The 68,979-nt window shown below is 60.0% G+C and overlaps 2 protein-coding genes across 4 annotated transcripts in view; one reads left to right on the top strand and one right to left on the bottom strand.

Moving 5' to 3' along the window:
• Positions 1 to 21,534: 21,534 nt before the first annotated feature.
• On the bottom strand, positions 21,535 to 57,913 carry FGR (FGR proto-oncogene, Src family tyrosine kinase). 3 transcript variants are annotated; one of them, XM_024203350.3, is made up of 13 exons: positions 57,457 to 57,913; positions 35,061 to 35,121; positions 31,989 to 32,241; positions 31,588 to 31,690; positions 31,012 to 31,110; positions 29,698 to 29,801; positions 29,229 to 29,378; positions 27,750 to 27,914; positions 25,758 to 25,937; positions 25,526 to 25,602; positions 25,121 to 25,274; positions 24,712 to 24,843; positions 21,535 to 24,141 (listed from the first exon to the last, which is right to left on the bottom strand). In XM_024203350.3, exons 3-13 carry the CDS (start codon positions 32,227 to 32,229, stop codon positions 23,933 to 23,935), a joined length of 1,614 nt encoding a protein of 537 aa, XP_024059118.2. In that variant the 5' UTR covers positions 32,230 to 32,241; positions 35,061 to 35,121; positions 57,457 to 57,913; the 3' UTR covers positions 21,535 to 23,932. The 3 variants fall into 3 exon arrangements, with proteins under 3 accessions (XP_024059118.2, XP_024059120.2, XP_024059119.2); XM_024203352.3 differs by lacking the exon at positions 27,750 to 27,914 and adding an exon at positions 26,566 to 26,721; XM_024203351.3 differs by lacking the exon at positions 57,457 to 57,913 and adding an exon at positions 42,549 to 42,610.
• A 10,141-nt stretch (positions 57,914 to 68,054) lies between these two features.
• The window catches only part of LOC112108980 (digestive cysteine proteinase 2-like), a 16,177-nt gene continuing 15,252 nt past the window's right edge, over positions 68,055 to 68,979 (top strand). The window contains exon 1 of the mRNA XM_024203315.2: positions 68,055 to 68,144. Within this exon, the coding sequence (XP_024059083.2) occupies positions 68,093 to 68,144 (52 nt within the window). The 5' untranslated portion in view covers positions 68,055 to 68,092. The remainder of the gene's footprint in view (positions 68,145 to 68,979) is intronic.

Below are 68,979 nucleotides of genomic sequence, written 5' to 3'. Positions count from 1 at the left end.
GGGCAAGTCACGTCACCTCTTGGTGGCCCAGTTTCCCTGTGCAAAACGGGGATAATCACGTTGAGCCACCAGACACAGGTTAATTCGTTACTCCGTGTGAAGGGCGCCGCGCTCATGGGGTGAAAGGTGCTAGAGAAGAACAGACCCTCTCTCCTACCACCACGGGGCTACGGGTGCCATCGCTGCTTTCAGCTCCCTGCTGGCAAACAACAACCCAAAGGGTCTGAGCTGCCCAAATCCCCACTCAAGCCTCAGTCCTGAGTGGGTGCCTGTCCTGATCATCCACATTGCCTTTGAGCCAACCCTCCCACTTACACCCAGGGACTGCATCGCCCGAGGGCACCCACACGGGCTGCGGTCCTGAGCCCGGCTCCACCCCGTAGCCTCCTCCATTCCCATTAGACAGAGGTCGCAGCCCTGTGTCTTGGACGTAGAGACAAACGTCTCCAGGGCCCGACTTGCTCTGCTCTAGAGAGAAGGGGGAGCTGGGCGAGATCCAGCGTCGGCCAGAGCCAGGCCCCGGTTCAGATAGGTCTAGGCGGACCCGGCCCGGATGGTTCCATTCCCTGCCAGGGGGAAATCTAGCGACGCACAGTCCCCGGGGCCCGTGTGCGTCGAATCACTTGGGTCTCAGGCAGGCGGAGCTCGCGAACCAGGGTCAGTTCTCACGCGCGAGGCCTTGAGCGCTTCCGTCGACGGCAGGGCACACCACCACGCGCGTGAGTGCATGCCAAAAACGCCACCGCCTGCAAAGAGGGGCACGCCCACCGGCACCTGCCTCCCATCAGTCACTGTTCACATGGGGGCCCGACTTCCTGCAGCCCCCTCCCGCTGATCTTCCCGGAGCAGAGACGCACCAGGGGCTAACGGGAACTCAACTCGCCCAGGGCCCTGGTTTCTCTCTCCCAGCAGCCTGAGTGCGGGGTTACGCTGCCACCTTGTGGCTGGCTTGGCTGGCCGGCCCTCCTCTGCGCCTGGGTTTGAGCACAGGTCTGTCGCCCGCTGAACTTTTGCATAGGATCCAGGCTTTTCGTTTCATCTTTACTGGCACTGTAGGGACTCTTCCATCTGTAAACCTGAAAGGAAACCCTAGAAAACCAGGCTGGAACAGCGGGCTATCCTACGGCCTAGCCGTATAGCCCGGCTATGCCACGCACATGGTGAACATGCAAGAACGTGCACATCCCGATGCACTGTATTCCTCTTACATTTAAAGACAGGCTTGCTGGACTGGCCTCTTGAGACGCGCACTTCCTTTGCAGCGATGTGTCTGTAAACCTATTTTGTTCCTACTTGCATCGAATCACGAGCGGGGTCAGAGCAGGGGCCAGAAGCTAGGTTTCTATGGTCTGGGGCACAGGAAGGGTTTTAGAGCAAAAATCATCCTCAGAGGAGGCTGGATCTTAACTGAGTTGTTGCAGACCTTTGTGGCAGCCTACAAGTCTGAAAAGCAGGAAATCGCTGTGGTCGGTTTGATTCAATTCCCGGGAGGGCCGTGGCAACGCAATCCCTGTACCGTTCAGAGCTGGACATCTGGCAGCATCGCTGGGCTCCGGGTGTCACAGAGGGGCGTGGGTTCGCCCAGCGTGTGCCTGTGAGTGTGAGAGAAATCCGAGTGCCTCTGTGAGAGCGTATGCGCAGCCGGCATCAGGAGTAACACCACGGCATGTGACAGAGTGGGCATCAGCTCTGAATCAGGCCCGCTGGTGTGTTATCCTTTCTGCATGGGGACGGCCCAGCTTTGCGCCTTCCTCCCGGTGCTGTCTGGATCAGTGCAGAGGGAAACAGCTTCTCCTGGTGCCCCCAGAAGTCGGCAGTGGCGGCTTAGCCAGCACTTGTGCCTGGGCTAGGAGTCAAATTGGGAAATTCCGTCTGGTGTCAGCAGAATAAAAGGGTGTTAGAACATTACTAACCAGACGTTTCTGGTGGTTTCAGCGGGAGGAGGGGACTGGTAGAGGAGACCATATGAGGTTATATTTGTTAAATGATAGGAACACAGGAATTGGCCTCCCAGCTGAGACCAATGGTTCATCAAGCCTGGTATGCCATCCCTCCCGGCCCCCATGACTGATCCCAGCTACTTCAGAGGGACCCCCACTTAGTATAGAACAATTTGCTCCTGGAGGAAGTTCCTTCCTGATCTCAGGCCCATGGTGATCAGCTTACGCCCTGAAGCATGAGGGTTTGTGCCTTACATATTTTACCCTAGCTAATGTAACTGCAGCTATTCTCAGCCGGAGAAATGGGTTAAAAATTCCGTGCTCACCGTTATCATGTGGTTGGGAGTTCCAGAAGCTAATCAGGTAAAAACAAACAATTTCCTTTTATCAGATGAAAAGGCAACAAATGTGTCATTGGGCGTCCCCTTGTTCCCACAGTCTGAGAGGGTAAATAGGAGTGCCCGAGTTACCTCGTTATCCCTCCTCATTCGTCTCCTCTCGAAAGCAAATGGCCCAGCTCTTTCACTGGGGATCCTTCCTGTGGCTCTAATCACGGTCACTGGCTGCTTTCTCGAATGCTGCATTGTATAACACACAGGGCACCTGAAAACGACAGGCTGGTACCAGCTGACACTTCCCAGGGGGGAGTTGCAAAGGGTGACAATACAGAGGTGATCCCACGCCAAGGGGTGGGTTGGCAGAGCGACTGTCAACCGTGTCAGGAGGGCAAACCCCCATCCCCCGCCCCCCAGCCCAGCTCTACACCTCCACCAGAGCGCTGCCCGGAGTCCTCCCGCAGTGGGGTGGCGCTGGGGGAAGGAAGGCCGTGCTCCTCCCTCCCACCCCCTTGCCCGTATGCGTTGTGACTGTGCCCACCCGCACTAATGGGGTTTGGAGGAGCGAGGCATCACGGGGGCTTTTCAATAATTCATCAAGCTCCTTAACATGCAAATCCCTTCACCGAGCCCACAGGAGCAGCGGGTGCACTTGGGCCCATGAGAAAGAGGATGGCCTAGTGGTTAAGGCTGGCATGGGTTGGGGTTGGGGTGGGGGAAATGACTCAGGAGATCCGGGCTCAAACCCCAGCGGTGGCAAGTCACGGACTCCCTCCGGGGCTCCGTTTCCCCTTCTCCTGACTCCTTAGACAGCGAGCAGGGACCGTCCCTCCCAGCCTCCAGCATACCGGCGCCCTGACCCTCCCAGCACGGCTGTGACACAGACAAGGAGTGGGGGCTTGTTCTTGCAGGCTCATCCGTAGGCGAGTCTGGCTGTACGGGAGGGAAGGTGTCCAGGGCCCGCACTGCAGTACAACCTCCCCAGACCTGCCGCTTTCCCAGAAGAGCAGGTAATTGATCAAACGCAGCACGGCACACAGAGCTGCAGAGGTAATGCATTTTAAACCTGCCATTGGGGGGCTCTGCCTTCCTGGCCGAGACCCAAGTCTGTATGTTCCACCCGCACCAGGCAGCCTGCGAGGTTCTGCCAAGCTCTCCGGCGTGGCCGGATCAAAATCTGCAGACTCCTCAATTAACTGACCCTCCCGGCCTGCTCCCCGGGGAGCAGGTTATTTCTGCCCTCTGACACAGGTTGCATTGTTGCCGGCATATGTCAGAGCAGAATGCGTTCCACCACAGCTCACTCCCAGCTGTCCCGGGGAGCGTAGCGCGAACCGCCGCATACGGCTTGCCTGCAAGTCTCTGAGCGCGTGGGGGTGTGGGAGCCCATTATCGGAGGGGTGCAGCGTGTACCCACGCAGATGGGTGGATCTGCAGGCTGGCCCTGCAGAAGGGAGGGTGGCAGGTCATTCGTGCTGGTAAAATGCCGTGGATCTTCTTTGGTCAGGGTCAGCAGAGCTCCCCGCCCTGTGCCAGCACAGGCTGGTGCTAACGGCTGTTTTAGTTGGATTCCTGCTCCCTTTGCCCCCATCCATCCACCCCCGCACAGGGGAGGCATTGCGACTGCCGGATCTACCTCTGACACGCTCGGCCCCGGGAAAAATTCTCCCTTCCTGCCTGTACCCTTTGCCAGCCCGGCTCAGACTGATGCCCATTGAGAAATGGTAGAACAGGGCCTTTCAACAACCCCCTCCCGCTGTCACTCCTCAGCACCCCACCTGTGAGCAACCTGAGCAGGGGGTTAACCTCGAGAGTGCTGGTGATCAGGCAGGGCCTCTGTCCCCCCCGACCCCCCAGCTAGCCCAGAGTCCTGCCTCTGGCTGCAGCCAGGAAGACATGAAGGGAAGGCAAAACAGCCTCTCGCAGCTGACGAGGTGCGCCGAGCTGTAGCTGGGGGAGGCGGTGTTCCTTCCTGACCCAGGGAGCAGGAGCTGGATGCCCTGAAGCCTGAGAGTGGCTCCCTCCCTGCTCATAGAATTACCCAGGCCTTCCCCACAGTTCCCTCTGCATGCACCTCTGAACCCTTCATCCCACAGATTCGCTCCTGCCCACGGAGCTCCCCAGAAGCAGCCGGCCTGGCTGCATCAGGTCGGCCTACCCCCATAGCCCAGCACAGGCCAAACCCAAGCTCCCAGCAGCCACAGGGCCTCCTCTCAGGTGGCTGCTGCCTGCTGGGGGTAGGGCCCGGCAGAGGGGATCGGGAACACTCAGTCACACACCTCGCCGAGGAGTCTCCCTCTGCCGCAGCAACTGTGTTACCCACGCTGGTGGGGCTTTCAGCCAGGGCCACGCGCCCTCCCAGAGCCCAGCAGAAGCCACCCTTGTCTGCAGCGGCTCCTCGCTTCGCTCCCTATTAGCGTTAGTGAGGCAGGCAAGCCCCTCCGGCGCCGCCGAGTGACGAATCCCCAGCGTGACGCGGTGACAGCCTCGCAGACACAGGATGAGCCGCACACACGGAGCCAGACCTGGGGACTCGGCTTCCGAGCCTCATTACCGGGCCTCCCTTCCCTTCCCTTCCCAAGCGCGGCCCGGCTGCTCCGTTGCAGATTAGACTTTAATGAAAGCAGAAGGGAAATCAAGAGCCTAAGTGTGAGGTTTGCAGCATGTTGTTCCAGTCCGCGCTGCTCTCCCTCACTCCCCCCCACCAGGCCCTCTGCTCCATAGCCGTGGTTGAGGCAGGAGACCGGACACTCCTCTGCCGGGTGACCTTGGGCAAGTCTATGTCTCAGTTTCCTCTTTGGCTTTTGCATTGTAAGCTCGGTGGGGCAGGTTTGTCCAGCACCTTGTAAATAGTAACGATGGAGCTGGTACCCCTCTGCCACCCTACTATGCAACCGGCTGCTATCCTCCCTGGAGGGCCGCGCCCCCTGAGAGCTCAGGCTGCAGCACCTGGGGCTGTATCCATAAATGGGGAGCAGAGCTGGTGAGCCACTGCTCCTTGCCAAGCCCTGGGGGACATGCCTGGCGCTTCCTGGTGTCCCCTGTTCATTAGGTCCTGGCTCCTGGTGCCAAGTTTGGCTCTGCCCGGTCTCTGTGCCATGCAGCAGCAGCTGGAGCTGGGGAACTTAGAGGGCAGAGAGGCGCTGAGGGATTCTTTAATCAATACAGAGTCCTGGGGCTGGGCCTGTAACTGGGACAAGAGATTTTTCAGGCCTTAGCAGAAGTCTCCCGTGATGTGAGCTGCCTGGGCCGACGATAGCACAGAGTGCAGCCAATCGCGGCACCGCCTGCCTGGCACAGACCCAGCAGGGCCCGTCCCCCATTTCCTCCAGGACAGCAGCGATACCCTGGGCATCCGTGGCAACGTCCACCAGGACCCCAAAGCACTTTGCACATTTCGCTGCAGCTAGTTTCCCTGCCCCCGGGGAGGTGGGCATCACCCCCTTTACAGATGGGGAACCCAGGCCCAGAGGAATGGCTAAGGCACAGCGCCTCAAAGAGATTTAGGCACCTAACTCTCTGATTTCAGTAGGATTTAGGCACTATATCTTTCAAAATCTGGCCCTAAGTGGCTGGCCCCCGGTCACCGCGTGAGTCCGGGGAAGAACTGGGAAGAGAACCATAAATCAGAGCCATGGAGATTGGGGGCCAGGGTACCAGGAAGAGGGGGAGAGGCCTTTCTGTAACAGGGATCCCCATGTGTCCTAGTGAGAGACACAGCAGGGCCAGGGACAGGTTGCAGGGGGGCCGTGCACACTGGGATTCCCAGGGCTCCTCCATCCCAAGCACCAGGGCGTTGCTCGGCAGCCCCTCCCCTGAGCGCGGCGTCCACACCAGCACTTCGGACGATCCCACCGGGGGACACCAGGCAGCGCAGCCTGTTCGTCTGGGAGCCAGAGAGAACCACAGGGTCCGTCTGTGTCCGGCAGCCTCAGCTCAGCATCCCTCGCATGCTCCTTCCAGCCCAGCCTTGTCTCTCGTCTCTGCATCTCCTGGACAGGCCAGGAGCTGGGCCATCAGCCGATCACCCCGGCGGGGGACACCCAAGTTGGCAGAGTGTGGGGAGGAGCACTCAGCGCCTGGGACGGCCCCTCCAACATTTGTCCTGGGCCCTGACACACAGTTTGAGGAAGCAAGAGACACCAGCCTGCTCCCTGGGAGCGGGGCAGCAGGCTGTCAAGGGGAAGGACCGCAGGCTCGGCCCGGCATCACCACTTCCCTCCCTCCAAGTCGTTTGCCCCGACCCGGGTAGCCATCATCTCCTGCGGCGTCAGCGCGGCTGGTTAGAGACGCTGCCTTCCCCAGAGCTGTCGCTGACAAAACAAACCCCACTGGGGCCTTGAACCTGGGACGCTTCAGATCTAAAGGCAGAAGCTGCTACCATGGGAGCTACTAAAACAACCCCCCTAGCTAGCAGCAGTAGTAGACTCCACCCTCTTCTGTGGCCCAACATCTCGAGGGGGACGAATGCACCCTCCCAGTGCGTGCAGCCCCTGCATTAGGGAGGTATCCACATTCCCCCTGGTAACCTGGCCTGGTGGCCGAGCTCACCACCCGCCAGAGAGCACCCCACGCACTAGTCAGCCCAGGCTCTGGGGTTGGAACAAGCAGTTGGAAATACAACCGGACCCATCAGCCAACGGCGCCCTCGACAGGGGCTCAGGAAACACGCAGCACACCAGGAGCCTCCTCCAGGGAGCCCGGAGCAGACAGGGAGGCTGCATTAGCCATGCAGCCAACTCACTGACCCCGGCCCCTGGCTCAGACCCGCACCAGACTACAGATCCCAGCAAGCAACGACCAAGCCAAAAATAGCCTCCCCTTCCCGTCCCCTCCCCCTCGCTTCAGAGGCAGAGCTGGAGGGGGGCTGCATTAAGCTTTCACTAGGGGAGAAAAACAACCTGGCTCCCCCCAGCCCCCTCCACCAGCAGCACCAAAGCGCTGGATTGACCAAGTTCATTCATCTTTTCTTCCAGCAGCCCCTCTTCCTGGCTTCCCCCCTTTTCTCTCCCCTCCCCCCAGCTCGGTTCCTCCCTTTCTGCCTTCCTCCAGGAGCAAAGAAAGAGCCTTTCAATAGAAAGGTCTCTTTGAGGAATCTCTCACCGATTCCGTCTCTGGTGAGAGAGTGTGTGTGCTTGGGAGGGACCCCAGAGAGATCCTCCTGGCAAAAGTGTTTGGCAGTCAGGGGAGGGGGCCCAGGCCTGGAGGGGGGGGGGGTAGGGATCTAGGCACATGCTGCCCTCTTAGCCTGACTTTTGTCCAGGTTACTGGTAAATTCTTCTCTCAGTTACACCAGGAATTCAAGCGAGGGGTGAAAGCCCCTGTGGACTGGGGAAGTGGTGTCATGCTGATTACCCTGTGCAGAGAGGTGGGGTGGCCTCGGGGTTCAAGCAGCAAGCTAAAAACAGAGGAGCTGGAGGTTGAATATTTGACTCTGTCCCAGCCTCCCTGCGTGCCCCTGGATCACTCTGGGCCTCAATGCCCCACGGTGCACTGGGATAACAATCCTTTTCTCCCCCACCCCCCTTTGCAAGCTCAGCGAGTCACTCGCTGTACAGCCCCTAGCACAGGAGAGTCCTGCTCGGGGCGGGGCTCTAGGTGCTACTGTTATAATCACCCACAGCACAGCCAAGCAGCAGCTAAATCTCCTCTCATAGACGTGAGAGTGAACACAGAAACCTCCTCCACCTCCCCAGTCCCCTGCCCTGGGGCCAACGCAGGGCCACTCCCTTAGGTATATTTTCTAGCACTTTAGCCACTCTGGTTTCCCGTTTCCCACGGGAAGGTGCCTCCAGACAGTCCCCTGGGGTTACTGATCTCCCCGACAGGCCCGAAGAACCAGCCTTCCCCTTCGTTAATTTCATCCCTTGGAGCAGCCGAAGCAGCTCGGCTCCCTCCTGGTTTGTGACACCCCTGCTCCCTTCCCACCCACCGCAGTGCACTCTGCTGGGTGCTGCAATATCTATTCCCTCTCATCTGCCCCACAGGGCTCCCCCAGGCCGTGTGACTGATCTCCTGGAATTCCAACCCGTGTAGGGCCAAGCCACGTATGCAGCGTCCCCCGAGCTCTTTTGAAAATCCAGGGGCCGAGCACTTGGAAGTCTATCCCATCTCTCAATCTGCCTGGTAACCAGGGGCCCAGAATTAACGCTGCCTCTCTGCCCTGATTCATAGGGATTAGCCAGGTGTGAGTGAGGGCAGAGTCAGCCCCCCCCCGCCATTCACGGGCTGGCAATGGAACATGCTGTGCCCCTGGGAAAAGGGGAAGGGGAAAAGAGAGGAGGGGGCGCTACGGATCCTCACCTGCTGGGAGGCAGGGCCTGCAGCAGCCAGATGCAAAGGAACCCCCGTAGGGCGGCAGCTGGTTGGGCCCCAGCCCCCACCCCAGATTTAAAGGGCCAGCTGGCAGAAGCACTTGCTGGGAAAGGTCCCTCTAAGAGAGTGGTCCCAGAGTGGAGAATTCTTTGGTGTTCAGGCACTTGTTGCATGGAAAATGGCTGGCAGGGAAAGGGGTTTTCCGCTCCCCTTGGCGATGCAGAGGGAAGATGGCTTGAGCAGGGGCCTTGCCCCAAGCATCAGCGACAGGGGTTCGAAGTGCCAGCGGCACAGAAAAACAGCAGGGTGTCCTGGAGAAACGCTGGATTAGGTCCCTGTACGAGGCCGTTGCCGCTCAGTGGCTCCCGAGGCTGCGTCCGTACATATCCCCAAAGGCCCCCGCTAGAAAACCTTTCAGATCCTAGGACTGCGGGGCTTGCTGGACTCTTGGGCCTGGTCTACACTACGACTTTAATTCGGATTTAGCTGCGTTAATCCGAATTAACCCTTCACCCGTCCACACTACAGAGCCAGTTAATTCGAATTAAAGGGCACTTAAAATCGATTTCTGTACTCCACGTCGACGAGCGGAGTAGCGCCAAAATCGATTTTGTTAATTCGAATTAGGGTTAGTGTGGCCGCACACCACCGAATTAATATGGTTAAATTAATGGGGTAGTGTGGCCGCACACCACCGAATTAATGTGGTTAAAAACCGAATTAATGTGCTTAGTGTGGCCGCGCACAATCGAATTTATACAACCTGTTTCCCAAATTCGAATTATCTAAATTCGGATTAATCCCGTAGTGTAGACATACCCTTGCCCTCCGTCCCACTAAGGCAACTGAGACCAGCTGGATTGTCCTTGCCCACTGTCCTGAGGTTCAAAGTGCATTGGCTCAGGGCTGGGCTGGCTTCATGGGGAGCTCTCTCCCCTTGGGGACACTTGCTCAGCCCCGCTGTGTCTGGAAAGCCTTCAGACTACAGGCACATCAGCTCAATGATCCATCCAGCAGCCTGCCCCCAGCAGGGGCCGGTGCCAGCTGCTTCGAGAACGGTGCAAGAAAATTCTCCCTGCAGATCTGGGACACTCTGACCCCAAAGAAGGTTACTTGCGGACAGGCTGTGGGTACGGGTTGGCTCATGCTTCCTCTGTGGGTTGCTTATTTGTGTAACTCAGGTTCACATCCCTGCCTGAGGTCAGCAGCCGGCCCATAGGCCTCGCCTGCATGAGGGAGCCGCAAATGGCTAATTAGAGGGGTGTCCAGGGTTGCCTTTGCCAGCCAGTGCCCTTTCATGGCTGTGCATGGTGCCAGTGACCCTGCCTCAGTTTCCCCCACCAACAGTCATTTGGCCTCATGCCAGGTGGCTTTCCTCTTATGACTCCAGCCAAGTTATTTACGGTGTCTCCCCTTCCGGGGCCAGGAAGGGACCAGGAATCCAATGACCCTAGCAAAGGGTCGACAGCCCCAGCCCACCACAGAGTCCTGCCTTCTTTGCTCCAAGGGGTTTTACTACCCCCCTTTGCTAGGGATGGCAGGGGACCCCAGCCGGTCCTCTGGGTTCCAGCCATACCCTGCATTAAGCAGCTGGGCTCAAGTTCCTCACAGTCCCTGCCTGCTTCCCACCCCCCTTTCTTATAAGCCATTTTCCAGACTCACTTTCTCAGCTGTCCAACTTCCTGGACCACTTCTTACCACTCTGCTGCTTCAGGAGTCCCTCAGGCCTCCCCCTTTGATCTGCAGCCTTCTGATCCCCCTCGCGCTGGCTGGGCCAGCAATTAGCCACAGCTGCCGAGACAGCTAGCCCATCTGTTAACCCCTTAGTGGCCACGGTAGGACCGGGCTCTATACACTCCATGGCAGGCCAGGCAGCTTTACCCCATGAGCCCCATGCTCCACCCTGGCAGCCACACGGCTCCCTGGGTACCTTCCCCACAGCTCCTGGAAGCACTGGACCGTGGGAGATTTCGCCCGGCTGCCTCCGCAGTGACTGGTGCATTGTGGGAGGCCCCTTTGCCATTGCTTGGGGCTGGTAAGCCATCCCGCCCCGGCTAGCACTGACTGGCCCCCTGGCCCGTGTTTTAAAACGGACAATAAACACCATTTCAAACGTTCCATTGACGCTCACGAGAAGGGCAGTGGAAATGGCCACTTGAGAGAAAAATCCACGATACGCCACGGGAAATGGGGTTTCCCTAAAACGTCCCTTAAAATAAAGCCGTGCCCCTTATTTTCCACGCGGTTTCCCCTTATTTCCACTCAACAAAGGTGGTCGCCCTAGCCCCGGCTCAGCCTGACGCCCAGGTTTGCTTTGCTGGAAGCAAGTCCAAGCCAAACGGCGGCAGTACCCTGGAGGGGAGGGGGCTTCCGGGCCACCGCTGTGCCAGGGGCTGCTCACGGCGGTGTTAAGTCGTCGCTCAGGGATAAAAGACCCACAGCTGGCCTGGGCTCAGCTGACACAGGATCGCGGGGAATGGGCTGGGGCCCCAGCTCTGGGCCCCTCTCCCCTTGCAAGGGCCCAGAGCTCAGAATGGCTACACAGCTGTTTTTCAGCCCTGGAGCCTGCGCCAGCTGACCCAGGCCAGCCACGGGCTTTTTATCCCTGTCTAGACGTAACCTCAGCGCTTACGGACGGTGCTGCAAGAGATGGGCCCCTTTCTGCGGCCACTTCCACAGCCCAGCCCCGCCCAGACTCACTGTCTGGGACGCTCAGTCCTTAAAGGCACAGTCCCCAGTCCGATGCAGGCTTGCCCTCCCTAGTGTAGACGGGGCCTTCCTGTAAAGGGCAAGACACCCCCCCCCGGGGAAGGCTAACTCACCACTGGCCAGATCGAAGGGAGGGGAGTATTAATTGGAAGAGCAGCCATGTGGAGAGCGGTAGTGGGAGGCAGAGGGAAGATGCCATTGCAGCGAGGGGAGGGAGAGGGTCTCTCCTAGGGAACGCACAGAGCAGGGCGCTGGCCAGAAGACAGAGCTTGTGATGCCTTTGCCCTCAGCGTCCCAGCACCCCGCCCTGGGATGGCCAGAGAGGATGGCATTGCCCATGGAGCAGACAGGAGCCGTGGCACTCGGAGTCGGGCGGAGCTCCCTCCAGGGAAGGGGCTGAAGGCTTCCCACGTCCATCAGGGGCTCAGACGTACCAGGATCTCAAAGAGCTTGGTAAATATTGACAAATGAACTCTGACAGCTCCCTCTGCTAGGCAGATAAGCCTCCTTCCTCCCTCCCCCCTTGTCCCCCCAGCTTTGCAGATGGCAGAGGAAGCGGCTGGCCCAGATCACATGACGAATCCAGGAATAGCACCTGGCCCTCCTGAGTCCCAACCCTGCTGCTCTAACCGCTAGATCTCGCTCCCTTCCCCGAGAGTGGCGGGGAGCGGAGCTCAGGGGCCCCCCTGCCTGATGCAGAGGTGCCCCAAGAGAGGCTGTCTGAGAAAGCGGAGAGCGCGCGACGCTTCTGATCAGGCGCGAGGGTTGCCCCTGGGGATGTGGGGAACGGAAGCAAACAGCAGCCTGTTCCCCGCAGTGTCCTTCTGGAAAAGCAGCTAACCGCGTTCGATTTCACAGCTCCAGCCTCCAGCCCCAGCCAGCGGGCCTGTCGTTAACAGAAAATCAATCCCCCAAACAGCAGCGCTCCTGTGCAGTCTGGTCCGGGGGCAGGGGGGAGGCCAGGCCAGTTCCACGTGATTAAACCAAACCCTTTCATCCGCTCCTGCCTCTATCAGGGACCGGGAACGGGCTGGGCACAGGCCGTGCGCCAGGGATGGTGGCAGCAGGTCGGCGTTAATGCAGTGGCTGGCAGGCAGAGGGGCCTGGAGATCCTCCTGCCTCCACAGCCCGTTTGGCGTGGGCGGGATAGATGGCAGGCTGCATGCGTGGGAACCGCGGGGCAGTCACACGTTCTCAGGGGGCTGTCCGAGAGCAAGGTCAAGGCGTGTGTGTATTCCCTCGCCTGCTAACTGCTCTGCTGTGTGCTATTTTAGTGCTTGATGTGGCTCCCGTTGCTGCCTGCGTGACGGTAGCGCCTACTGGGCGACAACTGAGATCGGGGGCTCGTGCTAGGTGCGGTACAGATGTAGCCCTGCCCTGTGCAGTCTCAATAGACAAGACAGACCAAGGGAGTCTGCGGCAGACCCAGGAACCTGAATCCCAGACTTAGCCACCCAGGAGAGTTCACACGCTTGTACCCAGGGCTTGTCTGCTGGCGCTGATGAGGTGCGATTTTAAACCAGTTCCGTTCAATCGGTGCAAACCCCTGTGCGGAAGCTCAGATTTCAGGCTTGCTGGCGTTTAGATTCGGCCAACGGGAACAGGGTGAAGCTAAACGGAAACAAACTGCTCCCGCTGAAAGCAGAGCGTCCACACGGAGATTTACACTGGCTGAAGTAAGTGGGGCCCATACGAGTACAGACAGCCCAAAGCTAGCTAGCATGCCTTCTCCGAGCGAGGCCAGTCGCATGCCTTCTCCCAGCGAGGCCAGTCGCATGCCTTCTCCCAGGGAGGCTATTTTATGGATTTGCATTTTTATCCCCGTTTAAGTGAATTTCACCTGGGCAAAGGTGCCGAACTGACAGCCCCCGGAGAGCAGGGGTCAGGTTCACCTTTCTGTCGCAGCAGGGTACGACTCTGCAGTGGAGCCACGGTGAATCCAGCCTGCCGCGAGGGAGAGCAGGATCCGGCCCTGGAAGTAGAAGTGCAAAGCAAAAATGCAATTGAGTTAAGCCCGGGCGGCTGTGCCGACTGGTCCCTCTTGCCGGAATCTAAATAAGCTGTAACTAACTAGCCTTTCTGGTTCAGCTCCTTTTGGACCACCCCGGAGATCCCACAGTGCCTCAGGCTGTGACCACAAATGCCAGGGGCTGCAGGGAGATTTCAGCTACTGGCAACATCCCATCCTGCGATTTCTCCAGGGACCCCGGAAATGCCCGTTGAATTTCCTGTCTACATGGGAACCTGCATGATGGGAGCGCTCAGCCCCCAAACTGGTGAGGTACGTGTAGTCTCTCTTCTCATAGTTTGAGGGGAAGCTCTGGGGGGCAGGGGCCATCTCTGGGGGCTATGTCTGTACAGCGCCTGGCACAGCAGGGCTGGGGGCCCCTAGCCACTACTGCAATACAGAGCCATAATAATCCAGGTGTTCCCCTTTGTGCAGTGCAGTTCGCACTGAAGTGTGCTCTTACAGGCTTGCCTCCAAGGTGCTGAGTGCCCCCCCACCCCGCCCCACAACTTGGGCCTGATTCTTCACTGCCCGGCACCTTGCAAGGGGCAGAGTAGAGTTTGGTCTGTATGGCCCAGCCACCCGCGGCCTCTGTGCTAAGAAAGGCATCTAGGCAACCAAAGAGTGCTGCTGCAGGGCCGGATGGAGGCACAGACATCGTGGGGCCCCAGCTCCCGGAGTCACGTGACTGCCTCCAGATTAAGGGTTTGTCTGCCCAGGAAAAATTAATCCAGATTAATGAAAAGTGTGCATTTAAACTGGATTAGTGAAACCAGATTAAAGCCCTCTGTGGACCCGCTCATTTGGAATAAAAGTGGCCTTAAGTGGTGTAGTTACTTCCAAAGCGAGTTAGACCTGGTCCACACTTGAAATTTAGCTGAACCTAACCCCAGTGTAGACGCAGCTAGGCTGATGGAAGGATTCTTCCGCTGAACCTATCTCCTGCCTCTCGGATAGCTGGATTTACTCCAGCAAAGGAAAAGCCCCTTCCATCCCTGTAGTAAGTGCCTATACTCCAGCGCTACAACGGCCTTTGTAGTGTAGACATACCCTGACACTGAACCGAATTAAAGCCACCGGGATTCCAAATGAGAATGTCCCCACGGGGTCTGAATCCAGTTGAACTAATCTGGTATAACTACACTGGTCTAGTAGCATCAGTACGTAACGTTTCTCCTGTGTAGACAAGCTCTAAGATTTCTAGCCCTCCAGCTGGCCTGTGCCTGACCCCTGGTTAATTGACAGAGCCGCATCTAGATGAGTCAGAGGTGTGGCCTGCCTCCTACATCTCAGTGGGCATTAACCCCACACCCCGCTGCGCCGGGGGAGGGATGCTAACACCACCCCAGCTGCTTGGGTAAGTACGGGGGGAAGGCCCTACTGACACTGCCTCCCCAGGGGGAAGGAGAGACTCTCCTGATGTGAGCAGGGGACCCCATGCTGCTGCCCTGGCCTCGCTCCGTGTGGGGTCTGAGGTCACGCTGAGGGTGGAGGCTCATGACAGCCCTTCTAAGCCTATGGTGCTATAATTCTATGATTGCCCGTGGGCTGCTGACCGGACGAGCCACCAGCTGTCTGGGCCGTGGGTTTTGGTCACTGCTGACAGGGGCGAGATCTGAACAGGGACAGTCCCAACGCCCTGGGCCGCCCAGTGTCCTTGCAGCCTGCCCCTCCCACCTTGGGATCCCTAGCTGGGAGAGGCCCCTCTGCTTTGCTGGACACGGCCACGCAGCCACCGGGGACAGAGAGGCTGAACCAGGAGGAGTCAAGTCGGCAAGACCAGGGCGAGGACAGTATAACCGCCCCTACCCCACCACTAGGCTGTGCTGTTACGCCGCCCCAGGCTTTGTCTCCCCCTGATCTCTCCCGTGGCGGGGGCGGAACTAGGAGGAAGGGGCTGAAACTGACCAATGGAAATGCAGGCTGAATCTAGGGTGATGGGCCCGGCCTGAGCCCCCGTCTCCACCTCCCCCATCCCGTCTGGGCTTTGGAGGAGTTGCGACGTGGCCATCGCTGGCTGGAGCGCTCCCCTGCCCCTGAGATCTATGGGGCTGGGAAACAGTCTCCCAAGGGAGCAGCTGCCCCATAGCTGGGAACAATTCACCAGAGCCCTGCAGGCTGCACCATAGGGCAGGGTCCTGCCTGGGCTGGGCAGGCAAACCCAGCCAGGGCCTGTGATTGCAGGGCATGGTGGGCGCATGCGCAGACAGCACGCAGGCCTGGCATGCAGTCGGAGGAGCCTTCCCCCTCATCATCCGTCTGCTGCCTGAGCCCTGCTCCCTCCTTCCCATCTGCCCCCCTTTATGGGCCCTCTTTACAGGTGCCCTAAATGGCTGCCTGGCCGGGGTACAGATGGGAACGACATCAATTTCCTCTGCCCCCTACCCTGGAAGCCAACCCTGCTCTATAAATTCCTCGGTGCAACAGGAAACCGCCAGCTGCAATTAAGCATCCGAGCCTGTTTGAGACTTCAAACAGCAGGGCTGAGCCCAGAATGGCTGCATGCCCACTCCCTCCCTCCGGGGGTGATGGGGGGTGGGGAGCAGAGAGGTCAAAGGTTCTCTTTGTTCTTCCAGGGGGTGATGAGAGGCCAAGGACTTGGCTGTGCAGAATTTTGAACGGGGAAGGGGGGCAGCTGCAGTGTGGGCTGAGGAGGGGGGGGGCGCAGGCAGAGCTGGCAGGGAGAACTGGCAGTGCCCTGGACTGCATGCCCCTGGGATGGGTGACCTCACCCTCTGGAAGGGCTGCTGACGTGGGGCGCTCTGTCTGACTGGGATCCTGGGAGGGCACACGGAGATTCCCTGGGTCGGCAAGCAGGGGCTGGAGGCCAGTGCCAGCCCATGCAGTGCGTCCACTGGTGGGGATGTGTGCAAGAGACATACGTGTGAGCATGCGTGAGTGTGCGCGCACGCCTGGGCATTGTGCGCTCGTGCGCATGGTGAACATAGGCATGCACGCACATCTATGTATGGTCTCATGCACGGTGTGCGCATGTGCGAGTGTTTGCATGTACACGATATGTGCTTGTGCACCTCTTTTCTGTGCACACATGCACAGGGTATGGATATGTGGCTCTTCACCTCTACGCCGTGAGAGTGCAGCACACACCCGTGCAATGTGTCTGTGCACACGTGTAATATATGACTGCCCCTGTATACTGCATATGCCCATAACCATGTGTGTCTATGGTGACGATTACTCGGAGGCAGGCACACATCTGTATGCACAACGTGGATGAGAAGCTCTTTCCCACAGGGCCCACGTGCCCCCATGTGTATCCTAACGCTCCGAGTACACTTCTGGCCCTCAGCAAGCCAGGAACAACAACAGTGCCTCTGTGTGCTCACCTGTCGTGTACACAGGAAGGTACAGCAGTGTGGGGAGGTGCACGTCGGAACCCAGTGTGTGTGTGAGTGTGTCTTCGTGCACACTTGTGCTTACACACCTTCTGAGAGAGAGCCTGCAGACATGTACACAGGCTTGTGTCTGCATGGATGTGTGCTCGTGTGTGCGTGTGTTTGCAGCACTGCGGCCCCTCAGCAGAGCTGGCACGTTGGGCTTTGCCAGCCCGTTCCCCTCACTCCTACGGCCACGGCTGCCATGGGCCGGGGCAGTCCTTCGAGTTGCCCTTGCAAGACAAGACGGTTTCCTAGCCCAGCCCCCTTGGCTCTAGGCGGTGCCCTGGTTCCATCACCGAGGCACTGCCCTTGGGTGCTTTCGGAGGCTGCCTGGGCAGCGCTGGCCCTGGGGAGCTGGGCGGGAAGCAGGGGCTGAAGCTGGGAAGCTGCAGGGACGTCATGTCTCTCCCGGGCCGCTCCCAGTGCCTGCTGCCCCGGGCTTTCGCAGCGCAAAGCAGGCTGGTTGGCGCGCTCTCCTGCCTGCACTAACTCACGGCTGCGCTGCTGCCACCAGGCAGAAAGCAGGCGGGCTCAGGGGAAGTCTGTTTGCCAAACACAGCCCAGGGGGCCACGCCGCTCTGGGGGCGCCTGCTCACCGGAGGGGTTGGGCAGCCGTGGGGAGAGGCCGAGATCGCCTGAGAAGCTGTGCTCAGACATATCAGGCGTCTCCCCGGGCAGAGAGTCCCAGCCCAACACCACAGCGATGCCCCTAGGAACTAGGCAGCCGTGTGCCCAAGGGGCAGTGGGAAGAGCTGTCCCAGCAGGAACGTCGAGGGGCAGGCGGCCCCTCCCTACAAGAGCATTGGAGCCCATTTTGCTCAGTTACTCCTAGGAGGTCTCCCATTGGGACACTTTTCAGGGTTACCCGAGGTGTATGGGTGAATCGCTACCCCCTGCTTACAGCCTGGGGGAGTCTCGTCTGTGTCCCTATTCTCGCCGCCTGTGACGACCCATATGGCACTCAAGGCTTTTCCTAACTCTGACCAGGGCTCATGGAGGAGGTGGCCAGTGGGTCAGAGCTGGATTGACCAAGCATAATGATAGACCCCGGTCGTCGGGATTGAACCTGGGACCTTGGGAGCTTAGTGCATGCGCCTCTAGTGATGAGCTAAAAGCCAACTGGCTGTAGCGCACTCATTTAATTCTCTCTGAGTCCTCTTGTTGCCACTAGCTGGGCCAGAACACCCCACCCAGGAGGCGTGTGGGTTACACATGCAGGGCTGCCAAGGGGTCAAAGAGGTGGGTTTCAGTGTAAAGAAACCAGAACAAGAGCCTAATTCCTGCTTGTTTCAGAGCCGGGGCCTGGGGTTTCTAGGGGTGTCTATTGAAGGCTGAAAGCCGCACAGGCGCTGAAAACCAGGCCAAAGTCCCACTGGGCTTTCTCCAGCCAGCGACCCCCAAAGCCAGCCAAGCTCGCTCCAGAGCCCCCCCAGCTGATCCTGCCAGATGCACCCTTTGCTCCTGTGCTGGGGAATGAATTAACCGGCCACAGCTGGGCCCCGCACCGCCCTGCAGCCAGGCCTGGCTGCACAGCCGGTTAACCCTTTCCCCTCCCACCTCGAGACAGGGGACCTAGGGCCCCTTCGCTGAACGGTAACAAATGCTGCCACCCCATGGAAGGCGACACGTCTCGGCCTTTTCAATCCTCCCCCCCAGGCTCTGCTCTGCTCAGCGCCCCAGGCCTGGTTACCAGACCCCCCCCCCAACGGACACGCCCCAGGCCTGCTCCCCCTGCCCGATAAACCCAGAAATACTCCCCATGCCCTGCCCTGCCCAGACCCGTAGGCTGATTCACCCCCATCAGGAAGCCTCCTGTGGGGAGCTGCACCGAGCCCACAGGCCTTGGCCAGAGCAGGGCTTAAGACGTGGCGTCAGCGTGTGGAGGTAAACGGGGCTGCCACGCCTGGTGTGGACGAGACGGGTGTTAACTCACGCCAGGTGATCCCCTCAGAGCCGTGGGGGGAGCCGGCCTAGCCCGTGGTAAGGCAGGGGCTGTGTCTACAGTGGCCAGCAACCATCCCACTTTGAATCCCCGTCTAAGCAGGGCCAGAGAGAGCCAGTGATTCCAGAGCGAGCGTACAGGCTGGGCCGGGGCCTGGCCTTGCTTCTCGTGGGCAGAGCCCTGGCCTGGGGGCAGGAACGGGGCCTGAGTCTGGTGTAACTGCTAAGCACCAGCATTCGTTAGCGCTTCCCTTACCCTGCCCTTGACACTCCCTGGCTCTTCAGAGCTTCCTACCGGGAGCAGCCCCCTTCGGTCCTGCTCTGCGTCAGCAAACTGCGCAGCCAGCTCCCTCACGGCGCAGTCATGTCACTCCTTGCCCTGTGCCGCGAGGAGAGGCAGCAGCTTCCTGCAGCGTTTTGCCTCCACTACGGCCTCCTCCATGAGGGAGGGATAGCTCAGTGGTTTGAGCATTGGCCTGCTAAACTTAGGGTGGTAAGTTCAACCCTTGAGGGGGCCACTTAGGGATCTGGGGTGAAAATCAGTACTTGGTCCTGCTAGTGGAGGCAGGGGGCTGGACTCGATGACCTTGGGGGGGTCCCTTCTAGCTCTGTGAGATAGGTATATCTCCATATATTATGACCCTTCTCCTGGGGGGGCTGCAGGGGATGCGAGCGACAGGGAAACAGTGGGTAGGTAGGTGGAGGCGTAACGGGGAAAGGACTGTGGCAGAGAGCTGCTGGGAAGGCTGCCAGAGAGAGAAAGGCAAGGGAGGGATCAATCCATGCTGTGGGTAGCTGAGATCAGTTACCTCCTGTCTTTTAGACATCCCAGCCTGACAGCTCAGGTCAGCAGGAGGCTGCCCGTGCTGGGGATGACCCCATGGCTGTCGAATTCGCTGCCCCGTAGCCCTGTCTCTGATAAACCCAGCATTTCCGCCAGACCCTGCCTGAGGCCCCGCGGTCGCAAGGAGAGTTGTTTATACGGTGCCTTGTTTGCTCAGCCCTGGGCCTGCACAGCTCCCCCGACAAGATGGCCGTGTAATTCCAAGGATTAGAACTTCCTCCCTTACTTCCACAGCAAAAATACCAAACAGCTGCTCTGGGCCAGGAGGCAGCGAGAAAAATAACTTTTATGGTGCAAATCTGAGTAGGGCCACTAGGGGGAGCCGCCTGCCAAACAGGTGGGGGGCTGTAGCCTTCCACAACTCTCCCCCCACCGGCCCAAACGCACACGAGCGTGCGTTGCACAGGGGCCGCTCTCTGCCGCAGGCTTGACTCCTGCCAGAAGGGAGGTCGCTGGGTCTTGGCCTCCGTTGGCCCAGCGGGCATAAATCGGTGTTCACTGCGCGGAGGGCGATGGCCCAGCCAAGCAGGGCCTTGGTTTAACCAGCGTGCCATTAACGAACAGTAAATGGGGGGTCTTTTTATTTCCTCTCTGGTGTTTGAGCCGTTCCAGGGGAGAGAGTTAAAGATTTTTGCCAAAGTCTGGAGGGCTAGAAACTTATTTAAAAAAATAAATAAAGCAAGCAAGCAGCTGAGTGTCTCGCCTCTTCCCCTGACGGCAGAAGCTGGGGCCCTAGGAAGCCAGCGCCTGCAGCAAGGGCTGGCAACGCCGCTGGTGCAAGATCGAGTTCCCCGCAAATCTCCCCCTGCGGCAAACGCAAAGCCCTCGGCTCAGAGGGGCAGCAGGGCAGGCAGAGGGTTGTGGCTGGGAGCACGGGAGCCCTGGTAGAGCAGCTAACCAGCCCTGCCAACCTGCCTGACAGTGCATGTGTCATTGTGCATGCGTGTGGCTCCGGGCGTGTTAGCCAACTGCACGGAACATGCTCTACCACATTTGGGCCTGCTAGGAGCCATGTGGTCCAGCTGTTTGCAGTGCACAGGGCCGGCTTTTCCCTTCGCCAGCCCCCACCGCTCTCACCATTTGTATTCTAGCCTGAGAACCGGCCCCCTCTCGCCCCAGCAGCAAAGCCCAGCTGTCTCTCCAGCCAGGACTGGTGTTAGCCGCGGCTCCCTGGGAAGCGGCTCTGCACCAAATGGCCTCTCCGCAGATGGTTTTTAGGGAGGATTTTAACACCCTGGCAGTTGGGGGAGGCGAGAGAAGCTTTAGGGCCTGCTCCTCTGAGTCACCTGCTGCCAGGCGGCAACCGCAGCCGGTGCTAGAGCGCAGCGGAGGAGATGGTGGTGGTGGGAGCCGCAGCTAGGAGGGGGAAAAGGCCGGGAGCTGGGACCACCTCGCTCCCAGCTTCCCTCTCACCGGTGCAGGGAATTGGGCCGTTCTGGGCGCAGAACCTCCTGCAAGCTGCTCCCTTACCCGAGGGGAACAGGCCTGCTTCTCCGGGCCTTGGGCAAGGGGATGGGGAGCCCAGGGCAGAGGGGGAGTTCAGACCCGCATTGCCACATCCCCAGCCTCTGCAATTCCAGCTGGGTCTGCACCTGCTTGGCTCTTCTGTCAACGTCCATGGGGCCTGCCAGCCAGCAGCCCCGGGCTTCCCTCCCCAGTTCAGCCGCTGCCTCTCAACCAGGCCCCCCCGGCTCTCCTCACTCTTCCAGCCCGGAGCCTCCGTGGGGGGGCTGGTTTAGGCCAGAATCCCTGTCCTGCAACACAACCTATTTTGATCTCTGCCTTAACCGTGAGCCCCTAGAGCTGACAACCCGGTCCTTTAACCCCTGCGGGCTCGGAGCTCCCCGCTCCAATCCCCAGCAGCGCCGTACGCCCGCAGGGACCCCAGGGAACCACGCCAGGCCCCGCTTGTTAGAAAGGTTTATTTCTCTTTATTTACAGGATCGATTTTAAAAAAAACATCGCAGCGGGGGCAGGGAGCCTCGAACGCTCTGTGCTGGAGCTGGGCGGCTGGAGAGCTGGGCCAAAGGCTGGCTCGTGGCCCTGTGGCCATCTCCCGCTCAGGGTCCAGAGCCCGCCGCGGCAGGGAGCGAGCCCCCCTCGGCTGGCTGTGGGACCAAGGTCAGACCCCTCTGCTGGATGTCGTCGAAGGAGAATTAAAGTGAATGGTTATAAATTACGCCCTGGAATAAAGAGGGCTCCGGTACCACGGCGCCTGGCTCAGAGGGGCTCCACCCCCTCTGGCCTCTCTGAGACTCAGGCCGAGTGGGTGGCACTTTCCCCCGCGCCAATCGCATTCACATTCTGCTCCTGTCCCCCCCAGCCCTCCATCGAGGCTGGGCCAGAGTGGAGCCTCGTTCCACCCTTAGCATGAGATGCAGGGGCTGGGCTCGCTGGGGGGGAAATGACCTCCCTGCCCTGGAGTGCCTTCCGCTGGGAACAGGGCCTGGGATTCCTGGGGGGGGACACACCTGCCCCCCACAGGGCTAAATCGGGGACCCCCCCAGCCCAGCCTTGGGGTTGTTCCCCCCAGTTTAAGAAGCATTTGGCACTGCCTGCTCCCCTCCCCTGGGCAGCAGTTTATGGCTTTAACAATTTGGCTCTGGCTAAGGAAAAGAATCCAAAGCAAGAATTACAAGCGGGGAGGGAGAGGAAAAACATAGAATATCCCCCCCCCCCAGCCGGCTCCCTGAGCCCCAGGGAGCACTGGGACCCCCCCTCCCCGGGAGGAGGGCAAAGGGATTTGTTAAAGTCTTATAAATAGACAAACAGCTTGGCGGAAAGTCACATACAAAAGGGTGCAAGGCCCTGGGGCGGGCGGGGAGCGCCCCCTGCTGGTGCACTTGCCAGGGCAGAGCCACAGCGCAGGCCTCAGGGCCGCGCTGCTCAACTGGGGGCCACGCGTGGGGAACGGAGATGGGAGCATCTAGCTTCCCCCACCCCACCGCCGTGCTAGGGCAGAGCAGACATGGGGCTTGGCTTCCATTTGTCAGCAGGGGACGGCCAGGGGGGCTGGGGAACATGCAAAGGGCCAAGCTTCTCGGCAAAGAAATCGGCAACTCGGTCACCCCTCCGCCCCGTCCTTCACCTGTGCTAGCCAGCTGCCCCACGGGCCCCCTGGGCAGACGCACAGGACGGGGGCCGCGCCCAGGTGGCCCTACATCCAGCTGCCCCAAGAGCCCGGAGTGCGCCCCTGGCCTCAGGTACTCCAATGGCGGGGGGGGGGGCGTGCTAGTCCCTGCCCCAGGAAATGATTAGACGAGCCGGGGGGGGTGCTGCCTCCACCCGGGAGACACTTCCTGACCCCCCGGCTTTGTAATGCTACTGAAGGAGGCTTGAGGACTGGCTGGGGGAGCGGCCGGCAATGGGCTTCTGCCCCCACAGCACATTAGGACTGGCAGCGAGGGGCACACAGTGGTGGCCCAGGCTGGGCAATAGCCTCCCCTAGGCCCCGAGTGAGACATGGGCTCCTAGAGATGGAAAGCCCCCCCCAAATCTGTCCCCACCCCCCAGGGGTCAGGGCACATGGCTGGGCTGCGAGGGGGAGGGGGGGACTGGTTACCTTCCACCCATGCCCTCTCCCAGCCTCCATCCAGGCCTTGCATAGCCGGTGGAGAGCGTCCCGTGGCCTGGGCACCCTACAGCCCCCCCATACTGAGTCAAAGACCCTCTCCTCCGCCCCAGGCACTTGTGGCAGATGGCGGCACCAACTGCAGGAGGGGGGCACCAGCAGCCAGGCGGGGGGAGCGGGACGACGCTCAAGAGCAGGGGGGCCAGAGACGGGGCGCAGCCGTCAGCCCCAGGAGAGAACGGCCTGACGGACACGCTCCAAAGCTGCTGCAATCCAGTTGGGGACGATGGGCCTGGCCCCGCCCCGTCCAAGGCCACTGGGGCGCAGCGGGCCTGGCCACTGCCACCTCCGAAGCCCAGGGCACCCACATTGGGCCCCTGAGTTTGGAGGGACGCTCCCAATGGCTGCAGGCTGGGCTGGCCCCTGCGGGCAGCATGGCCTGATTGCTCCCCAGGGAAAAAAAAACTCTCACGTTAAGAGCTAGGTGTTGAAGGCAGTTGGAAAGGGGTGGGGAGGGGATTTCTCCATGTGGGACTAACAGGGGGGCTGGAGGGCAGCCTCACTCAGCTACCCCCCCTCCCCGTGAATGGCCCTGGGCTGGGATCCTCATTAGAATAGGAGGCATTTGTGCAAAGCGCCCCCCGCCCCCAGAGCAGAGTGAGGGGAGCGCAGATGGCAGGAAAGTAACAAAACCCCCAAAAGGGGACTGTAAAAAAAGGGTCTGGCCCAGATTGTACAAAGAGGGAAGTCCTGGCCCGGGGCCGGCTGGCATGGCAAGTCCTGGCCCAGTGCCGCCTGGGAAGTCCTGGCCCGGTGCAGCCGCTGCAGGGAAGGGCCCCTGGGCACGGCCAGCTGGCTCAGAGAGTGGGGCTCACTGGTTGTCCCCCGGCTGGTACTGAGGTTCTGTGGCAGTGAAATAGTCTTCCAGGAAGGACTGGAGATATTCGAAAGTGGGGCGCTCCTCGGGCTCCTTCTTCCAGCACTGCACCATCAACTCGTGCAGGGATGGGGGGCAGCTGCCGGGGCACTGCATACGGTACCCCCGCTCCACCTGCTCCAGCACCTCCCGGTTATTCATGCCTGCGCAACAAGGACAGCGGCTGAGTCGGGGCTGTGGCTAGAGGTGCTTTGCGGGCATTAATGATGGGTATTTCCATGGGGAGGGAGGGACTTGCTATGGCCCCACCCTGCTGAGGCATGAGGGAAGTGGTCACATCAGTAGTGTCAGTGATGAGAAGAGAACCCAGGAGTCCTGACCGGCAGGCCCCACTGCTCTAACCGCTACTAATGCTGCCTGGTTCCTCTATAGAGCTTCTCATCAGTAGCTCTCCGGGCACTTCCCAACAGAGTCATCAGCATTATCCCCGTTTTACAGATGGGGAAACTGAGGCACAGAGTGGGGCTGTGAGTTGCCCAAGGTCACCCACAGGCCAGTGGCAGAGCCAGTCATAGTCCCCAGTGCGCTACCCGCTAAACACCACTCCCCTCCCAGAGCTGAGAATAGACCCAACGCCTAGACCGCTGCTCTAACCACTAGACCCTGCTCCCTCCCCTGGACCAGCACAAGCCCCAACAGCCCCCACCACCGAACACAACCCCAGCAGGAGGGGGCAGAGCCAGCGGCTGCCTCTTGGTGCCAGACAGCCGTACCTGGGTAGGGCACGCGGCCCTTGGTGACGAGCTCCGTCAGGAGGATGCCAAAGGACCACACGTCCGACTTGATAGTAAACTTCCCATAGAGAGCAGCCTCCGGGGCCGTCCACTTGATGGGGAACTTGGCACCTGCGGGGAGACGAGGTAGATGAGATGGGGCAGGGGATGAGACCACCGCAGGGGGCAGGCTCCCCTGGGGCAGCATGCCCGCCACCAGCTAGGGCGCAGGGCTCCTCAGGTCTGATGCCAGCGGGGGATCCGTGGCCCCTTTGCCTCCCCCAGTGTTGACACGTGGGTGCTGCGGGAGGATGGGGTTGGGGAGGTCACTCTGCCCCATGGTCCATCTGGGGCAGAGGGGAGCCCAGCCACTCCCAGCCCTGGGCACAGCCCGAGAGCCCAGGCCCACCTTGGCGTGCCGTGTACTCGTTGTCCTCGATGAGGCGGGCCAGGCCGAAGTCCGCGATCTTACACACCAGGTTGTCGCCCACCAGGATGTTGGCGGCACGCAAGTCCCGGTGGATATAGTTCATCCGCTCGATGTAGGCCATGCCGGCCGAGATCTGCGGGCGGGGAGCGTGTGGTGAGAACGCCGGCGCCCTGGGCAAGCCCCCATCCCCTCTCCGCCCCCTCCCCCTGCCTGGCTGGGGTGCAGACCCTCCCTCACCTCCTGGGGGTTAGTTCCAGCCGCTCCCCACCCAGGACGTGGCTGGGCTGGGCAGGTTGCAAGGAGCCCCCTCCCCCGGCCAGATGTTGGATCTCCGGCCCTGGCGATCCCCGCTTCCCGCCCCCACCGGGACCCATCCCCCGGTACCTGGGCCGCCATATCCACCAGCTGGGGCAGCTTCAAGAACCGACCATCCCCGTCCTTCAGGAAATCCAGCAAGCTCCCTGGGGAGGGGAGAGGGAGCATCAGGACGTGAGCCTCCAGCCCTGACCCCCACCCCCGGCTAGAAGTCGCTGTGTTCTCCAAGTCCCTTGCCCTGGGGCAGACACAGCTGGGGCAGGAAGCCAATCGGCCCCCCGGGGCTGCGCCCGGTTCTCACCCTGGCTCATGAACTCGGTGACGATGTAGATGGGCTCCTCCGACACCACGGCGTAGAGCTGCACCAGCTTGTCGTGCCGGAGCCGCTTCATGATCTGGGCCTCCTCCAGGAAGGCCTCCGGGGACATGGTGCCCGGCTTCAGCGTCTTCACCGCCACCTTGGTGGTGCCGTTCCACGTGCCTGGAGCCAGCGGGAAAGGGGGACAGCATCACGGCGCGCCCACCGCGACCGGCAACGGCGATGCAGGTGGGGGGCAGTCAGTGCCAGCTCCAGGGAGGGCGGGGGGGGGGGGAAGATGCCTCCAGGATGAAGAGCCCAGCAGAGAAGCCCTCGTCACTCCCAGGGCAGGTAGCGGACCCTGAGTCACTCGCACCCCTTCCCTGCAGAGATCCCCAGATCAGCCCCCCGCCCCCCCATGGGATGGGCAAGGGATGCCTGTGTCTCACGCCCCTGCCCCCCACAGGACAAGCAGTGGGTGCCCATGTCTCACCCCATTTCAGGGACAGGGGTCTGAAAGTTCCCCCCCCAGAGCCTCCCCCCAGTGTAGGAGCCCCACTTGGAATGGGGCGAATTCCCTTCCCCCACTCCCAGATAGGCTGGAAAACTTCAGAGAGGCTTCCCTGAGACCCCCTCCCCACATCTGACGGGCAGAGACCCTCACTCCTGTCCCTACGTGGATAATCAGAACCTGTGGGTCTGGTGGGGACCAGATGGAACCACCCCCCGCCCCCCCCCGGCCTCTCCCAGCCCTGCAATAACCAGCCTCTGGCCCCGGCCCCATCCTCCCGCTGCACGGTGCCCGCCTTACCCATCCACACGTCTCCGAAACAGCCCATGCCAAGCTTCTTGTCCAAGCTTACGGACTCCCGCGTTATTTCCCAGGCGTCTTTAGACAGGCTCATAGTCTGGGGCTTCATATTGGGGCATACCCGGGTTAGTAGATGGCACAGACCGTCATTGAACTCTGCAGGGGATGGGATGACGGGGAGGAGGCGGAAGAGAGGAAGGGGGGAGTGGAGAATGGGATGACTTCGGCATGCACATGCACAAGGGCTGAGAGGCGGAGGAGGGGAGCCCAGGCTCGGATTGATCGCCTGCCTTGGCGCCGGCTGACTTGTCCACCAGCTGGCGCTGTTCACCTGCGTTCCCGGGACGCAACGTGTAGGATCATAGCAGAGGTGGGTTTGTCCTGCCAGGGCAGGGTCTCCCCGTGGGTACACGGGTCCGGCCTGGATCTGCCCTGCAGCCCCCACCTCCCCGACAAGAGGACGGGTCAGTTATGGCTGCCCAGAGCCGCCCTCCGGACAGGTGCACAGAGAGGAGTTACTGGCTGCCAGGTCTGGCTGCTTAGTGGGGCAGAACCAGGAGCAAATGGCAGTGCCAGGCTGAGTCTGGATTAATGGATTGATTTGTTCCCTCCCTCCACAGATTCGCTGTCCCGGGCCCTAGAGCCAGCAGAGCACGGTTAGACTCCGACAGAGCAACCCAGAGCAGGCGATCAGGAGCTCCCCACCACCAGGGGAGGGGTGGCACTAGGCTGGATCCAATGGCAACTCCCCGGCTGTGTAGAAGGAACAGGCCTGATGGCTTTCAGCAGCACGTTTCCTTGAGCCAATTCCCATGTGCGCGAGCGAGACGCTCGTGCTGGAGAGAGTCTGGGGAGGGAAGCCCCCCCCCCCCCCCCCCCCCCCCCGCATCCACAGCAAGGAAGTGGCGCCCCCGCACCCCCAGCCTGGCCAGCCCGAGGGGTAAGAAGCGATGTCAGTCCGCAGGGCTCAGTCAGTCCTGCTGAGATTGCTAACCAGGAGACCCTGCAGATGGCTCATGAAGTCTCACGCCAATAACAAGCCCTGTCTCTTCCCACCGTGTCCCTGGGATGCCCTGGATGGATCCAGTCGTTGGCGTGCCTCCCCTCGCCCTGGCTGGTCGCAGGGCCTGGGGTTCTCCCCTCCCCTCCTGGCTCAGCGCCCCCGCTCGCCTGGAGAGTCCTACCCATCCACACTTCCCCAAACTGCCCATTGCCCAGCTTCTTGATCAGCTGCAGCGACTCTCGCGGGATCTCCCACACGTCTTTGGTTTTGACAGACAGGTCTGCCAGCTTGGGCATCCCCTTGTGGCACGGCACGGCCAGGCGGCAGCACAGGCCCGCAGCTCGCTCTTGCGGACAGAGCCGAGGGAAGGAAGGAGCGAGAAGAAAGAAAAAGAGATGAGAGCACAGACGGAGAGACGAGGCACTCGAGGGCAGGGAGAGAGAACACACATCCCTGCCAGCCCCAGGGGGCAGCACAGCCACGCCTCTCACCTGCCCCACACAGGGGGCCACGCCGGGGCCCTGCTCACGGGGCAGCAGGCCTGTCCTGCAGGAGAAGCAGCGGCAGGTGGCAACGCTAGCCAAAGCGGAGGGCAGGAGCTGGGGGGCTCGTTGCAGGGGATCCCCTAAGGAGTCACGCCTGGGCTTTGCAATCAGGAGGATCACGCCGGGGTTGAGCGGAGCTCCTTGGGTGCGAGTCGTGGGGAGGAGCCCGCCGGAGCTCTGCACCCGATGGGCCCCTTCGACCCGCCAGTGGGGCCTGCTAAGCTCGCGCTGCCCCAGTCTGAGCCCGGCCTGACTCCCTGGGCGGCCCGGCCCCGAGCAGCGGGTTTCCCAGCCGTCCTGGACCTGGCACGTTGGTCAGCACTGAACGGCAACTGCGGAGCTCGGCCGTCTCCCAGCCGGCGCGCGGTTGCTGGGGGGCCCTCACTGGTCTGATCCCCTCGGTCCGTGCATTGCTCCCACGGGCTGGCGTCTGTGATCGGTGCTGGGGGGGGGTGGGGGGTGGGCAGTGACCAAAGGAGCCACCCCACCCCCTGCTGCTTTGGCTGGTATAGGATGCCAGGGGGTGGGGGGTGCTGCTAGATGAGGAGGGAGGAACGGTGGGAGGAGAGGGGCTGCGGTGAGCCTGAGCTCGGCAGCTCCAGCCGGGGAGAGTTTCATTGCAGCACAAGGAATTCACAGAGGCCCGTCAACCCGGGCACAGGTTCCCCAAGGGCTCCTCCCGCGCAGGAAGGAGACGTCTCCCAGAGCCCCCGCTCTGGGGCAGCTCAGGAGCATCCCCGCTCCGCTCCGAGCCAAAGCCCCTGCTTCTCCGGCTGCCACAGGCTGGGATCCCCCCGGCTCAGATTTGGGGGCTTCTCTCAAGGGCTGGGGATGGGCCGAAGGCGTCTCGGGAAGGCCAGGCTGGTGGATTTCATTGCAGCTGCTGGGCAGGGTGCAGAAAGGCCAACGGCATCTCCCAGACACGTAGCAGGCCCCCTCCAGCTCACCCACGTCCCTACTTCCATGTGCACAGGCCAGCGTCACAACTGCCGCCCTCAACTCCCCTAGGGCCTGGGGGCTCCAAGACCCAATGGGCCCCTGTGGCTGAACCCATCTCTCCACGCCACGCTCCCTCCGGTGCCATCCCTGCCCGGCCCTGGCTCGCCCCCCCTTACCTATGTAATGCTGGACCAGTTCCTGGATGGTGTCGAACTGGGCCCGCGTGGTGATGTAATAGCCACCGTTATCCAGCTTCCGGATCTTATAGTGCTTCACGTGGTCGCCCTTCGTCTCGTCCCAGTCCCGGATGGACAGGGAGTAGGCACCTGGGGAGGGACAGCAAAGGGGTCGGGCCGGAGACAGACACAGGCAGGGAGTGGTGGGAGCAGCTAGTGGACACCAGCAGGGGGCACGGTGCTGCTGTATGGGAGAGCCACGGGGGATTCAGATGGGGGCTATTCCCCAGGCACGCGGGGCTGGGGGCGAAAGAGAAATCTCTGCTGCGGGGCTGGGTTGCCCCGCTGCTGCTGCGTGCTGGGAAGCGCGTTGTGGAGGCAGATGTGGGGAAGCATCCTGGCCCCTGCTGCCTCTCCCAGAGCCCCCCCGCCCCATACACACACTGTTGCTGAAGGGCGCGGCCGCTACCTTTGGTGGTCTCGCTCTCACGGATGAGGAAGGTCCCTCGGGGGTTGCCCTGGCACAGCAGCTGCCTCTCAGCGTCCTTTCGCCCCATCTTCCCAAAGTACCACCTGGCGCGGAGGGCAAGGAGAGGGAGGGTTAGTAACGTGCCAGGGGCACCTGGCAGCCATGGCTCACCTACGCCCCGCCTGCCGCGGGGATCCAGAAAGGGGAGGGAAGGATTTGGGACTCTCGAACGAAGACAGAGGGCCAGGGGAAGGATGTTACGGCCCAGCCCTGAGACTCAGAGCTGGGTCGGCTCCTGGCTTCCTGAGAGCACTTGGGAAGATCACCGACTCTCCCGGAGCCTCAGTCTCCCATCTGTTAAATGGGGAGAACACAGCATCTGTTCTCCCAGCCTTTGTCTCTCTAGTTAGACTGCAGCTTCTCCAGGACGGGGCGCTCTCTTACTTCGGTACATACAGCGCCCTGCACAGTGGGGCCTTAATCTTGGCTGGGGCCTCTAGGTGCAATTGAAATAGACAGAATATGGTAGCTGGGCAGCTGATGTACACACATGCACAGGAGGTACTGGGTGGGGCAGTATGTTTGAGACTTAGAACAAAAATCAGGGAGTCAGGACTCCTGGGTTCTATTCCTGGCTCCGCCCCTCAGAGTGACCTTCGGCAAGTTGCTGAGGCCACATTTTTCAACGTTGGTCCCTGCCATTAAATATGAGTTCAGGTGCCCGATCACAGGATGGAAGTCTTTTATCCTCTCTCTGCCTCAATTTTCCCTTCTACAAACTGGGGATAATAAACCTTACCTACCTTCCAGCAGGGTTGTGGGGATGAATTTACTAATGGGTGCAATGCGCTTGGGGATCTGGGAGCAGAAGGTACTACAGGAATATTTATCTAGGTTAAGCTAGGGGTAATCCACTCTCATGCTTCAGGGCATCAGCTGACTTTACAGGGGTCAGGAAGGAAACTCCTCCCACTTGCCGGCAAGGTGCATCATGGGAGATTTCACCTCCTAAAGCATCAGGCACTGCTGGAAGTAGGTTACCACTGTGTGACCCAGCTGGTTTGATACGGAGAGGCGACTTCTAGAGCTGGGGTGCCTTGGTACAGATCCTGTGTGTGTGTGTGTGTGTGTCAGGGGCCGGGGAGGGATTGGCTAGGGGTCTGTATTGCCCCAAGGGTGCTGGGGGGAGGGGGGGGGGAGGATGGAGCATCTCTTGGACGTCCCTGGCTCCCTCCTCTGCCCCCAGCCAGTACACCAGGCTCTGGTGGTCAAACGGGCTCCGTTCCCCAGTCAGCCCAGGGCTGCCCTACTCACTCTTCCGCCTGGATGGAGTCCACCGGGGCCACGTAGTTGCTGGGGACGTAGCCCGTGGCCCCTGTGTTCAGGGACCTCGCCTCCCACCAGTCGCCCTCGCTGTGGAACCAAAGAGACGGGGTGAGAATCTGCGAGGAAGCCCAGCCCCTCGAAGGCAGGCATGCAGCCCCCGCTGAGCCCCTCTGTCCCGCTCCCACGTCACGTGGCATCCAGCAATCATGCCAGAGGAGGAGCCACTCCTCAGCTGCTCCCAGCCTGCCCCACCAGGGCCAGCCAGCTTAGACCTGGGAGCAAGGTCTTCCGCAGCAAGCAACAGGCTCAGGCCTGGGTTTGTCACCTCTGCCCCCCGCCCGGTCCCCAGTGGGTTTAACTCAGCCTAGCTGGTTGGATGGGCTTGTGGTGCAAACACCAATGGGCTGTGAAATCCCCCAGCCAAGCTGCTCTCGGAGCAGGGCCGCGTGAGGCGGGGAGCCCCAGCCAGCATCAGACCCGGGTGCATTTGCACTTCGTCGTGGTGGTGGTGGGGGGGGCAGGGTTCCTGGAGGAGAGGGGCCCAGCCCCGAATGGGACACTCACCTATTGTTGATAATGTGGAATTTCTCCCCCTTCAGGAACGTCAGGTCATCCTCCGTCCGGGCTTCGTAATCGTACAAGGCAATGAAAAGGGTCACGCCCCCGCCTGCGAGACACAGGGACAGGGCAGTGAGGAATCTGCCGTGGGCAGGAGAGCCTGGGCAGGCTGCTGCGAGCTGCCACCGTCACTCTGTGTATTACAGTCGTGGCTTGAGGTCACGTTGTGCCAGGCACTGCCCCTGCCCCGAAGAGCTCACAGTCGGATAGATGCAGGGTGAGAGGGGAAACTGAGGCACGGGGCAGGGAAGTGATTGGGCCAGGTCACCCAGCAGGTCAGGGGATAGAGACCCAGCCCGATGCTCCATCCACTAGAGCCCCACGGCAGGGGTATCACGGAGACTGACCTGTGATCCCCCCTCCACACAAGGCGCTGTTGGGATAGAGGCCGGGGCCCATGAAGGCAGGGGCGCCGGCGGGCGTGCTGTGGAAGTTGTTAAAGTCGGGGATGCGGGTGAAGCTGCTGGAGGGATTCTGCTGCGTCGGGTCGGGGCCGTAGCAGGATTTCGATGCCGAGCCGGTCGTGCCATCGATGTTCTCCGTCTGGCCTTTATTCGACCCCTTCTCCTTGCAATACACACAGCCCATTCTGGGCAAAGCCTGCAGGGGGAGGAGAGAGCGCGGGGTCAGCCACGGGGCGAAGAGACCCTGCCTTCCTTCAGGAACTCTGCTAGCACACGCCACGGACCGTGCACCGCTGCCCATCAGCGACTCCGGTGCGCTGCTGGACTGGAACGGACCCATCACCCGGAGCGGAACCACGATCCTCCCAGCCAGGAACTGGACTGCTCCCTCCCCCTGCACTGGCCAGCAGCCTGGTGAGTCCATCCCCCCAGCAGCCCACCCCACTGCTCCTCGCCAAAGCAAACCAATGCCCCCTTCCTGCCCCCGCCCCACCAGATGCACCCAGCCAGAGAGCCCCACCTTCCTGCTGCACTGCCTCAGAGCAACGGTCCATGCAGCCGGGCCCCACCCGCCTCTTCCTTGCACATGGCTGCCCGTGCGGGCAACTTGGTGCCTCTCCCGCCTGGGAGTGCGTGTGTCTGGCTGCGTGTGACGGCACATGTGTGACCACACAGCTCCATGGGTGTGTGTGTGTGTGGGGGGGGGGATATGGGGCGCTCACTGACTTCGCCCTCCTCCCCAGCTGTCAAACTCCGGTTCCTTCTCTCGCCATCTGCCACATGCTGGTTGCCTGGCAATAAGGTCAGTGGGTCAAGTTGGAGGAGGAGGGGGACAGAGGTGTGCCCAGCTGCCAGGGGGTTAGGGAGGGCACAGGAGTCCGGCCAGCAAGGGCAGGGGGCTGGGCTGTGGGAGGCCAGGCTGGGTGCCTTTAATCCATGAAGCTGGAGCTAGTGGGCTGGGGGTGAACACACAGCATGGCTGGTGCCCAGGTACTCTAGTGACGGGTCTGGCAGAGTGGGTAGAAATTCACTCCCCCCCGCCCCCAGGCCAGCCCTGACGGAGCCGTGGCAAAGCAAGGCGGGGGATCCTGGTGGATTCCCAGGAAGGCTGGTGAGATCCCTGCTGCTCAAGGCGAGCGGCTCCCAGGGTCCCGGCTTGTCGCCAGGCCAGGAGCGAGGTGCGTTGCTAGAACGACGCAGATACGGACTTGGTTTCTACAGCGTCTGCAGGCTCCGCTGAACGCCCTTCCCTGCTGCCACGGAAACAGGAAGAGCCCTGCGCAGCCGTGGTCAGGCTGCGGCTCCCGGCCTGCGTCTAGTCGGGGGCTCCTCTGCTGCTGGCTGGCTGCCAAGGGCCTGCTCGGTTTAAACCACACGGGCTGGGCTGAGATCAGCACCGAGGCCTCGTCTACATGGGGGACGTTTCTGGAAAGTCTCCCCAGCGTGGCTAGCGCAGGCCCGGCTCCTAGCACAGATGGGCCCAGGTCTGGACTCTGCAGTGGGGTTCTCTGCTGGCCAGATCTGCCTCTGAAGCTGCTTTCCGGCTGGAGCTGGGCAGAGAGCTCCCTGCGCTAGTTGACACCCTGTGCCACGCGGGTAGCAATGCATGCCTCGGGCCGGGGCATGACACAGGGTCCGATCTAGAGACGCTGCCTGCCTGGGGACGCCCTGCCTTGCGGAACTCAGGAAGGGCCGGGCCATTCAACTTCAAAGAAAGCAGGACCCCGCCCTTCTCCTGCGTCCGGCTGAGGTCTCCGGCTGTGGTGGCGCTGAAGGGGAAGCAGACGCTCATGCTGGCTGTACCCGATAGTGTGCAGCAGGCATCCTGGCCCCCGCTGTAGCCGGCACGGCCCATTCCCTCCCCAGCCTCTCCACATCCCCGTGCAAGAGCGTCACGTCACCTCCAGCCCATGTGCGGCCCAGCAACGAGATCGGCTGAAGTAGCAACGTCCTCCGGGCCCAGCGCCTTAGAGAGGGACCCTGCTCCGTCCGCGTTTCACTCAATGTGCGACTCAGCCGCACTCGAGTGGGCTCCCGGGGGAGGAGACACCTCCCAGCCGCCGGGCCCCACTGCGGCCTGCCCTAGCTCGAGCCCCGGGCACGCTGGAGAGAGGCCCAGTGCTCCTGCCCAGGCGGCCAGTCCTAGGGCCTTGATGGCATGGCTGACGGGGACCTGGCAGGAGGGATCCCTTGGCGGGGGGTGGGGGGTGCTGGCTGGAGGGTGGGCTCTGGGCATGCTTGTTATTTTCCCTGCTTTCGGGGGGGGGGGGGGAAAAAAGGGGGAACGGGGGGGCGCCCCCCCCCCCCCCCCCCCGTCAGTCCGAGAGCACAACTGCACTGTGTGCACGCAGGGAGCTCCGGAGGCCGAGCCGAGCAGCGGAGGCTGGTGCCCGGAGCGGTGGCGGCAGGAGATTGGTGGATGCAGGGAGCGCACAGGCTGGCGTCTCTTAATGCAGAGCGACAGCGCCATCCCAGACACCTGCCACTGGCAGCCCCGGGTTAGATGGATGGCAGAGAGAGTGGGGGCGGGGGAGGAGGAAATACCAAACCCCGTTGAAGCCAGCGAGAGAGAAGAGACCCTCTGTGAAATCCTGCCCACGCACAGACTCAGGGCCGCAACAGCAGCCCTTGCTGGCCAGCTTCTGCCCTCTCAGCCATTGTCCCACTGGCCGGGACACACTGCAGCAGGCTCCAGCTGACTCCCCAGCCAGCGAGGGGGGTGAGAACTACCTCCTGCAGGGGCCGGAGGAGGCCGTGGGGTGTCCGGTGCACTGTGCTGTAGGGGAGCGGGGGGGCTGTACCTTTAGAGCCTGTCTGGACTTTGGTGGTTCCATGCAGACGCAGAACGTCGCAGGGAGCAACACACTGCGCTCTCCCTCTCGCAGGGGCTCTGCCCCGTAGTCAGGTAGGGAAGCCCAGGCAAAGGGCAAACAACTCCCGAGGCGCAAAACCTTTCCATTGACTCACCAATGTGACCGCCTGTCCCTCCCCCCCGCCACACACATTGACACTCACTGGGACGGCTCCTCAGGTCAGTTCAGCTGCTCCATGTTACCTGCCCAAGGAGAACGAACACCTGGAGGACACAAGAGAGATGGAGAGAGGTGGTGAGATCCCTTAGGACAAACCCCACCCCCTCCCCGCCGCCACCTGCGTGATCCAGCTGATGACAGGCCATCCCAGCAGGCCACCTCAGAGCAGGGCCTAACTCCGTGCCCTTCCCCAGCCCAGCCTTGCTCACGTGGGTCGTTCCCTTGCCACGTCCATAAAGCACACGCTGCTCCTCAGCTGAGAGGTGCTGCAGACAGCCGAGCCAGCCCTGCACTCTGACGGACACCCAACCCTCTCGCAAGCCAGTCCTGGGCAGGAGTGCCTCCCCGGGACACCCTAGCAAAGGCCGGTCCTGCTGTCATGGGCTAGGCGCTGGGTAGAGACCGAGGGCGGAATTTTCAAAAAATCACCTAACAGGTGTGATGCGCCCAACTCCCCTAGGCTGTGAGAGTTGGGAGCCTCAGCCCTATTGAAATGCTCACCTTAGAGCGGTGTTTGGGGAGGGTATGGAGGTGGGGGTGTCTCTTGGTGGCATTGGGGTAATTTATGTTTAATAAAAAGGTACAAAGTGGAATAAAGCGCATCCAACGGGTTAAAACCTTCGCAGGAAGTGGGGAAAGGCCAACAGAAATACACGCATGTACGCGCACACAGGGACACACACACACACATACACCCCATAGCACCCCTTTGTGGTGATCTGCTGGGGTTCCCAGAATTGTGAATTACTGTCACTCCCTCAGTAGAGTTTTGCTATTGCTAAGCTGTGTGACAACCCCCTCCCCTGCGCTGGCTCATCTGCCTTGCCAGCAAACTCACCAGGACCCAGCCAATCCAAACCTGGCCTTGCTGGTAACAAACGGCGAGCCCCATCTCCCGAGTTCCCCAGAGACACCCAGCCCCGCCTCCTGAACACTCCCAGAAGTGATTACGTGTGTTGCTCCTTTAAAGAGACAATACCCTGTGGCCGGTTAACTGGGGTTCACATGCCCTGCCTTTCCATCACGGCACTGAATAGTAAAAGTAAAACAGGTTTATTTAACAGCAGGACACAGGAACAAGTGATACAAAGTATAAGGAATAAAGACAGAAAGGGCTACAAGAAACCAAAAGTAAAAAGTACATTTCTAAAGACTAAAACTTAACCAGCTCTAGTTCTTGTTCCAGATGGTTTCCTCACTTACAGCAGCTTCTCCAGTGTGACTGGTTCTTCCAGCCAGAAGCCACCCTTGCAGCATCCAAAGGCTGGTTTCTTTGATCACCCAAGAGATGGATGGCTTTTCCTCTCACCTTCTCTTCCCTAAAGCCACTGACCCTCCATCAAAAGGCAGGAAGACTTCCTGGGGGTGCAGCTTTCCCCCCCCCCCCCCCTTGTTATGTGGTCCCTTTTCACCCACTTGCTCTCCTGAGGACTTGCATGTAAATGTAACTTCATGATCTCTGCCTGACGACCAGGCTGGCTGGACAAGCAAATACACATTCCTCGGTCTAGGGCAGGCTGGGTTATGCATTGCTTGTCAAACACAAACAATTTTCTAGATCATATTTATAACTCTTCATACACACCCATACACACCCACCACGCAGTGCTTTCAGGACCAGCATGTTATCACTTTGTATATGATGCCTTACAGGAGACCTTGTGATCCAAGCCCATTGCCCCCCATCCCAGCAGCAGGGACATGACTACTGTCCTGTCCCCCGCAGACTCAGCAGCCGGGACAGAACACTCCTCCCAAGCCAGCATGTTAGTAGCCATCTGCCTCAGTGTCCTGACTGAATTCCAGCCACACGGCCGTCTCCCCACATCCTCATCTCCTGACAACTGGGTTGTGAAATGAGGGTGGCTGAGCACAATAGGAGCAAGAGACAATGGCCCCGGACATGCCCCAGCTCAAGGATGTGCCGTGCCTTTCACGGCAGCTCCAAGAGGGATGGGAAGCCTTTATTTGGGTCGGGACCAGCCGAGCCCCCCCGCCCCCCAGGGCTCTTTAACCCTTTACAAGCTGGCCTTGCCCAGGCTGCCAGCCAACCAGATTCTTTAGCAGGTGGCCTGTGTGTCTGCAGCATCCGGCAGGTGGCACAGGGACACCTCAAGAGCCACAGCACTGGGGGCTGGGTGGATCAAAAGAGCCGCAAGAGAGAAGCGGAGAGAGGTGGAGTTTCCCCAGGTGCAGTCTATGGGAGCAGGGTCCCTTTAGGGGCTGAAATACACAGGATCCACACCCTGTCTCCTGCTCCACAAAAACTCCAACACACACACACACAAAATGCAAATTCAGAGGGCGCAAAACAGTCTCTCCCCCCACCCCCCCAAGCTACCCCTCAGTCTGAGGCATTATTTGTCTACAGTCATTATAGTAACAACTGGAATCGGACACCCAAGCCAAGCCGCACTGGACTGGTTTTGATGCAACGAGGCAGCCCGTGTTTCTAAGGCACAAAGGGGGCCCTGGCTATGGCGCGTTGGCCGCGGGTGATGCTGATCGTACCGCACGGGAGCCAAGCGTGAGGACGATGGGGTGTTAAGCACAGGGTACAGGCTTCGTGTACGCCAAGCGGTGGGGTTTCGCGGCCAGGGCATGGGAGTGGGGCCCAGGCGACCTGGTCCTCTTCCCGGCTCTGCCCTTGGCACATCTCTTCCTCTCTCCGTGCCTCTGTTTCTCCTGCCCCCATCTTGTCCGTGGAGAGCCTCTCTCGCCCTGTCCGTCTGTCCAGCGCCTAGCACAACGTGGCCGGGATTTGCTTGGGGCCGCCAGGTACTTGTGGGCTACGAACGTTAAATACGCTTGAAATGGGCATCGTGCCTTAACACCGCAGGTCCCAAGTTCGCTCCCCAGGACGACGGCCAGCGGAGTAGTCACCAGCAACACGAACAGGTCAAGCTTCTCCCCCGGCCGCCCTGCCAACGTGCTCCAGCCTTGGCCAGGTCTCACCCGAGAGCGGCGGCCCAAACAACCCTCGGCCCAGCGCTGGAGCTGCTCACAAGGGGGAGCGTCAGGTGGCGTCAGGAAGAGCCGCGCCGGGTCCCACCAAACTCACTGCACCCCGGCCACCAAACAGCCTCGGCTTTGGTGATCTAACTAGCCCAGCTGGGCGATGCCAGGGCTGAGGGTCCCCCATAGCCCATTCCAAGCCACCGAGCCGCCCTCTTCACTGAAATCGGCGTCTCTGAATCCCTCACAGGGAGCAACAGCCAACTGAGAAGCGCAGAGGCATCCCCAGGCTGAGATCTCGGACTCTTGGACATTAACCAGCCATCTCCTCACCTGGGTCCACGCATCAGCTGACTGGTGAGGATCCATTCCCAGGGGCCAGATGGATCCCTAGCGTCACTGCACCAAGGCTGGTGAAGCAACACAGGAAGGGGCAGTGACCACGGGGGTGGCTCTCCCCTACTCACATGGCAAGTGCACTTCTCCATTCCCCAGTCCCTCCCCACACGCTTTGCGTGTTCCCGAACTCTACAGAGAAGTCACCACCAATCAGCCTTACAGGAAGGAACCAGGAGCAACCCAGACTGTGCCCCGGGGAAAATCAGGGATTGCAACATGAAAGGAGAGTCACCACTCTGGTCCCACTTGCTGCCTACGGTGTGTAATGATCCCACGGCCCCTTTCACAAGACAGGGGCAGCCCTGGTGGAACCCCAGCGGAGCCGTTCCACGCTGCCGGGTCTGACCCTCACTTCCGTTTCCGGGCCCGAGTTGTTGCGCAACATTGCTGCATGTTAAACAACTGCCGTGCTCCACCCTAGAGCTGGCTGCATTTCCACGATGGGTGAAGCAATCTCTTCCTGCTGCCCCATCCCCTGCAGCTGGGTCCCAATTCCAGCCCCTTGCACTCTACCCAATGCCAGCAACATATTCCAGGATGATCCCGCCCCAATTCCCGGGCACGCCCTCCCACGCCACCCACTCCTCTGCGGACAGAAAGCTTCTCCGACCTCTGCTTCCCCACTCTGCCAGGAACCCTCCCCAGTCCTTCCTCACACTACTGCTCTCCCAGCCCTTAGCATGGTCCACTCACAAGTGCCACCCCTGGGAAGCAGGAGTGCCGGAAGCTCCCTAGAAGTGGGGTGGGAGGGGGCCACTGGCACCCGGACCAAGGCCCCACCCCTGTTCTGCCCAAGGCCCCGCCCTCTTCCCCTGAGGCCCCACCCACCACCCACTCCTCTCCACGCCCCAAGCGCTTGCCCTAAGGCAGGAAAAAAGGGGGAGGGCAGAGCTTTCAAAAGCAATGGGACCATGTCCCCCCCCCCCCCCCCCCCCCGCCCCGTCCCCCCAGAAGCCGGCAGCTGCGGGGAAGCAAGAGCAGCTGACACTACCCAGACTCTTATTCAAGCTTCTCCACTGCCCCTGAACACAAGGCATCTCCCTCTAAGCCTGACCCCTCCCCGGCTCACGCCAACATGCTGGCTCCGCACGGTTCGTCCCTAGGGCCGGCCGGCAATAGAAATACCCGCTCAGCCTACACGGATACCGCGTCGCCCTAACGGCATCAACACCGACTACGCCGCTCGTGGAGGTGGAGTTAAGACAGCGGAGAGGGGCAGTTACGTCCGCGGAAGCGAAATTTAAGTGTAGACACCTGCAGAGTTAGGTCAGCGTCAGCCCACTCTGCAGCGCAGACCAGCCCTTGGGCTCGGTTGGTGGGGACTCTCCGGGCTCTGAGCTTTGGGCTGACGGGTGCCCTAACATGCTCCCCCCGCCATAGATTCTGGCCTCGCCCTAACACCCCACTACAAATCCAGGCTGCCTGGGTTACCAGCCAGCCTGCAGATCCCACCCTGTGGGTGGGGGGCACAGGGCAGGCTCCAGGACAGTTTCAGAGCTGTCCTCTCGCCGGTGATGGGGGATCAGCCCGAGGTTACCACAGCCCTGAGCCGTCCGGATCTTCTGCTCTCAAAGGCAGCGTGGGGTGGGTGCATGTGGAGTCAGGCCTCCAGGGGAGTGGCGTGGAGCCCTTTCTTCCTGCCAGGGGGAAGGCATCCTGCCAGGGGAGCCCCGGGGGTGCCAAAGGGAGCAGCTTCCCAGCAGCAGCGTGCCAACCACCCTCATCCTGGGACTCACCGCTGACCCCCGCCAGCGATCCCCCAAGGCCCAGCAGATCTTGGGCTGGTTCCTGCCGACCCTCTCATGGACCATCTCGCTTCTGAAGACCACAGCCCAACCATCTCCTGGGGAAAGGGAGGCAGATAACAGCAAGGGGCTTTCTGAACCCACCCGCTCTTCCCTGGCACTGCCCTCAGCTTACCTATGGCCCAGACGCATCCTAGCCCAACTAGAAGGCAGGGAAGCCACCCCCTCGGTAATCTGCCTCTGGCCCTACAGTGGAGAGTGAGGGGGACCAGGCCAGAACTGGGGAGCGGGAGGGAGAGGAAAGAGAAGCACAAGCATCAGATGATTTAGTTGGGGATTGGTCCTGCTTTGAGCAGGGGGTTGGACTAGATGACCTCCTGAGGTCCCTTCCAACCCTGATATTCTAGGATCAGGGAGCACAAGAGGCCCCATGAGAGGAAGGGAAGGGTCAGTGAGGGAGGGGGGAAGCAGATCTGGCCATGGGGAGGGACTGCCAAGGGAGAGCAGGCCCAGGGCATGAGCTCTGGGGAAGGGAAGGAGATTGGACACGTATGGGAGGAGGAGCAGGAGAGGGTGGCAGGGGGCAGGCTGGGGTGTCCTAGGCATGCGTTTTGGAGATAGTGGGGTAGGGGGTAGGCCCAGGGCACGGTCTCTGGGGCAGGGAGGAGCAGCCAGGTGTGAGCAGAGGGCTGAGAAAGGGGAGGCAGGCCTTGGACATGGCCTCTGAGGGACCGGCCCGTGTCGACATGCTGCACTAGGGGGAGGGTATTTATTTCCCAGCTATGGCCCCATAGTCATCGCTGTCTTCTTCCTCCCCAGGCTATTTCCTCGCCCCCCTCCCATGCCAGACAACAGAGAGGACCATGCAGGGCCAGCTGCAAGGCAGGGACACTTCAGAGCCGGGAGGCAAGGAAAACATTGGGGGGGAAAGGGGGAGCAGGGCTGCCAGCCATCAAAGCCCCTGCGGGATGCTCGTCCGGCTCCCCACTTGGTTACTCATCCCCACCCTCGAAGCTGCTCCCTGGCTATCCAGCCTCCCCACCACGGCGGCCAGCAGCCAGGGAGGCTGTGGGACAAACACTGGAATCTGTCGCCAGTGCCGGCCAGGAGGGGGAAGCCTCGACCAAGCGGAAAGGCCTTGCCCTCAAGAGCGGCGGTGGGGGCACAGCTCAGCCCCCGCCCCCAGACTCTAGGCCACAAACTCTAAAGGCTGGGAACAGAGGAGAGGTACCTAGGCCAGGCCCTGCCACGCTGCTCTGGGTGCCTCTATCCTCAGGACACCCCTGTGAGGGAGGGGTTGTACTGATGGCACAGAGACTGAGTGACTTGTACAAGATCATGGAGGAAATCTGGGGTGGATCAGGGATTTGAACCTAGATCCTCCCAAGCCCCAGGCTGCACCTCTAACCACCAGGCCATCTTCCCGCCCACGGTCTGGGAAGCAGACTTCTCCCTAACTGCAGCCGACTTCTGAATCTCCTGCTCCCAACAGAGAACCTGCCCCCAACCCAGCGCAGCCAGGCCTCAGCTGACGTGACATGGCAAGGCAAGAGGAGGGTGGCCTTCGGCCTCTGCAGTCACTCATTCCCGTGTTCAGGGGACATAAAGCACCATCCCCCACGTAGGGGCCCAGCCAGAGCCAGCTCCACATTTGGACACACAACCCATTCCCCACGCCTGGAACATTTCAACAGCAGCCCCCGTCGTATGAGACAACGGCCACCTCTTAACGGAGTCCAGTCCAGCCCTCCTCGGCTAGGACAGGCAGCGTTGAGGGGGAACATGGTACGGCTGGAATCTGGCCTGAATCAAATGACCTGGATCCAAAAAACGATCCATTGGAGCGGGTTCAGAGGAGAGCCATGGGAACCATTACAGCCATAGCCTTAAGGCGTTCAAGCTACGTCACTTAAAGAGACGGTTAAGGAGTCGGGAAAACAGAGTTTTGATAAGGGGCTCTCCTGTCTGCAGCCAAACTGCTGACAAGATAGAGTGGCTGGAAGTTGAAGCCAGCCGGATTCAGATGGGAAATAAGGCGTACGTGTTTTAACGGTGTGGGTATCTATCCGCTGGCACGGCTTTCCAAGGGTGGATTCGCCATCGCTAGCCATTTTTAAACCAGGATGGGACGTCTGTCTAAAAGATCTGCTCTCATTTGAGCAGGAGTCCCTTCAGGGCAGTCCTCCAGCTCGTGTTACGGAGGTGGTCAGACTCCACGAGTCCAGGGCTCCGTTCCGGCCTTTGAGATCTGGGGGAATCCGGACACCCCTCACTGGTGAAAATGAAGGGGCCCAGCCCCCCAAGCACAGAGAACATCCCTTGTGGTGGAGGAAGGAGCTAAACACACACAGCTGACCCGACAGGACTCACACCCTGTGGCTGGGCTCAGAGCTAGCACCTCGGTTCACCCAGCTGAGGCAAGCGCTTTCCATGTCCCCATAGTGCAGCGGCGTCGGGAAGCCCCCAGAACTAACCGCCGGTTTATTCCGGCTCCCACTTCTGCACGCCCGGTGCGGCAGGCTGCCCAGCGTCTGTTCTCAGAATGGAAGAGGAAGGGGAGGCGCGGCTAATTGGCCCGACGCTGCGAGATACTGAACCTGCAGCGGGGCTTATGGGGAACCTGCTCCTCGCACAGGGATGTTCCCAGGCAAGTGAAGCAGGAAGGGAGGTGCTGAAATTTCTTTCCCCTTTCTTCCCCATCAGAACGCTCGCTGCATTGCTGCCTACAGAGGGGTTGGGGCTGCTTCTTGGGAGAAAGGGCCCTCTCGCAGGGTGGGCTGAACTTTTCTGACCCGGTCTACATGAGACTTCCCTCCCCCACCGATAGCCCTACAGCACTCTGCAGTGTGGACACTCCCCCTCTCCATCATCATCGTGATCAAAGGCCTCCCTTCTACCGCGCGTCTCATCCAGTGCAAAACCACCTGGGCTGGTTACTGGCTGGGAGGAGCCGCTGCCTCACCAAGAGGGTGCTGGAAGCGAGCCCAGAGGCACAGCGAGAAAGTGGCGAACAGCAACACATGGGGCACGACTCTCCAATATCCCAGCACCTTGCCCTCCAGCGCGTTACTATTAGCTGTATTACAGGAGTGCCTAGAGACGCCAACTGAGATCAGGGCCCCACTGTGCTGGGGCTGCACTGCACACATATTAAGAGACAGTCCCTGCCCTCAATGATCTAGACAGACAAGGGGTGAGGGGGGAAAACGGAGGCACACAGCAGGGTTGTGACTTGTCCAAGGTGACGCAGCAAGGCCACGTCAGAGCTGGGAAGAGAACCCAAGCCTCCTGGGTCCCAGTCCGATGCCTGATCCACTACGCTGTGAATAGTAGTAGTGAGACACGACATGTCTGTATTGCCCCAGGAACCCAGAACGGCTTGGCGGAGAATACACTGACAGGCCCACTGAAATGCAGCCCCTTCTGTGGTGGGGGATGGCAGCCACCTGCCCACAGTCCAGCACTGCCGGGAGGGAGAGGTCAGGTCAAGGGCACCATGCAAAGCCCCTACTGAGAAGGGCCAGGGGTCTTTAGCAGAGGGGGCCTGGGTTCCCAAGGGCTCATGCCGAGCCCTGTTCACCCACCCTGCAAGGAGGAAGGCCGAGTTACCTCTGAACCTGCCATCCAAGTAATCCCAGCTACCCTGCCCCTAGCTGCTGTACCCCCATGCAGAGAGGGTGTCTCGGTACAGGGGACGCGAGCCTCAGCATCTCTGCCCCTTTAGCCTCATGCTCTCCAGCCGGCTCCCCAATAAGATGGGGGGGCTCATTCCCTCCTCTGTATATTACCCCACTTCTCCATGGCAGCAGCTTGGGGGGGTGGTTACTTTTTTGTGGGGGAGGCAAAAGAGACCAGGCAGTTCCCCAGCAAGCTATTCTCAGATGCAGCAATTACAGAGACAAAGCTGGGGAGGGGGGACGACAGGACAGGGAAGAAAGAGCCCCCCCTCATCAGCCCACACCTCGGTCCATAGAGTCTTGTCTAAGATGCAGGGAATCGTTATAGTAAAGGCCGATCCTGCGCTGGGGGAAAAGGCCTGTGCCCCCTGCCCGCCCTGTGCCCCACCACTGCCCTGTGCCCCCTGCCCACGCTGCCGCCTTGGGCCCCCTTCCCACAGGCAGTGAAAGTCCCCGCTGCCAAGGTGGCGCCCCCGCCCAGCCCGCCATGAATATGTAAGAGGGAGCTGGTCCCAGGAGCCGCACAAGGGCCGCTATTGAGCTGTGAAGATGCTGTCTGCCCTCATGCGCCCGCCCCCAGCTGTGCCAGTGCAGGGCTGGCCTGGTGCCAGACCCACTGCACAGGAGCACCCATTGTTGGGGAGGGCCCCTCTGGGGCAAGCCGGCTGGATCCCCCCCTCAGCGTTCAGTTCCGGCAGCTGAGCCGGGGAGGGGAAGCTGGTCTCCCCACCTGCCAGGGGCACAGTGAGAGAACGGCTGAGAAGAGGAACAAGAAACCGGCTGTGGTTGGGCTGGGGAAAAACTGGGGTAAGAAATCCTTGCATGGAGCATCCCTCCGAGCGACCTGAGCTAGGACAAGGCATTGCAAGCAGCAGCTCCAGTGCCCCAGGCCTTCCCCTCGCCCGCCCCCCCACCCGCCACAGCCCCCCCAGCCCCAGGCCCTCCCCCCCGCCCCCCCCCCCCCCCATCAGCATCCTCTCCTCAGGGGCTTCAGGCAGCCGGCTCCGGTCACTGGGCAGGAATGAGACCTGCGCCTGTGGCTCTGTGCCCGCTGCAGATGGCTGCCTGTCATGCCAGCCCTGGACCCGTCTGCTCCCCCACACCTAGCCAGCGGGCATCGTCTGAATGCCGTGGGCCTTTTATTGCAGTGCAGACATCGAACTCCTCCGTCTCCCTCTTGCTACGGCGGTGTCCACACGGGAGCCGGAGGCAGCCGTACCAGCTCCACCAGACATACCCACGCTAGCTCTGAACGAGCCGGTGCGCTCAAAATAGCAGCGTAGCCGCAGCAAGCCTAGTACAGTCCCGTCTGAAACCCTGGGGACCTACTTGGGCTGCTAGCCCGTCCCGTCACTCCTGTTGCCGTGGGCTAGTACGGGTTCATGAGCTGGAAATTCCACCGCCACTGCAGATGTACCCAGTGTCTGTCCAGCGCCCAGCACAGCGGGCCCTGATCTCAGCTGGGGCGCGAGGTGTTACTGTCAGACAGATCAGACCTCCCCCCGGCCCGCACCATCTTCAGCACGGTAGAGCCCACGGTCCCTAGCTCTGGTGTTTCTAAGGTGCCCACTACCATAGGATCCAAGTGACAGCCCTATTCCAGGGCAGAACTATGGGATGAAACAACATATACAACAGGGACCGGTCGTTTATACAGCCGGATGGATCCAAGAGTGCTTTGCAGGCAGCGAGGCAGACTCCGCTCTGTGTCCCCTGTAGGCCCCGGTTCCTACAGGGCTTTGCTCCCCCACAGGTGAGCCATAGCCCTTCCTAGGAGAGCCACCTCCGCCATCCTGTTCTAGTGACCTCACCCAATGGCGGGAAAGGGTAGAATTATTCCCCCGCTTGGGCACTCAGGTAGTTACCGCCGCCCATACGGGGCCAGGACTTGTGCCCCTCTGTGGGGAAGGGGCCAGGAGCTTTTTCAACATATAGGACCTTTGTTTAGATCGGATCGGTAAGACCCTGACTTGTAAGAGCAGAAGAGCATCCTACTCGGGCACTGGTCCGGGAGAGACCGGGGGGAGGAGAGGGGCGTGCTGTGGGCTGGGTCACCAACGCTTCCTAGATGACCTTGGGTTCCACTCCGAGACCTCCCAGCCCAGGGAGAACCAGCCCAACCCCATTTAGCTCGCGAGCTCTCAAGAGTGACCGCAACAAGCGGGTTAGCTGCAGTTCATCTGTGCGCCGATGCAGATGGCGCCCTCTTTGAAACCACCTCCGCACCTTTGGCGGCTTTCTCTGCGGCCGATCCCGCTTGCTCACATCTTTCCCTTTAAAAACCATGACTGCCCCCTTACTAGCTGTGCTCGCGCACCCTACCCCAATGCTCAGGGCCTCGGGTCAGTCACCCCACCCACACAGCTCCTTACACGGAGAGTGGTACCCCCCCATGCCACACACATTGTGAGGATCACGGCGGTGCCAGGACTGGGAACTGACCGGGGAGTTTCCTGGACATTGGCCTGGAGCAAGCTCTGCCCAGTTGCTCTCTCACCTTTCTGGGCCAGAAGCATCTTGCTTGCCAGAGGATGTGGAGCAGGACGCTGGTGAAAGCATCTCAGTGTGGCTGGTAAATAGCCCATCAAGGTTTCTTTTCCTGCCTGGGTTCAGGGGGATTTCAGGTTCTGATACCTGCCAAATCGCCAGGCTCAGAAACTCCTGCTGAGCCCTATGGGCCAGGTTGGGCCCGGTTCTTGCTAAGCAGCCCCCTGGCTCACGGTCCGTCCATCTCTGCTCTAGGGCACGAAGCTTTCGGACATATTCGTGGGCCTGGGGGGGAAAACCCGCCTCCAGGTTTGAAAGAGACACGCCGGCTGGAAAGTAAATGAGATCCTCTTCCCCCAGCCCCCGCTGCGAGGAGAGGAGAAGGGAGGGCCCTGCTGGCCTGTGGCATCGTGCTGACGGACGGGGATTGCTATGCACAGAGGATGCCGCGCTCCAGTCCTGCCGTGCCAGAGGAGAGAACACCCCGCAGAGGCACATCTTGCAGGGAGGCAGAAATCGTTCCTCAGACTCCGGCTCTGCCGAGCGCCGTGGCTGACAGCGCATCCTGCCGTCACGGCCCCTCCACACGCTGCTAATCCCCCTGCCAGCAGCTGGGCTTGCCCAGTAATTAAGGTAACAGTAATTGGAATCCTATCGAAAGCACCAGAAGGCTTAAAATAGCCTATTGTTTGCACTGCAGCCATGACGGGAGGAGGGCCTGACTTCCATGCCCCCCCTCCCCCCGCCTATTGCGCTCCCCTTTGAGAGATCCCAGCAGGCCTGCTGTGCCCGGCGCGGGTTGCATAGCCACAGTTTGTCATGGGCACTGCCTCGCACAATGGCTGGGGAAGGGCTGGGTGCAGTAGCCACTAAGAGGCAGCCCGGGGCTGTGGCTAATCCTCATGCACCCAGCTCCCCCCAAGGGGCTTCCAGGCCAACGAGGACAAGGCTGGCGCTTTGCCTTCCTCCGCGTCCCAAGGGCGACGGCTCAAGGGACGGGCGGCAGAGCCTTTCAGCTCAGGGCCGCTGATTGAAATCCAATTCAGCCGTCGCTGTAAGCTGGCACCGCTGGGTACCTGCTCAGTGGCATGTGAGAGAGGAGTCTCACTCCAGTGGAAGCCACAGCCCCACGGGGAGACGTGCCATCCTATCGAGCCACCGAGCAGAAGGCAGCTCAAATCGGCACAAGCCATTGCCAACGTGACCTAGAGGGACAGCCCGTATGGGTGAGCGCTGAGCGTTCACCCTCCAGCCCATCCCGCTCTTGGCCTCAGGGCCGCACCTGCCACCTGCACCGTTTGTAGCACGCACATTGGCCATTCGTCCAGGGACCTGCGCGGAGACGCACCTACCACAGCACCACCGCTGGCCTTGAACCAGTCAGGCGGCCATGAAAAGCCCTATGTAGTCCATCGCCAGCCCAGGCCCATTGGTCTCTTCGCTTGGATTGTCTTATTCATTGGGAAAAGCGGTCCTGAGCCCCGCAGCGAAAAGGCAGAGCGCAGGGGAACTAAGCAGCTATGGTTCAATCAGAGAAGAGCGTTGATCTCTGGGGAAGAGACCCCGCCCCCACACACACTTTATGTACTATGCAGTGCGCTGCCCACAACACACCCGGTGGTGTTCTGTCCTCGAGACACTTCTTGGAATACAGCTTCAAACTAAACTCGGCCCTTCCGCCTTATGTGGTAGATAACTTGAGTTCCACGCATTGTATGGGACTGTCTTTTGAATGAGATCTTTAAAAAAAAAATTATGTCTTGTCTGCCCTGCGTGGATTTTAAAAATTCTGGTGTCTTGAATTCGATTTCTCCTCCACTTATTACCACGCAACATTTAGCGGCTGTCCTCCACCCCAGAGATGGCTGCATGGTATGGACACTGAATAGTCTGCGTAGTTCACGGCATGTTCGGAGATGAACAGCACTATCTTTATACATTTCAGTGTAGCCACACGGTGTGGAGGGGAAATAAGGACATTTTCTCTCTGTAATTTAAAAAAGGGGGCACTGGTAGGCTAACAGTGTAATATAGCTTTTCAAAACCTCACATTTCAGCGGCTACATTACCAGTAATGACACCTCCCACAGTGAAAGTAGCCTAGTCACTTTCAGTTTTCTTTATAGTCAATTTCTAGTCAGTTTCCTTTTCCAGTTCTCATGCATTGGACTTGGGTTTGCATTACTACAAGATAAGGCTAAAGTATCCATTTAACTCCAACACCGATGCCTAACAAACACTTGGCAAAAAGCACATCTTTGTTAAAGAATCATTTCCCCCCCTTCCTTCAATTAAGGTAGGAGAACTCGCCTCTGAAACCTCCAGGATGTCCCGCCATTAAAGCAGGCCTGGTCACACAGGACATTCCTAACGTAACATACAAGCAACGAAAAACAAAAGCCTTAAAAGATGCGTGAACCTAAACTGCCTGACACGGTGTCTCTTTAAAAGAGGATCTAGCAGTGACTTTTAGACCTTGACATGGTGCTGACTCCAAAAACTTACAACCGAAAGTTGGGAACCCGCAATCAGGGCGCCCACAGATACTGTCAGAACAACTTGGCATAAGTGACTTCCTCAAATCAGTTGCAGAATTAGGACGAGAACTCAGGAGTCCGGATTCCCAACCCCCTGCTCAAATCCCTGGAAGCACTAGAACAAATACTTGTCTCATCAGTGATGTTGGTCTAGGCACAGCGCGATGTCACCAAAAGTCAGTGGAGTGGCTTCAAATTGACACCAGTGGACTGGGTACTTCTGGGTTCTAATCCCAGCTCGGACGCGGACTTGCTAGGTGACACTGGACAGGTTACTGCAAATCCTTGCCTCAGTTTCCCCATCTGCCAGGTTAATGATGCTCTGGAGTGCGGTGAGCAGGAGTTAATGCTTTGAGAGTACTAAGTGTTCTGGGGTCATGATTTGCAGAAGGTCAGAGGCCATGTGCAACCGTGCAAGCAAATCTGGCATTTGCACATGCAAATTGTTATTTATCCACACTTACGGTAATGCCTAGGATCCCAGCCATGGACCAGGGTCCCGTTGTGCTAGGTGCTGTACAAACACAGAGCAAAGAGATGGTCCCTGCTCCAAAGCGCTTACTCCAATGCGGAAGCTGACTGCGTGTGTGCAGGCAGACCCTGGGCATTTCTGTGCACGGCCCCAGGCACGTGACCTTTTTAAAATGGGACGTCTCCTCCTCAGACAGGAATCTGCGGGCTCCCTGCAAGGCTTGCCTTCCAGCGCTGGAATGCTGACCAGTGACACTTACCCACGCGCCGCCGCGGTGGTGGTAGGGTGGGTGAAGCAGCTCGTTTCCTGCTGGAGGACGAAGGGGGCTGGCTGGCAGCTCCAATTCGAGGCCAGCAAGGCAGCTCTCGGGAACCACTCCAGCATCCTGAGCGGAGATGGCAGCTCGGGCTGCAATCTGTGCACGCAGGCAGCCTGCGCCGCAGAGATCTGGCCGGGCGGGGAGCTGTCACAACTCCAGCAGGTCTCACCTCCCACAGTCGCACCCTGGCTTTGTGAGCGGAGTGCAAAGTCGAGAGCGTAGCGCTGTGAGAAAGGGAGGGTGCTGGCTGGGGGAGGAGGGTGCTGAGCCTTCCCAGAAGCTGCCGACTGAGTTTCGTCTCCTCCATGCAAGAGACTCACCAAGCTCCATTCTCTTTGGGGGGAAGCAGCAGGACAATAATTCAAGGAGATGCTTCCCCCAGTGCCCCGTGACTTCAGGGCAGGGACCATTCCGGGGCTACTCAGGGTGCAGGAAGAGTACAAGTACAGGGTTAGAACAGGGGGCACTGAAAAGCACCAGGCTTCCCCCTCCATCCATAATGCACTATTCTTGCCCCTTATGGAACAGCCCATCGGCTCCTCAGCCACAGCGCACTGCCCCAGTGGCCCAGCACGTCACGCCAGGGGGCACGACCCCAGAATGCACTGTGCTACCTGAGGCCGAGGCAGGGCAGTGCTAGCCCTCAGTGACTCGCTGGTGATCCTGCTGGCTTACCCAGAAAGGGGTGAGGTCGGGGGGGGGTGGAGGGACGCAGTGGAGAGTGGGGGAGCCCAGTGAGTCTGTGCGAACAGCGCTCCTTGCTTCGCAAGAGGAGAGCTGCCCGGGAGCCGGAGCCGACGTGGGGTGGGAAGGTTTTGGCCCGTGAGCTGTGCCTCTGGGTACGGAAACAGCCCCCCTCTCTGGGGCAGGGGCGCCCAGAGACACTAGTGCATTCCCCTCCACTCAGCCATGAGGATGGGTGACCCAGGGCGACCGGAAACGGCGCAAAGGCCCGTGTAGACAGGACTGAGCTGATTCCACGGCTGGCTCAAGAGGAGATGCTTGCGGGGGGTGGGGAGGTTTGTAGGCGAGGGGCCAGTCACCTCCCAGTGAAAAGAGGCACACGAAGTGAAAGTGGGTCCGTGGCGCGGGGGGTGGGGGAGGGCAAAGCGCTGTCGCTGCAGCACCATGGGACAGAGAGGAAGCCACACCATTCCGGTCCAGCATGCTCAGCTCACGGAGGAAGCTGGGTGGGAACCAGTAAGGGGGTGGGGGAGGGAAGGCTTCAGAGCTGCCCGCAGAGGGGAATCCCAGGGCTGCCTTGAGAGCCACGCTCTGAAGGGGGGTGGGGAGAAGAGAGGTACTTTAGGGGAGATCACAGCTTGGGTTGCGGCTGGAGGGCTGGACGTGGGGCCTCCTGGGCCAGAAAGCCCTTCCTCGTAGCCTTTGGGGGGGAGCGACTCTTGGGGCGCCAAAAGGACTCTGGGGTACACTTCCACCCCTTGGCTGGTTCGTCTGTTTTCCAGGCACAGAAGCCAACACGCTCAGGGCCCATCTGCCCCAGACCCCTGGGAACAGAGCCCCCCGCTACCTCTCCGCCAGCCACGGGGAGGCAGGAGCAGACAATGGAGATGGGGCCAACAGCAGGGGAGCCCCACCCTGCACCCCCAGCAGTTCAGCTGGCCGAGTAGCTATGGGGCTTCCTGCCCAAAGGGGAGCGGGGGTAGGGAAGGGGATACATGGGGGGGCCGCGAAGGGAAACCACACACAGAGAACTCACTGCACCCAAAGCGCATCAGTTTGGCAGCCCAGGTCGTCCAGGGGCTGGAGTCAGGGCCGGCTCCAGGCACCAGCCCAGCAAGCAGGTGCTTGGGGCGGCCAAGGGGAAGGGGCGGCACGTTGGGCAATTCGGCGGGTTCCTCTCAGAGGGAAGGACCTGCCGCCGAATTAGAAAGCGGCACGGTGGAGCTGCCGCCGATCGCGGCTCCCCCCCCCCCTTCTCTTTTCGCCGCTTGGGGTGGCAAAAACCCTGGAGCCGGCCCTGGCTGGAGTCTGGCTGTCATCAGCCCAGGTCTCGCGCTACCAGGGCAGATAGGGCCAAACGCTGCTCTCAGTAACACCAGCGCAACCCCACCAAAAGTCAACGCAAGAGCAGGAGGGATTGTGCCACGCTTGGGGGATGGGGGGGGGGGCATGCTGGCAGGACTGTCCCTCCCCCACAGCCCACTCCCCGCACAGCCCGCACCGTTTGGATCTGGATGGGCGGCTGGTGCCCCCAGGTATGCCGGCACCACCGCAGGACAGGGCGGGGGAGAGCTCATGCAATAAAACCCACAGGCTGGAATCAACATGCCGCACACATCTTACCCAATGTCCAGAGCACCCACACACACAACAAACAGTCCCATGATAGCGTTATCACCCCACACACACCCCCACGCCTGCCTCGCCTCACGCAGTCACATCCGGGCCCAGAGGAACCGAGAACGCCGATGCGTACGGGAGCCGTGTCACTGCTCAACTCAGAGCCCACCTGGCTCCCTACCGCCCCCCGGCCCCGCCGTGGAACAGAACCCATCACCCGGTTACCCTCCCCTTTCCAGGGCAACCAGGGAAAATTATGGGGCTTTATGAATAGCCGTTAGGGTTTCCTTCCTGGCATCAAGGACCTGTTTCTCCAGGCTTCACAGCCCCCAGTGCCACGTTCAGGACACAGACAGCTGTCTGGGTGGGTGGACACAGCCACATGGAGAGTGAGTGTTATGGGAAATAGTTAGCGAGAGAAATGGACGGGCAGCGCCCTGTGCGCTCAGTACATGGGAGCCTGTGGTGCCCTAGACGATTCCAGCATATAGATCTGGCCAGTGGCTCAGGCCGCAAGGGCAGATACGTACATCCCGTAACCAAGGGAGTAGCAGGCTGGAGGCCAGACCCGGTCCTTTCCTGCAGGGCCTGCACAACTCGAGGGCAGGGGGGCGTCTCCTGCTGCCAAGTGTCCCAGTCTGAACCCAGCCTATAGTGACAGCATCCTTGGCCATCAGACGGCCACTGTGGTCACGGGGTCTCCAGCTGGTCCCTCGTGGGCATGGGCCCCTATTGCACCCTTTGGCCTCTTGCTGAAAATCCCCAGCAGAAAGACCCAAGGGCTGGCTAGCCAAGAAAGCTGCACTGACCTCCCATTTCCCCAGCCTGCTGCGGAGGAGACATCTAGGGACAAGCCATGGTTTTACCAGGGATTCCTTCTCATGGGCTGCTCTTCATTCCCCAGGAGATGGAAATGCAACCTCCAGCCCCTGGGGGAGGCGATCACCTCTCTTCGTGCGCTGGGAACAGGGAGAAGAAAAGCTGGACCCGCTCCCCGCCTCCCGCTTCCCCCTTGCTCCTAAACGGCCTGGCGAGGTCTATGAACGTGGCCCACCAGGGACGGCTGCACGTTACGGTCACTGCACTGCTGCGTTGCGTCAGGCTCTGCCGTTAAGCGCGGGCGTTAATGTAGCAGAGTGCGGTACAGATCCGCAGACATGGCACAGGGGCCTGCTGCCGCACCCAGCTATTGGCGTCAGCCCTTTAGCTCAAATATGAGAGGCCCGTGCTTTGGGGCCGGACGTCCCAGGTTCAGTCCCGGCCAGCAATGGAACCATAGGGTCGCTGCATAGAAACGAACGCTCCTTCAGAGCCTGCCTTGCTCTGCGTCTTGCCGAGTCCTGGCTGGCTGTTCGGGAAATGCCTAGGTGCGCACTGGGGGAGGCCATTCCCTGCTGGTGCGGGCAGGGACAATCGGGCATGGCCTCATTCCTAGAGACCCCGCTCAGCACGAGCCTCAGGGCTGGGAGCGGGCTGCTGGCACGAGCTCTGAGTTCAGATCTACAGGTGGGTGGGACTCAGCATTTACCTGTGAGGAAAAGAAGGGGGAAATTGTCCCCAAAACATCAAGAAGGGGGGGGGGAAGAAAAACCAGAGCCTGAGAAATAATGGTGTGTTTCTCTGAGTTTAAGACATGCAGGGAGTTTTACACAGGCCAGCCCTGGCTTTCTTGCCCCTCTGTCCCAGCTAAACTGCATGGTAGATGCCTAGGACCCAGCACTGCGCTCAGCGAGTTGTGCACACAGCTACTTCCGCTCTCCCCCTCCCCCATATAAATACAGCGCACTCGTGCGACAGACCGCAGCTCAGCAGAGCCCACAAATGCTTTTTCTGCTGCACAACTCCCCAGCCTGCCCCCCGACTGACCCAAAGCTCTCGCACCATCCCGGCTTGGGAACGGATTCTTAGTTTTAGCAGATCTGAGACAGCAGAGTTTGAATCCAGACCACCCCAAAGTCTGGGGTGTCCATGTTGGGGACTCATCTAAGGAAGCCGATGGTTTCCCCCAAACGGGGAGGGAGCCATGGTCTCGCTAAAGCCCACTGCTCCTTTAAGGCAGGAGAATTGCTGGGCTTCCCATCACCTCACTGCCCTCAGGGTCTCACGCCACACCTGGGCCTGAGCACCCAGTCCAGGCTAAACTCCCCCCGAAGTCCAGAGGGGCTGTGGCAGAGTACGAGGTGCGGGACAGAGGCCTTTACGTAGAAGGCAGCAATCCCTTCCTTGAGAAGGAGGCAGGCCTAGTGGTTAGGGCAGGAGACAGGGAGTCAGGACCCCTGGGTTCTGCTCCGACCTCTAACAGCGGCTCACTGGGTGACTTTAGGCAAATCACTCAACTTCAGAGACTTGTTCCCCACCCCCCATGAAATGGATTCAATAATCCCTGCACACCCCGCTCCCAGGGGGCCTGCATGGCTCCATCACCGAATGGCCATAAAGCGCTTGGAGCTCCCTGCGCTCAGCAGGTGCTTGTCCCACTCTGGTCCAAGTCAATGCGTGATTCTGTTCGATCCAGATTCTCGCACCATGCTCAGGATATCAGAGTATCACAATTACCCCTTCCCTGGGGATCGAGCCGTGTGACCACCACGATTCATGCACCCGCCTTTGTCGTTAGCTTGTCCTTCCACCCTCTATTTAGTCACCTGTTGCATATTCACTAAACCCTAGATTGTGAGCTCTCTGGGGTGGGGACTGTCTTTTTTCTTACTTGTTTGCAACTGCTTAGCACACCAGGACCCTGATCCCTGACAGGGTCCTAAGACCTTGCTGATAATTCCTTTTGTTGTTGCTTTTGCAGTAAGGTAAAGTTCCACTTAAACCTTCGCCCTCCACTTGGTTGCTCCTGGAGTTCCTCCCTCTAGAGTGCTCAGCCCACACCCTGGATCATCTCTGTAGCGAACCCCTTGGACAGGAAGTAGGACTTTGTGGTTAAGGCACTGGATTGGGACGCAGGAGATCTGGGGCCAGTTCCCTGCTCCACCAAGGACTTCATGCGTGACCCTGACCAAGTGAGGGAATCGCTTTGGGCCTCAGCACCTGATCTGTAAAATGGGAAGATGTTACCTTTCTTCCACTCTTGGCCTGTTCAGATGGTGGGTGCTTTGGGGTCTGTCTCTGTGCATCTGACACAAAGGGGGCTCAGTCTCCAATGGAGCCCCCCACGTGCTACCATCCCCCTTAGATCCGAATGCACAAATGAGGAATCTGCCCCAGTGAGTCTCCACTACCCACTTTGCCCTTCATCAGCCAGAAGGGCACCTGCTACCGGCGTGGGAGGTTTCAAGCAGACTCTGCCAGCCTGTTCCAGTCAGCAGGAAAGTACTAGCCACCCAGCTATTAGTCCACAGACGCTCTGTTGTGGGCGTGGGGAAGGGGAAGATACCAGGCAGAACAGGGATAAGGATTTTTGAGCGAGGCGGGAGTTCATTCAAAACAGCAGCAAATCGAATGAGCAAGGGGGTCCAGTGAAAGGCATGGGTGAAACCCGGGAAAGGAGGAGTTGGTCCAAAGAGGAGTGGAAAGAAGTTAGAGCTTTACTAATGGGCAGAGGGGCTCTCCACGGCCAGTAGTTCCCCTCCCAGCCCTGGCCTTGGGCTGTACCTCTCCGACCCAGCCGGCTGTCACCACCTGACTGCTTCTTTCCTACAGAGGTCACGGAACAGGTGGCAGGTTCCACCCTTGGCCTGGCATCACCTGCAGCTCTTGTTCGCAGCCTGAGCAGAGCAAACGGGTCATAGGGACGTCCCCCTTGGCGCTCCTGGAGGGCATTCTGCTCAGGTCAGGCAGCCAGAAGCTCACCCTGTCCCTAAACAGGCAGGGAGCGGCTGCAGTGTAAACAGAGCGGAGTCAAGGGGGCTACCCTAGTGTATCCGAGGGGCCGGAGGTCTCCTTCCATCCTGGACGCTGCCAGCAACTGTTCCCTGCGTCGCAGCCCCGAGTCGCCACAAGCCCACTGGCTCCAAGGAGCGCCCCTTCTGCGGGCGAAGGGGACAAGTGCAGGGTGGCGTCAAGCCGCTCATCCCCAGGACCACGGCCCTCCCCCCGGGGACTGATCGGACGTACACCAGCGTATGAGCGGAGCAGCCGCAAAAGAGACCAGCCTCGGCCGCCAAAGGTCAGCACCTGAGCCCCTGCCAACTTCGGCCCTTTGCTCTGAGCATCTGATCCGGGCCCATTAAAGGCAGCCCTGTGACACAGAATAATCCACAGGCGCACACCCTTCCCACAAGAAAGAGGAAGTGCACTATTAGTAACGGCCTAAAGGAAAAGCACATTACAGGGGTAGCCATGGTAACCTCGTGCCACCACCACCCCCCATCCCTAGCTCTCGCCTGCTGGCTGGGAAAAGCAGGATTTCCGCTGGAAGAAGAGCAATTCCCGGATCTGAGGGGCTGCGAAGGAGGAGGAAATCGGGCTAGGGGAGCAGGGGACACACAAATACAATCCAGAACTGGGCCCGGAGCGGGGAGGGGAAGCGAGCCCCCTTCCCCACAGGCAGGGGGTGGGGGGGGACTTAGACAGGAAGCTGCAAGTTCCTGCTCCCAGCTGAGCCACCGCCAGGAGTTAGCGCAGAGAAATCAACTCCGAAAAAATGGGACCAGGACTGGGCTGAAGGCCCCTTTCCCAGACACTGTCAGCATCCCCGCTGGGGGCCCTTGGGACAAGGCTCCCGGAGCTAATGCCCACCCCACACTCAGCCAGGGGACAGTGGTGCGTAGGGTTGGTTCCAAGGACCAGTCGTCTCAGTGGCTGGGGATGGGTCACCGTGCAAGCATTTTCCGGGGGGGGGGTGTTGGGTTGGAGATACAGCCCCCCCCGGAAGGGCAAAATCATCTGAATTGCGAGGACTACAGGGGTGTCCCCTGCCCACCCCTCCCCGGACATAGCCAGAAATAACAGAGCTGCCACCCGAAGAGTGGCTGGAAGGAAAGTGACACCTTCTTCTGCCATCCCCCCAGGTCCAGATCAGGCAGGAAAACAAGCCGTCTGCTTGTGCGACATCCTTTTGTTGCTGCTGCCGATTAATGCCCAGCAAAGCGGAGCGGGGGCTTCGCTCCCCTCTGGGCCAACCGCGCCGGGGGGTTGCGCCGGATTGACACGGGAATGGAGCGAGCCTCGTTTGTTTCACCCGGGGAGAGCCCCAGGTCGCCTTCCTTCCCCGCAGCCACGAGCGAGCGGGGCGCCTGGCTCAGAGGGGCTGCAGCCCCCTGGAGAAGGCGGAGACAGCAGCCCCCCACACCGCGATCCTCATCCCTCCATCCGCCCCCCATCGCGCCGCAGCGGGATGCCCAGAGGCGGAGCGGGATTCAGACAGATCCCCCCCTCCCTACACGCCTTGTGCGGGGAACCAGAGCGACCCCATTCCCCAGCTGGCTGCATTCAAACACACGCAGCCCCCCGCCGCCTCCCTCCGCGCCCCCGCATCCCTCCCCAGCGCCCCCGCCGCCAGGCGCGCACCTGCGCGCCCAGGACTCGCCTTACCTTGCGCGTCTTCCGCCCGGCTCCAGCCTGCGGGCACGGGGCTGAGCTGGCCTCTGGCGGGGAGGCGGGCAGGGCACAGCGCGCCGGTGGGGACCTGCGTGTTTCCCTGTCTCTTCAGTGCTTCTTACTGGTGTACAGCCCTCAGCCGGCCCCGTTCTGCTCCCCCCCCTTAGCAAGGTTTCATTGGGCGAGTGGGAGCCGGAGAGAGCTGCGCTGGGAGCCTACACATCCCAGCAAATGCCCATCAGCTGGTGGACGAGACCCCGCCGCTAGGTCCCACCCACTCATTGATTGCTGCTGCTGCCTGGGGTCCTGCCAATCAGGAGCGTCTCCGGGAGGGGGGATTGGAAAGCCCTTGCTGGGCACACCCCACCCCAATCCCACAATCAATCCCACAACAGCGGGCTGCCCAGGCCAGGGGTAGATTGCAGAGCTACCAACCCCTTCCTGCCCCACGTCTCCCCTGCCCTGCCGCGGGTCACTAGGGTCCTGCAGACCTGGCCTGGTCGGTATCTTCGGAGGGAGAAGGGAACCCAGGCGACCTAGCTCTGGGCATTGGCCACAGCTAGTGGGGGCGGGGGGAGGGCCTGCCAATCAAACCATTCCAGGGTGTGGCTATATCAAAAATGTATCGGGAGGAGGGGGGCTGAGGAAATCCCTAGTGCCACCTGTTAATGCGACCTCTGGGCACCCAGCTCCTCAAAGGGATCCAGACCCCTAACTCCCATTGATTTCAAACGCATTCAAAAATCCCACTGATTTCAATGGGTGTTAGGTGGGATCAGACTCTGATTAAATTAATCATAGAACCTCAGCATTGGAAGGGGCCTCAGGAGGTCATCTAGTCCAACCCCCTGCTCAAAGCAGGACCAATCCCCAGACAGATCTTTGCCCCAGATCCCTTAATGGCCCCCCTCAAGGATTGAACTCACAACCTTAGGTTTAGTAGGCTAATGCTCAAACCACCGAGCTATTCCTCTCCCCCTGTTGCTGGTTACTACTAGGAGCTGCAAGAAACCCCACAATGAGCAACTGTGAAATAACCCACTCACAGGGTCCTTCCTAATGCCAGCTAGTTAGTGGCTGAGAGGTGAAGTGACTCCCCTAAGATTGCGAGCAGGTCAGTGACCCCCATGATTCCCGATTCCGTGCCCAACCCACCTGGCTTGACCCCTTCTGAGAGTACGGGCTGAAAGAGCTAAGGGGGCTGCCCCCTCCACTTCTTGCTAGAGGACACGCCGCTGGTGCAGTTTTGAGGCACGGGAGCTTGCCCAGGTGTGGTGCCCGTCCTGTAGAGAGCTGGGTGAATAACAGATCTCTCAGTTCACTTGCCATTCCAAAAGACTTTAAAAAAAAAAAAAAGGTTTCAGGTTGAATCAAAATTAAAAATTTTTGGCAAATGGAGGAGAAGAAAAAAAATGTCAACTCAGGTCAAACAAAATGTTTTGTTGGACCCGAAATGAAACGTTTCGTTTGGATTTTGAGCATTTTCAACTATCAACCATAAAATTGAAGGACATTTCAAAGCACAAAGTCACCTCGAATCAAAATGTTTCGATATTTCCTGAATTTGTTTTTTTAATTATTTTTTTCCCCCAACCAAAATGATTTGGCAAAACCGACCCAAATTCACGAAATGTTTTGGAGTCACCGAATCTGCATTTTTTGCCCCACCCCCCAAAAGTTTCCCTAGAAACAGTTTCCTCAGCTCTAATTCTGCAGGTAACGAACTGTACTTCTGCAGTGGATTTCAGTCCAGCTTCTGTCATGAGCACTAAGGCCCAGATTTCAGTGGAAGCTAGGAGTCTAAATACCTTTGAGCATCTGGAGCTAAACTCATTAAAGCCAACCTGTCATAAATATAGGGGGAAGAGTAGCAACCTTTATGTATGCAGTAGCATAAAATCCCTCCTTGGCAGCTGTACTGGTTCAGAGTGGGGGGGGGGACCCTGATATGGTGTCAGCAGTGGGATTTTATGCTACTGCATACATAAAGATTGCTACCCTTCCTCCTATATTTATGACACAACCCAAAGTCCATAACAACCAGTACGGACCACTCCCAAGCACTAATGCAATTCTTCCCCTCCCCCTCTGGAAATGGGGTATCTTTCCCCCAAAGAAATATGGGAGGTGGGAGGGGGGAAGCAAACTGACTCAAAACTGAATGGAGGATGACATGCTCTCCTCCCCTCCCCCCCGGAGAGAGGCTGTGCAACGCTTACTCACTGCTTAAGGGGACTTACAGGATGCAGATCCTTGGGCGGGTTCTTGGCACAGTGGGGGTGGGGCACGGAAAACGACCTTCGTTGCACAATACAACCATCACAAGTCAGTATCGCGTCTTTCCTCCAGAAGAATCTCAAACCGCTTTGTAGGCGGCCTCCGAAGGAAGCCGTCGCCCATCTCTGCACTGCAGCCACCTCTGGGGTGGAATGCAGCTGTTCTGTGTTAGCAGCCAGGCAATGGTTATCTCTGGCGGGGAAGTGCAAAAGGATTTCCTTAGCCAGGTCAGCAGTGGGAAGGCAGGTGGTTACCCAAACTCAACTATAACCAGCTTCACACCTCTGCAGGAAGTGCCTCTGTGGTTTTGATGAGTGCAAATGCCCCAGGAGCCTTTTCGCAAAGCTCTCTCCAAAGACCTCCAGCAGCACAGCAGCCCCTGGACAGTTCAGTACCTGCCCGGAGGGAAGGGCACCCCCTGCTGAATTACCACCAGCGCTCCCCGCAGCACCAAGGTTCAACCTGGCACTTTCCCGGTCAGGCATTAACCAGGCCCAGCTCTGCTTAGCACCTGGGACAGTCACAGCCCACAGGGCTGACACCTGGATGCTGGAGAAAACTAGTGAAAACACTAAGGCTGGAGCCCAGAGCTTCACTGCAGCAAACAGCTCCCTTCCAGGAAGCCCCAATCTTAGACATGCCGATACCCCGACATAGACACGCCCCAAGGACCCCAACGTTAGCAATGCCAGCCTCCAAAATAAGGAATGCAGATCTCCAGTGGCTCCCTCGACAGCCCCCCCGTCTATCAAAAGGGTCTTAAAGCCCAACGCCAGACTCAGAGGAGAGACCCTGCCGGCTTTAGGGGAGCCACTCTTGAGTTGCGAGGAGAATCAGGCCATTAGAAAACCATCAGAGGCAGGTGTGACCCCCCCAATGCACTGGGTGTCAGGACGCCTGAGTCCTATTCCCTGCTACTGACTAACCTTGGACAAGTCACTTCTCCTCTCTGTGCCTCAGTTTCCCCTCCTGCGCTCTTTGTCTGTCTGGCCTATTTAGATTGTCAGCGGTTTGGAGCAGGGGTGATTACTATAGGCACATACAGTGCCTAGCACCCTGATCTATATTAGGTCCTTATCTGCTCCCTAATACTGCAGTAATGGGGGTACCTCAGACACTTAAATATATTCAGCTTCACTACACCCTTGTGTGCTATTATCCTCAGGTCACAACTAGGGAAACTGAGGCATGGAGCAACTAAGTGACTTGCCCAAGGTCAGCGGCAAAGCTGGGAACTGAACCCAGGTCGCCAGAGTCCCAGGCAATATCACTAACCACTGGGCCATCCTTTCTCCTGAATGCCACAGGAGCCTCTTGATGGCTACAAATAATTACTGATGACACTAGCTCCTAACTCAACGTTCATAACAAAGGATCCCAAAGCCCTTTGCAGCCCAGGCACTCAGGAATCACCCCACCTCACCCTGCGACACAGCACCTCGCCCCTGAGAGATTTTTTAAACTCCGACTGTAGCAGAGGCAAAATGATGCCCAACCCCCTGTAGACTGTAAGGGGAGGGGATGACTGGCACAGCCCAGGAACATATGGGGTGACGGGTGAGTTAGACTCCCTTAGGCCTCCTCTTACCCACATGCGGATGGGTAACGGACCTGACCGGCTGTGGACGCACTGGGAGAATAATCCGAATGCTCGTTCTGCCAGCAGTGGGGTAATGGGGTCAGTGAGGTGCATTGTTTGGCCAGCAGCACGCGCCCGATGTCAGCCCATGTTCCGGTTCGGTCCATGGGGAAACACCCCCAAAGCTGGAGAATAACAGGGCTCAGCCCGAGAGCGTCAGCGCGTGTCTCGGACCAGAGCAGAGGGGCAGCAGGGGGGTCAGGGCACGGCCCAGCGCTCTGCTACCCAGCAGAGCACGGTCCGGCGTGCGGACAGAGCTGGGCTTCGAAAAGGAGCCTGCGAGTGGACCGGGAGCATGGAGACTTCGGCGGAGGAGATGTGCAAAGCTGCCCTCGGAAAAGGGCACTTCGGAAAGTGCCGAGTTGGGAGAGGCAGGTTGGGCTCGGGGCTAAGGCAGGGACTAGGCCTCCGGAGCAAGTCAGCGATCTCAGAACAGTTCTACTAGACAAGCTTCGTGTGCTCAAATCAGCCTCCCAGCGGGCAGCCAGAGCCAAGAGGCCAGGACTGAACGGGGCCCAGAGACCAAACTCTCTGTTTATCCCTAGAGGCGGCACCTCCAGGGCAGGGCGGAGACCCACTGGCAGGACAACATGGGCAAAGCTGCATGCCCTGCTCGGTCCAGCTGGTCCCTTCCAGATGTGCTAAACTCCCTGAGAACCATGGCGTCGGCATGGAAACCCAGGAAGATTGGCAGCTAGGCCAGGCTGTGAGCCTTTAGCTGTGCAGGAGAGGGCTTAGGCCTTGTGACTTAAAGGGGACAACAAGCAGGGGCTGCACACCCCAGTCCAGTCCTCCCTGCCCAGCACCCCAAGGCCGCTGGGAGGGAATGGGAGTGCGTGGCGGGAAATCATTGCAAAACAGATGTTTCCTGCAGTGTGAACAAACCAAGTCCCTGATTCTGTTTTTGGACGAGTTGGGGAGAGGAACCTGCTGCTGATCAGCCCGAGGATGCTGCTAGCACTTACCACATTTCCAGCTTCAAAATAACTCCAGCGACCAGCGCTAGCTACGTCCCCTCCCCCAGCCCGATTCTGGCCGCTGTCTCCCTGCCTGCAGAGACGATCCAGCCTCCGGGACCGGAGCACAAGGCGCCGAGGTATTTTCGGCACTAATCAGGTGCTATTTTTTGCACGCCTGGTGGTTATTTTTAGGGGTGCGTTTTAAAGACCTGTATGGCAAAGAGTCTGAGTGCGGCTGATGCCTCATGAGCTCACAGTGAGGGATTCTGAGACCGTCCCGTAGCCCTCCTGCCTATAGGGGTAGCTTAAGGTTCAGGCTGAGTCCCCACTCAGACAGCACTTATGGACCATCAGCTTCTGCATTCGCCTCCCTGTTCTACTTCCTGTGTATCCGGCCCACTACCTCTGTGTCCTGTCCCTTGTTGTGCATGGCTGCCACTCTCCACCCCCGAGGTGGCTGCATTGCACAGCTGTGTATACCAAGGGACTGGGATTTGCCAAGGACCCTGAGGCCAAGAATTTCAGAAGTGACTAGCGATTCAGGGGGTGCCTGAATTTTTGGGTCCCACCCTGAGTCACTGTAAAAGGACCTGGATTTCCAGAAAGCGCCGTCTGAAAAATCAGCCCCCTGGAAAGGGGCTCCAGCTGGGAGCCCAGAAGCTGAGGCCACTGAAGTTAGTCAAGGTTGAAAATCTTGGAGGTGCCTGATTCCCCTAGGCGCTTTAGCAAACCCCAAAGTGCCGCATGCCCTGAAGCTCCAGTTGACTGCGGTAGGAGCTGCAGGGTGCTCAACACCTTTGCAAATCAGACCACTTACCCAGGGGCCTCAACAGGGACCAAGGAGCCTGACTTTAGGCCTCTGGGGTTAAAAACCTTGGCCCGGATGTAGAAAGCACGTTGGGATTGGAAGGCCTGAGAATAAACGTAAGATGGACACGAGAGCAGCTAGAACAGCCCATGAGATCATATGGTCCGAGCTCTTGGATAGCAGCACGGGCCAGTCCATTCCACCCACATACCCCTATTGGGGGAGACCAAGGTGCCACTGATGCCCGGCGGTGCATTGCATCTCTTTGCTCAGCAGCGGACCCGTGAGCCTCGGTGGAATGGATGGCAAGGCAGGACCGGCCTCAACGTAGCCCCCATGTTCAGCGGCTGGCGACGTTTGAGCAGGCCTGGGTGCTCCGCAGCGGGTCACAGGAGAGATCCCTTCTACCACATGTCACACAACAGGAAGGGGCTGGACCTTCATTCACACAGGAAGGCGCTTGTGTTGCAACTGAGTTAACAGCTGGGCTGCATTGCAACATCCACTTGCAGGCAGCCCGCGATCTGTTGTGGCAGGGAAGCCATGGGGAGGTGGGGGAAGGGGGCGGTCATTCGGGTGATGAACAAGTCTTGCAGAAGGTTAGGCCTCGAGCCTGCAGCTGTGCAGTGGCTTGGCTCCTCACACAGCTGCTCCAGGCCTCGTACAAGTGGGTTGCAACAGCAGGGAGCCAGGATTTTGCTCTGCTCTGGGTCAGACTGGTGCTGTCCACCGCACTCAGCGTGGATGAGACGCCACTGGCCTTGCAGGTGCACCGGGTCAGCTAGTTCTCCTAACTCCATCCCACACGCCGCGGCTGCTTCCCAAACCTCCCGGCGGCAGCGCAGGGCACTATGGGAGCGGCTCTGCTGCAGGAGCTGGGAGATCCCGCCGGGCTGGGAACCTCATAGCGTGCACCATGGAAAGCATTTGGGTGCACGCCAGCTGGCGCTGGAATGCCCAGGGCCCTGAATCTTCACCGCCCTGCCCTTTGTGCCGGCATTTCCCACCTAGGCCAAGTAAATGCCAAAGGCTCCCAAGGCAGAGCTCACCACGCGCTCTCCCCCGGGGTGGTGCTTTACTCCCCCTGTGCACGGGCACCGGAGGCTCCACAACGTGCGGGCAGCGGTGAATCAGGCCCCACACTTATGGGTGGCAGGGAGCAATGCTGGCTGCAGGAAGGGGGTCCCATGCTGGTGAAGGCGGTGGGATCGGAGAGTCCAGCTGATCCCAGCCCTTTGTCCGAGACGAATCCCTACGCTAATTTAGTCCCCAGTGGCATTACCCCCTTCCCAGCGCCATCACCCCCTTCCCAGCGCAGTTCTGAGGCCCTGTGTTTTCGATCAGCCCAGGCCCGGATTAGCTTTAACCCAAGCCAGGGGACGTGGCTGTGAGATGTCCCCCTTTGTGGCTGCAGCATGTCCTGGGAAGAGCCATGTGCCTTCACTCCAGTACAGCACCTGCAGCTGTTGCGTCGCCGGAGCTGAGACAGGCTGGGCTTGCGTGGCAGTACCCCAAGGACAACCCACCCGGTGTTTGCGATTCAGCAGGTGCTACTCTCCTGTCCCCGTCAGCACTGACCAGCGCCCCCAGCAGGCACTGAGCCAATTAGTGAAGGGCGTGGGAAGCGTCTGAGATGAAGAGGTGCCACTGTAGTCAGCAGATCCCTTCGCGCTGGCCTCTCCAGGCTCCTACTGAGCTCCGGAGAGATTCCGGCTCTTTGGCGTTGGGAATAACCCCTGGCTGGCTGCCCGTCCGGGAGCCGCACCGCTCAGTGAGCCATGGAGGACCGCCTGGAAGACTGCCTGGCTGGGGTGGGGGGTGGGGAAGCATGCATCGAGCCGGAACCCAGCTAACCACTTGCAACTTCTTATCACTGACCCAGTCACCACGGGCTGCTCTGCACAAGATTGTGGAGAGGAGGCTGCAGTTCCACCTCAGACACTTGCATGAGACCCAGCGCCGAGGCTGGCCCGGCTTCCTCATTCGGCATCAGCTGCCTCGGCTGTGGCGACAATCACCCTGCACCGGAGTGCTGACGGGCTGCAGTCTGGGTCAGGGTTAGCGTGTCAGCGAGGAGACAAAAGGCAAGAGCCTGTTGCACTAACCGCCTCCCGGCGGAGTTCTGGCACCGGAGCCGCGGGGTCTGAAAGGTCTTTGGGAGTTCAACAGGGAGTCATGGGACCTATTGGGCGTGACACGTGGTGGCTTCGCGGGATCACTCACAGCCAGCCTGGCACGCCCAGCGAGGGCTCACTCGGCCGTTCCATAGGGCAGCGGGGGATATGGCTCTCCCAGGTGGATGTAGGGATGCGGGTGCTGCAGGGGCCCGACTCAGACCCAGACAGAAGGCTGGCACGTTCACCCAGGGGCATGGCCATGAGCTGCTGGGGAGATGGTACCCAGTCGGCCCTGCCAAGGGGGGACGACCCTCACTCCCACGCCTAGAGGCAGACAGCAGCGATTGGCTGCCATTCTGACATCACTGGAGGAACTGCCGTGTCCACCTGTAGCAAGGCGGAGCACTCGCTGCCGCGGCGCCTCCTGCTGGTTGGTCTGGGAATTAGCTCTTCCAGCTTCGGCGCGCCTCCTGCTGGCCTGCTTCTCCCTTTTCTAGGACCACCCTTTAGTTCAGACCCCACGTCCCTCCCGGCACCTCTGTGCCCCTTCAGTCGGGCACTGCCCCCGGCAATACCCCACACTCAGGGGTCCTCCTCTCCCTGGGGACCCCAATTCCCTAAAGCCCACCTTGCCTCAGTGACCGACTGCCAGTCTTCATCTAGCCCCTTCCCTCAGGGGCAAACTGCAGTCTGAAGTGGCCACTCAGCATTGCCCACGGGTTTGGATCCTGCTGACCTTTCCTGGCCTGGCTGCACCGCTGCAGCCTCAGTACCCCCGCAGGCCCTTTTAGTCTGGCCTCAGCCCTGGTTCTCACCTGGCCAGAGCTCCCCAGCTCTGCCTGTCCTTCCCCAGCACTGCTCTATTTGAGATACCCTTCCCCAGCCAGGTCCTTCCCCCGCCACCACTGGAGTGAGACTCCCCCTGCCTAGCTCCCAGCCCGTTTATCAGGGCCAGCTGGACCCTAATTGGGTGCGGCCACCCCTGCGGCTGCCAACCAATCAGCCTCCCTCAGCTGCTTTCAGCCCCGCTACACCACCCAATCAGAAGAGAGCAACTGGCCATTGTCCCCTCTGGGTCTGGATGTGCTACTGTGCCTCAGTTTCCCCTCCGGCTGGGCACAGGAATGTGAGCCCCGGGCCAGTGCATGTCGTGCGTGCCCCAGCCATAGAGGAGGCGGGCCTGGCTCTTTACTTCCAGCTGCAGTGACTCCTGCCGACCCTCCTTCAGTCCTGGCCCCCAGCCTTGGGGAGGGAGAAGCTCATTTGTGAAGCCAGTTGACGACCGTCATGCAGCCCCCACACAGCTGCCATTCCAATGCCAGGCGCCCTCCTGGTTTATGAACACAAAGCAGCGTTAGGTCTTTTTCGTCCTTTCTGGCCCTTTCACGGACACACCCATCACCCTGATCTCGGGGCTGCGATGCCTCTCCCCACCCCGGCCCCCTGCGGGGCTGGGTCCTGCCCAGCTCTGCACAGGCCACCAGGCTTCCCTGGGCCTCTGCTCTTTCCCCTCTGCCAGTCTCTGGAGCGTCCATCCCTGGCCTCTCCCGCACAGAGCCAGACCCGATAGTCCTGCCTGATTTCTCAGTCATGGGTTCTCCCTGGTGCCTAAGATTCCCACCGGCTGCGTTCCCACAGCAGGCAGCCTAGGCCCTGCACACGCGGAGAGAACAAGGGCCTTGTTGCAGGCTCATAAGGGGGAGCTGCCATTTCTGCTGAGTGCTCTGTTCCCTCCTGGTCTTCCTTGGCACGCGGTGCAGCCCCCGGGACCCTTCCCTAGCCTGCCTGGTCTTGCCTTGGCCCAGCAGCTGTGGGGGGTCCTTGTTCTGGGCCAGGCCCGTTGCCTTTAGTGGCCACATCAATCATCTACGGTCTCGACTAGGATCAACTAGTTTTACTTTGCATTAAAGTCACCCCCCAGCATGAGTCGCGTCACCTTCCCCCAGACCCCAGAGTGGGGCTTGAACACCTGACGTGGCAGGTGAAATTCTGACCAGGGGGGATGGGGGAGAAGACCTTCGTGACAGGTCTAAGCTGGCTGGAAAAGCAGCTTGAAGCGCCCAGGTGTGAGTCAGTCTGACCCAGGCTCTAGGGGCCGGGCCGGCTGGCTCTGGAGCCGATCGGCCCACGTGCCGAAATGAGCCTGCTGCAAGAGACGCCTGGCCCAGCTCGGAGGCAGGAAAGGCTGCACGGGGCTGCAGGAGGTGCCTGGAATTTTGGTCTTGAGTCACAGCCTCCTTGGCTTCCTCCCGCCCCTCGCTCCTGCTCCGCAGCCCCCTGCTCTTCCAGTCCTGGGCCCACACAGCTCTGCCAACGCCCCTCAGGCCTGACCTGCAGCCCCGCTCCCCACGGGCACAACAGGGCTGCTAAGCCGAGTCAGCAAGTTCAATCCTGCAAACGCGTTGCCAGGCCTGTCTGTAGCAGGGCTGCCCCACCACCGAGGCCCCGTCTGGCCCCCCCACTCCTGCTCTGACTCACCCTCCCACCCTTGCACCCACTGCCCCTTGCAGCACTGAGCACTCATGTCCTCTGCTCGCTGCTCCCCTCCATGCCTCCGCTCTTCTCCCTGCCGGAGCTAGGATCCGCTCTCGCCCTTTCATTTCACCTCCCCACTCCTCCCTCTTTTGCCCGATCCACCCTTCCCAGCAGTGGAGGCACCAGCAAATGAGCTGTTTGCAAAGACAGGCTCCTTCCCCTCCTCTGGGCAGGGCCTGGCTGTGGCCATTGGCTCCCTGAGTTCCTGGTCTTGCCAGCACCGTTTAAAGGGGGTGCTTGGAGCTGCTGCTCAGACGGCTGCAGCCCAGGGCAGGTTGAGCAGGGAGCTGCGAGGATGGGGGCGCTCCAGTGGGCTCTGCTCTTCGCACTGTGGAGCTCGGTCGCAGGTGAGTCTGTCTCTGCAACCGGCTAAGCTGGAGCTGGGGAGAGTGGAGCTGCCGCAGCCCCGAGGGATGATGTTACAGGGAGAACGTTTGCTCCCTGCCAAGCGGGAGCAGATGGAAGGCGACAGGTGATGGGAGCAGGGGAACCTGTAGGGCTACCTGAGTGCCTCTCCTCCGCCTGCTTGGGAGGAAGGATGGCGGGGTGCTTAGGGCATAGGGCTGAGACTGAGGCTTCCCCCGTGACCTTTGGGAAGTCACTTCCCCTTTCTGGACCTCAGTTTCCCCAGGAGAGAACCATACTGATCTTCCACGCCAGTGTGTGAGGCTATGCTCTGTGAAGCGCTTGGAGATCCTCACCTGGATGGGGCAGAGTAGCTGGGACGCTTGGCTGTGCCCAGTGAAATGTGGCCGGACAAGCTGGACTGGATGGTTAGTTCTCACCCGGGGCCACTGGCTCCTGCAAGCGACCGACTGGTTAGTCCTCAGCCTTATGCCCCGTGCAGCGGCGCTGGAGTAGGGGGAACATAGCAGGCGGGGGGCAGCCGTGTAGGGGCAGAGGGGGCTGAGTGAGGCGTGGGAGCAGGGACCGCCGTGAAATGTTCCAGGGGGGATCCAAGATTCTCGCGTTTATAACCTAAAAGCAAACCTGTGCGGCCGGGCTCTCTCTGGGTGTGAGCTGGAGCCCCTCTTCCGGGCAGCACGTGCTCTACAGCCCAGCAGCAGCTTGCCCTGACGCTGTGCTTCAGCCTGGCATTAGCTGCGGGGACGCCGGCACTCCTACGGCGCTCCCTTGCTGTCCGATCTGGGACGCTCTCAGGATGTGCAGTGGCCCTGACCC

This window comes from Terrapene carolina, unplaced genomic scaffold, assembly GCF_002925995.2.
Source record: "Terrapene carolina triunguis isolate 2854851 unplaced genomic scaffold, T_m_triunguis-2.0 Scaffold236, whole genome shotgun sequence".
NCBI classification, from domain to species: Eukaryota; Metazoa; Chordata; order Testudines; family Emydidae; genus Terrapene; species Terrapene triunguis.
This window is presented reverse-complemented; position numbering and strand designations above follow the sequence as displayed.

Bases quoted from the DNA above. Each gene is read 5' to 3' on its own strand.
- FGR (XM_024203350.3), bottom strand. From the start codon at position 32,229: ATGGGCTGTGTGTATTGCAAGGAGAAGGGGTCGAATAAAGGCCAGACG. The intron at 25,938-27,749 runs GTAGGACTCTCC...CGCTGGCTCCAG, and splicing joins GTTTGGGGAAGTGTGGATGG to GCACGTGGAACGGCACCACC. The intron at 25,275-25,525 runs GTACCGGGGGAT...CCCCGCCCGCAG, and splicing joins TGGTGGATATGGCGGCCCAG to ATCTCGGCCGGCATGGCCTA.